At 47.4% G+C, this 71046-nt stretch overlaps 1 protein-coding gene across 3 annotated transcripts; it reads left to right on the top strand.

The window, feature by feature from the left end:
- The first annotated feature begins 41506 nt into the window (after positions 1 to 41506).
- Positions 41507 to 69041, top strand: Slc34a2 (solute carrier family 34 member 2). Of its 3 annotated transcripts, none has more exons than XM_038315155.1 (13): positions 41507 to 41592; positions 56714 to 56828; positions 56924 to 57058; positions 57851 to 57979; positions 59522 to 59665; positions 60183 to 60294; positions 62612 to 62807; positions 63354 to 63449; positions 64108 to 64228; positions 65333 to 65500; positions 66190 to 66306; positions 66400 to 66524; positions 67112 to 69041. In XM_038315155.1, exons 2-13 carry the CDS (start codon positions 56717 to 56719, stop codon positions 67739 to 67741), a joined length of 2085 nt encoding a protein of 694 aa, XP_038171083.1. In that variant the 5' UTR covers positions 41507 to 41592; positions 56714 to 56716; the 3' UTR covers positions 67742 to 69041. The 3 variants fall into 3 exon arrangements, with proteins under 3 accessions (XP_038171083.1, XP_038171073.1, XP_038171091.1); XM_038315145.1 differs by lacking the exon at positions 41507 to 41592 and adding an exon at positions 47869 to 47896; XM_038315163.1 differs by lacking the exons at positions 41507 to 41592; positions 56714 to 56828; positions 56924 to 57058; positions 57851 to 57979 and adding an exon at positions 58576 to 59002.
- Positions 69042 to 71046: the final 2005 nt, after the last annotated feature.

Raw genomic sequence — 71046 nt, 5'->3', positions numbered from 1 at the left:
TGGTGTGTGTGTGTGTGTGTGTTTATTTTGCCTGTACGTCTGTTCACCATGTGAGTTCAGTGCCTGTGGAGGTAAGAAAAGGTCATCAGATCATCTAGGATTGGATTTACAGATAGTCATGAGCTTCCTCGTAGGCGCTGGGACTCAGTATCCAGGTCCTCGGGAAGAACAGTGAGTGTTGGAAGAGCAGTGAGTGCTCTTAATGATTAAGCCAACCCTCCAGTGGCTGGGATAGCCTTTAACCGCCCATTTTTGGACCCCACTTTTCAATTGGATCATCCTGGAATGGGATTGTGCAGCCTCTCCTGTGCTCCCAGTGGGCAGTGCCGCTAAGAGTCACTGTTCTAGATTTATTTATTGTTTTATGTTATGTGTATTGGTGTTTTGCAAGCATATATATTTGTGCATACCAATTGGATGCTTCATTCCTACAGAGGCAAGAAGAGGGCATCGGATTCCCCTGGAACTAGAGTTACAAACATCTACAAGCCAAGCCACCGTGTGGGTGCTGGGAATCAATCCTGGGTCCTCTGGAAGAGTAATAAGTGCTCTTAATAGCTAAGTCACCTCTCCACCCCACAAAGAGTTACTGTTAGGTGATGTGGGAGGTCTTTCTGTCTGTGTGTTGCTTTTATTGGTTAATGAATAAACTGCCTTGGTCTGTTGATAGGGCAGAACTTGGGTAGGCGGGAAAGATGGAACTGAATGCTGGGAGAAAGGAGGCAGAGTCAGAGGGATACCATGGAGCCTCCTCTGGAGGTAGATGTACTGAAACTTTGCTGGTAGGCCACAACCTCGTGTTGATATAGAGTTAGTCAATAAGAAGCTAGAGCTAATGGGCCAAGCAGTGATTTAATTAATACAGTTTCTGTGTGATTATTTTGGGTCTAAGCTAGCTGGGCAGCCGGGAACCAAGAAGCGGCCCCTCCTCCAACAGTTAGGACTCAGGTTCATCCTGACCCAAAAGCATTGGTGAACACACTGATTCCTGGACCCCTGCTGAGGTCCACTGAGCCCACATTCCCATCTTAGTACATCTCAGATTGTAATATGCCTACCCATCACCTGGATTCCTAATTAAGATTTTATTCACCTCAATACTGAATCTAAGATTGCCTCTGGACCTCCTAGGCTGACAGTGTGCTAGTGTTGTTTCTATAGTGACCCACAGAGAGCCCTCTAGACATTTAAAGTGGTCTTATTTGTACTTTGCCTTTTAACTTTTAACCTCAATGTGCCTGTGAGGTGGGCTCACTGGGGAGCCTCATTCCAGCCAGAGCCGGTGCTGTTTCACAAACTAGAAGCTGAACTGCGTATGGAAATACACTTGCAGAATCTTAGCCCTTGGCAGTGGAGATGGGAGCATCAGAAATTCAAGGCCATCCTGGGCTATTTAAAGAGTTTGAGGCTGTCTCAAAACCAGAAGCAGGCCTGGGTGTGTAGCGTAGCTGGCAGAAGGTTTGGCACGTGAAGCTGACAAGAGAGTTTCAGGGCCAGGATGGACAGCACAGCCCATCTTCTCCCTCCTGCAGAATCAGTTTCCCACAGACGCGGCTCCTGTGAGTGAGCGAACTGGTTTCTCCTCTTCTCTGCTGCAGGATGCACTGATGACGTATACTCCAGCTGGAAACTGGGAACCCAGAATTTCAACATGGAAAGATTTTTTGTTTTTTTTTTTCCTGGAACCAGGTAACATGAACCAAACAGCTATATATAAAATTTGGCAGACATGCCACAGATAGCACATTCTGGGAAAAGTGGAGATAGATGATCTTGGCTGAGAAACTGAGCCGATGATGCCCACGCTCAGGGCACACAACACGTGGGATCTGATAAAATAAAAAAAAAAAAAACCAGCAGTTTCCTGAAAGAAGGCAGGTGATGGCAATCTAAAACACCAGGGTATAAATTAGCACCAGCTACGCGTTCATCCACGTGTTTGTCACAGACGTGATCTGAATCCCCCGTGCTGGGCCAGGCAGTGGATGTACAAAAGTACCCCTTGGAATTCGGGTTGCCCCATCCTGTTAGGGACGCAGATTCAGGGAAAGGAACTGGAATGCAGTCCCTTTGGTTCAGGTGAGTGTGAGGAACAGCAGAGCTCTTTGGAGGGCCAGGAAGGTGGCTTCTGGAGAAGATTTGAAGCAAATGGCATCTTGTGGGGAGAAGCAGGTGAGAGGGACGGCCTGTCATAGCACTTGTGAAATCTGGGCAGAGGATGAAAAACAAAACAGAGAGTTGCTAATTGATCCGGAGGGTCTGAAAGTGGGGTGCAGGGCTGGGCCCAGCAGGGACACCTTAAGTCAGGACCTGGAGGAGAACCATAGAGCGGGAGGCTATGATCACATTGGTCCTGGCTATAGTGTGTAGAGGCTGGGTTGGAAGACAAGGCTGAGCTGTGTGCTGGCTCATGCTTGTCATCCAGCCCTGGGGAGGCTGAGGCAGGAGGATTGCTGTGAGTTCTAGGCCAACCTAGGCTACATAGTGAATTCCAGGCCAGTCTAGGCAATAGAATGGAGAGTCTGTCTCCACTCTCCTCTCCTGTAAATAGAAGAAGCTGGTATCCGGCTGAAGCATTATTTGGACCAGGTCTGTGGGCCTTAGATAGTTCATAGACTTTGAGGTTCTAGACAGGATTGGAGAAGTGTACATGACAGTATAGATGGACAGGATAGGAAATGCATGTCCAGACCCAGCATGGCATCTGAGGCCAGGGCTGAAGCCCCACATCCCTTCCTCACTGTACCTATGGAAACTGTTGAAACTTTCCTGCTGGATATGGCTGTGATGGAGGAAATACCTGGTCATCAACTGGAGTCCTGTGAAACATTGGTGGATAAATACAGAAGTAGTGCTGTCTTTTGTTTCTATTGCTATGAAGACACCATGACTACAGCAACTCTTATAAAGAGAAACATTTGCCGGGAGGTGGTGGCACACGCCTTCAATCCCAGTACTTTGGAATCAGAGGCAGGTGATACTCAGTGAGGTCGAGGCTAGCCTGGTCTACAGAGTGAGTTCCAGGATAGCCAGGACTGTTTCACAGAAAAACCCTGCCTTGAACTGCCCCCCCCACCCCCAAAAGCATTTATTTGTGGTGTCTTACAGTTTAGAGGTTTAATACATTATCATCACAGTGAGGAGCATGGCAGTGTGCAGGCAGACAGTGCCTGCTGGAGAAGGAGCTACATCTTGCAGGCAACAGGAGGTGGTCTGAGATGCTGGGTGGTATCTTAAGCAAATGTGAGACCTCAAAGCCTGCCCCCAAAGTGATGCACTTCCTCCAACAAGGCCACACCTCTAATAGTAACAGTGCTACTCCCTATAAGATTTGTTGTTGGTATGTTTTTTGTTTGTTTGTTTGTTTTCTGTTTTTTTGGGACAGGGTTTCTCTGTAGCTTTGGAGCCTGTTCTGGAACTAGCTCTTGTAGACCAGGCTGGCCTTGAACTCAGAGATTCTTGTCTGTGCCTCTGGAGTGCTAGGATTAAAGGCGTGCGCCACCACCGCCCGGCTCTCTATGCAATTATGAAGGCCAATTACATCCAAACTATCACAGTGCACACCTGTAATCCCAGCACTTTTGAAGGCCGAAGTGGGGGAGGGGAGTTAGAATTGGCAGACTACACAGTTTCAAGGAAAAAAACAAAACAACTGGATTAACTAGAAAAAAGGCATACATGTTTTATTTAATATTACTATTTTAGGGCTGGTAAAATTGCTCAGTGGCTAAGGGTGCCTGCTGCCAAGACTGAAGACCTTAATTTGATCCCTAGGATCCAAATTATAGTAGAAAAATGACTCCCATAAATCATTCTCTGACTTCTATGACCTGCAAGTATCTCCCCCCAAACCATACAAATACGTAAAATATAATCACATTTTTTGAAAAGTTGATATTTTTACTTGTTGAGATGGGAATCTGATTTTGCCCAGGTTGGTCTCGAACTCCTGAAGTGGAACCCAAGAAATCCTCCTACCTCAGGCTCTTGAATACCGTGTATATCTTAACTTTTATGTTAAATGAAAATCTCATAGAAAAGGAAAGAAAAGCCCACGGATGCTGGGAATGATACACTTGTGGAGACGATCAGATTAAGAGAGGGGTTTGTGATTCTAGCAGACGCAGGTTCTGGAAGGACAAATCTATTCCAGACCTAAGAGAAGACGAGAGTTCGTCCAGTGAGGTCTGTTTGTACCCATCCAGACCTGTGCAGCTCCTGCGACAAGTCGTCCACTTCCCCGAAGTGTGGGCAGGCACGGCTGAAAGGGAAATGGAACCCCGGCTTTTAGTTTATTTTATTGAGAAGTGGACCCAGAGCCTTCCACATGCCAGGCAAGCTACCACTAACCTGTATCCCCAGCCTCTTGTCTTTTGAAAGATTTGTTTAGCTGTATTTCATGATGCCCATGGAGGCCGGATGCTCTGGGACTAGAGTTAGGGATGGCTGAGCTGCCATGTGGATGCTGAGAACCTAATTCAGGTCCTTGCTGAGAGCAGTAAGTGCTCTTAACCTCTGGGCTGTTGCTCCAGTCTGTCCCCAGTCTTAGTTTTATTTCAAGGCAGGGGCTCACTTACTTTCCCAAACCGATGCTGACCTCACACTGCAGTCCAGGTGGACCTTGAACCTGTGGGACCCCTGTCTCAGCCGCCTAAATAGCTAGGTTTGCAGTGGGCATGCATCACTAGCCCTGCCCCTCTTTTATTGGTATGTTGCCGTGCAACCCTGGCTGGCTGATTTTCCTGGGTTCTGTCCACACTGAATGAAGATGAAGCTTTGAAGAGGGAGAATGGATCAGCTTATGAAGGTAGAGTTCTAAGTACAGGCAGCAGGGTTTTATCTCCGTTTTGCTGATGCCAACTTGTTAGCCTAGCTCAGGCCACATCTACTTTCTGGGTCTCAATTCCCGGTGACTAAAACAGGCATAATAAGGTCCACATTGCACAATGGTTTTGAGGATAAGCACACTGCCTAGCTCAGGTCAGCCCTGTACATCGGTCTCCGAACATACTAACTGTAAGAACATAGTAGGTAGTCATTAATCACAGCCAGGACTGTTGACCATGTATTAGCACCCGTGGTGAGCAGGAAGTGAGCAAAATAGTCGAGCATCCACTGAGTGCCTCTACTCCACCTTGAGCTCCGTCTCCACTTTTTCCCAGTTCATTTACTGTCTATACAACTCCTGGAGAAGGGTGCACTATAGTTACTTCCATTTTACACTGAAGCAAGCAAAGTTAATTAAGCCACTCAAGATTACAGCATTAAGAAATGGCACAGGCCTAGGGATGTAGCTCAGTAGAGCTCAGTGGGAGAGCACTTGCCTGGCAGGTTTTAGGCCCCTGATTCAATCACTAGTATTGCAAAATATTTTTCAATTAACTAACTTTTTGAAAAAGCCTACATGTTACCTGGGTACATGCCGCAATTCCAATACTCATGATATAGTGGCAGATAGACTGACGCAAGTTCAAGACCAGCCTATGAACTGTATGTTCTACGTAGCGAGCTCCAGGTCAGTCACGGTGATATACCATGACCAAATCAACAGACTAACCAAATAAAAACAATGACAAAACCCAACAGACAAAAGTCAAACAGCATTCCTACACACACACACACACACACACACACACACACACACACACACACGTATGACACAGCCTCTTCCTAGACTCCATGGCGGCTCCAAGCCTTCTGGTTGTGTTCATCATCACGTGGTATGGCCCTGCAGCTCTCAGATGTCTTCACTTCTGCTTATGTGTGCCTCAGTCCCAAAGTCTCTTCCCCGCTGAGAAAAATGACTAGGCAACTCTGCAGCTGAGGTTATTCTCTCTGCCCAGACTGCTGACTAGCCCAGGTGAGAGGTAGGTTATTCACTGAAGCTGTGGTCCAGGGTCCACCCCCTCACAGCAGTGATGTTAGGTTCCGCAGGGGCCCTGGGGCTTGAGGGACTTCTCAGGGACTTTGGTACTAATGGACACTGTGAGTCTCAAATGGATGGATGGATGGATGGATGGGTGGGTGGGTGGATGGATAGATAGATAGATAGATAGATAGATAGATAGATAGATAGATAGATAGACAGACAGACAGAAAGACAAGGCTAAAAATGGCTCAGTGGTTAAAAGTACTAGCTGCTCTTCTAGAGAATCCAGGTTTATTTCCCAGTACCCATATGGAAGCTCACAATCCTCAGTAACTCCAGTTCCAGGGTGTCTATTGCTTTGAAGAGACACCACAACCAAGGCAACTCTTATAAGAGAAAGCATTTAATTGGGGGCTGGCTTACAGTTTCAGAATCTAGTTCATTATCATCATGTAGGCAGTCCCTGGAACGGTAGCTGAGAGCTACAACCTGATTCATAGGCAGAGAGAGACTCTGGATCTGGTGTGGTCTTTTGAACCCTCAAATTTCACCCAGAGTGACTCTCTTCCTCCAACAAGGCCATGCCTACTCCAACAAGGCCATACCTCCTAATCCTTTTCATTCTTCCAAACAGTTCCAGCACTGGATGGCTAAGCATTCAAATATGTGAGTCTATGGAGCCTATTCTTATTCAAAACACCACATAGGGGATCTGACGCCCTCTTCTGTCTTCCAGTGGCACTGTACTCATGTGGTGCATAGACAAACACACAAAGTATGTACACATATGAAAATAAAAATAAATAAAATCTCAATATTTCTCAAACACATTGAGCCATAGAGCCCATTTCCTTTGTTCCCAGAGAGCATCTTTTGCAGATGACAGTTGAGGAAATGTGGATCTACCTACTAATTTTGCTATCGGATAATGAACAAGCTGTGGAGACTGAAGGGGAACAGAGTGATTCAAATCTGCAGTTTGGCAATAAAGAAAAAGAAGAGAAATTTACATAATCATCTCATATTGTCATTTACTAGCCATGGGTTCCTATTCTATACCACAAATATTTATTTGTTCCTAGTTTGGATTATGTAAATGTCTTCATTTTGACATAATCCTCAGCTCAGGCGATCAGAATATAATTGACCCACTTCTTTCTGTTTGTTGTGCTTATGGGGTACTGTGGATGGAACCCAGGGTTTCAATACTCTGCCACCTGAGCTTTGTACAGTCTCTTGAATAATGTCAGCTCACTAAATGTGAGAGTAGAGAAAGTAACCTTTCTGAGATCATATGTGATCATTTGTATGATAAGGGGATGTGAAGGGTTTCATAACAGAAGCTAAAGGTGTTGAATAGACTATTTCATCTTCAGTTGTCAACCTTTATATTGGGACCAAAGGGTGTTGTTTGTTTAGACAGTCTTACATTGTAGCCAGACTTTCCTGGAACTGCTCATGTAAACCAGGCTGCCCGCGAACTCATAGGAATCCTCTTGCTTCAGCCTCTAAAGTACTGTGATTACAGGTGAGTGTTCTCATTTTTTCTGTCTCCTCTCTGATTTTTGAATTTTCTTTTCTTTCTTTTCTTTTCTTTCCTTTTCTTTTTCTTTCTTTCTTTTCTTTTCTTTTTTTTTTTTTTTTGATATAGGATTTCTCTGTAGCTTTGGGCCTGTCCTGAAAACTAGCTCTTATAGACCAGGCTGGCCTTGAACTCACAGAGATCAGTAGTGCCTCTGCCTACTGAGTGCTGGGATTAAAGGTGTGTGCCACCACCACCCAGATTTTTTTTATTTTTTTGAGACAGGGCCCTGTGTAGCTCAGGCTAGCCTTGAACTAGCTCCTCTGTTTCTGTTTTCCACACATTGAAATTACAAGTGTGTGCTGCCACAGCTGGATGAATCTATTAGCCATTTCCTTATGCTGGGGGCATAGACAGAAATCACACTTGGCCCTTTATTGATAACTCTGGTATTCTGTCAGCACATAGAGCTTTGGAGGAGCATCCAGGCAATGCTTTCCTTAAAATAGTAACTCCCCTGAGGGTAACAAGAGTTCGTTTCCATTTTGAACAAGGTCACTTCAGATGGGAAACCTATTACCTCACTGATGCAATCCAGAGACCTGAGTTTCTAGAAAGTTCTTCCTTATGTTGAAACCAAGTGAGTTGGGGAGATGGCTTAATTGGGTAAAAATGCTTGCTGCACAATACTGGTGAGTTTTGTCTCTGGAAACTACAAAAATCGCCAGGTTCTATGTCTCTGCAAGCCCAGCACTCCTACTGCGAGGTGTGTGGCAGAGGCAGGAGAGTCACCTAGAAAGTCAGCTGGCCTGGAGCAGGCGGCAGCGGCGGCGGGTGGCAGCAGCAGCAGTGGCGGAGGCAGCAGTGACGGCAGCAGCGAGTCCCTGTCTCCACAAGACAGAATGTACAAAGCAAGTCCCGCAAGCTGTCCTCTGACCTCCACATGTACACTGTGGTGAGCATTTGCCTGCAGTCTCATTCGTACGCACACACATAGAAGTAAATGAATACATATGCAAATGAATTAATATTTACACAGCAAAAAAACACATGTGCTCTGCTGACCTATACCCAAATACCCAATTGCCACCCACATTTTGCTGTCTGTGCCAGGTAGTATTCTTTTTTCTTTTTGTTGTTGTTTTGGGGCTTTTTAAGTTGTTTTTGTTTATTTGTTTTGTTTTTGGTTATCTGAGACAAAGTCTCTCTCTTTCTATGTAATCCTGGCTCTTCTGGGGCTCACTCTATTGACCAGGCTGGCTTCAAACTCTCAAATATCTTCCTGCTTCACTTTAATCCCAAGTGAAGTTCTGGGATTAAAGGCATGCACCAGCATGCATAGCTTCGGAGTCATTCTTTTCCATATGACAACATTCAAATATGTCGAGAAAACCATCATATTGCCAAGTGCTTCCCTTTTTAGTTTTGTCTGTTCATGTGTTCGCTTGTTTGAGACAGGGTCTCACTCTATGGCCCAGTATTGGTCCTGACCAATACTACATGCTATAAATTCAGGAAACCTAACTCAATTTGCTTTAAGCAAAACATATTAATAAGAAACGGAAAATCCCAAGAGTTTATTTCAGCTGTTAGCACCCTTTGATCTGGCAGTGCAGTGCCAATAGGTCTTGGTAGTCATCTGCACTATTTTCATTTTTGATTAAAGTTTAGTAACTCCTGAGAATCCAAGTTCACATTCTCTCAAATTCTTTTTTTTTTTTTTTTTTTTTTTTTTGGTTTTTCGAGACAGGGTTTCCCTGTAGTTTCTAGAGCCTGTCCTGGAACTAGCTCTTGTAGACCAGGCTGGCCTCGAACTCAGAGATCCGCCTGCCACTGCCTCCCGAGTGCTGGGATTAAAGGCGTGCGCCACCACCGCCTGGTCTCAAATTCTTATTCATCTGGAAAGAGGAGCAGAGCTGGGTGGTGGTGACGCACGCCTTTAATCCCAGCACTCAGGAGGCAGAGGCAGGTGGATCTCTGTGAGTTCGAGGCCAGTCTGGTTTATAAGAGCTAGTTTTCAGGACAGGCTCCAAAGAGCTACAGGGAAACCCTGTCTCGCAAAACAAAAACAAAAAGAAAGAAAGAAAGAAAGAAAGAAAGAAAGAAAGAAAGAAAGAAAGAAAGAGAGCAGCAAAGTTTCCAATGGGACTGAAAGACTCATAGCTAAGCTGATAGCACATGCCTATAACCCCAACACTTGAGGAACTGCAGCAGGAGAAGTGCAAATCTACCCTCTACTACAGAGCAAGCCCAAGGCCTGTCCCCCATAGAATCTCAATACATCACTACCCTGACAAGAGCATATGCCTGCCTTTGGACCTGATTGGTTGAGGAACACAGGTTGTCTAGTTGGCCAAGTCAACTTCCCAACTCCCATATCACCGCTGTAGTTAAGAGAAGTGGAACCACCCTCCAAACCTTGAGTAAGGGACAGGTGTATCCTAGTAGATCAGGGTGCTGGTGCCAATGAACTGGCAGTGGCAGCCACGTTGTCGTCATTGTTGACTTCCTCCTCTTTCTTCACTTCCTCCTCCTCCCCCAACCTCTTTTGAGTTAGAGTCTTACTCTACAGCTCAGAATGTCCAGGAAATCACTATCTGGCCTAGACTGGCCTGAAACTCTTGCTATTTTGCCTCAGCTTCCTCAGTACCAGGACTATAGGAATGTGCCACCAACCAATTCGTCTTATTTTTCCCTTAAGATCTTTTGTAGCCAACTAGGCGGTGGTGGTGCACATCTTTTAATCCCAGCACTCGGGGGCAGAGGCAGGTGAATCCCATGAGTTTGAGGTCAGCCTAGTCTACAAGAACTAGTTCCCGGACTGCTAGGACTGTTACACAGGGAGACCCTATCTCAAAACAAACAAACAAACAAACAAACAAAGATCTTTTGTAGCCAAGGTTAGTCTGGAACTCACTCTACAGCTGAGCACGACTTCTGGTCCTCCTGTGTCCATCTTCCCGGTCCTGGAAACACAATGTGCACCACCATGCTTAGTTTGCGTGATGCTGGGGACTAAACCCTGGGCTTTCTTCATGCTAAGCAAACACTCTACTGATGGAGCCCCAGTCCCACTTGCCCTTTTAAGCCCCCATTTAGAGTCAAAGGATCCAAAGTGCAGACAGAGAATCTCTGTGTAAGTCATGCATTTAGAAGGTGGCAGAGCCACGTGTGTGGCCTTGACTGCAAAGCCACGTGACAGCCACAGCATCTGGGGAAGTCCTGCTGACCGGAACTGAACCGTAGCAAAGGCGTCTCCACTTTCAGTGATTCAGTAACTGGGAGTGACAGAGTAACCAGCGTTAAGCCTTTGTGGTTGATAAACTCCCCCGAACTGTTTCATCTGAGCTACGCTTTTTATCTGGAATTCCTGGCAGAGGTAACAGACCGTTTCCACGTTTGGCCAGGGACTCACCAGCATCTTCCCGGCACTGGGGCAGGTGTGGCTGTAATAGGAAACTAGTCACCCCCTTCGAGGGGATTTTTCATTTTCTGGTAGAGATCTGGTACTGCCTGGCATGGGGCATTGTCTGCAGCAGCCCCAACAAAGGGTGTCCAGCGTGGGGACTCTTGAATGGCCCCTCAATGCTGCTGTGACATACATCGCTGGGCACTGCTGTAAGATAGAGATGGGGACGCTCCAGCACCTGAAGGCATGCATGGTCCCTATGGTTGTTCTGCACAATGGTATAGAATTCCTTGCCTGACCTGAGAAGAGTTGAAATGCCACCCCCAGGAGACCTCAGAGAGCTGAACTACATTCTTGTATGAGTTTCTTTCCTAATCCTTGTGACAAATAATAAAAGTGACTTCAGGGAGGAAGGACATACTGTGGGCACAGTCCATCACGAGGCTGTGTGAAGGCATGAGCTTGAGGCCGCTGGTCACCTGGCACTCCCAGTCAGGGAGAGGGATGGATACTGGCACTCAGCTTGCTCTTTCCCTTTTATTCAGTCCCAATACCCAGCTCATGGGATGATGCCACCACTCCTAAATGCAATCTAGAAGCTCCCACACAGACAAGCCCTGGGGTTTATCTCAAGCCATTCTAGATTCTGTCAACTTGACAGTAGCTAATAGCCACCATATCTGGGGTTGGGAAGATGGCCCCATCTATAAATGCCTTGCCGTGAACGCATGAGGACTTGAGTTAAATCCCTGGTAGCTGCGTAGAAACCCAGGCTTAGCTCACTAGTAACAGCATGCAGAGTGCCCAGGGGGTAGATATGGGATGGTCCCAGCAGCCTCCTGGGCAACCAGCCCAGCTGAATCAGTGACCTCAGATTTAACTAAAGACCCTATTAAAAAATAATAACCTGTAGAATAAACTGTAACTGTACAGATTCTGTTCATATGTGAAATACTAGTTAAAAGAATAATTCATTGAACCCAGATGGTGGTGGCACACTCCTTTAATCCCAGCATCCGGGAGGCAGAGGCAGGTGCATCTCTAAGTTGGAGGTCAGTGTGGTCTACAGAACAAGTCCAGGACAGCCAGAGCTACACAGAGAAACCCTATCTCGAAAAACCAAACAACCAAGCAACCAAGCAAAAACAAGCAAATAAAAGAATAAATTGAGGTGACTGCCTACCATTATTAGCAGATCTAAAAGGGGTGGTTTTGAGTCAGGTATGGCGGCTCCTGTGATCTCACCACTTAGGAAGCAGAGGCAGAAAGGTCATTGTAAAGATTGAGACCCATATAGACGGACAAACAGGGCCTGGCAGTGTAGCCAGGACGCATGAAATCCTGGATTGGAATCCCAGCACCACATGGATTGGGTATATCAGTGTGTGTTTCTATTTCCAGTACCTGGAATGAGAGGCAGGAATATTAGAAGTTCATTGTCACCTACCATAAATAGCAAGTTTGAGTCCAGCTTGGGCTATAGGAAACTCCACCTCAAAACAACCCCCCCCCCCAACACACACAAAATAAATGAATAAAAATGACAAATGTTGAAGCAAAAAAGAGAGTCGTAGAAAATATACGGGAAATTATGGTGTGGTTAGTGCCTGGCTATGTAAGGCTTGGGAATAAGAACACAGGCATGAGTGGTTCCAGACGACAGGACCCGGGAAACAACATCAACATCGCTATAACAAGTCCTGGGGTGGAGCGAGGGGATTCTGATGGCAAAATGGAAACACAGGCATGCCGGCCACACCTGTAGTCTCAGGCCCACCTGGAATGTTGTATTTCTTGAGCCAGAGACGTGGAATGTTTCTCCTCTACATATTCTATTTTGTTTATGGTTCTTTAAAGACCCTATAGCCCAGGCTGGCTTTGAACTCACCATGATTCAGGTTTCTGTTGCAGGCCATTGGTTGTTGGAGGGACTTTTGATGAAAAGTTCAACTCATTCGTTAACTGTTCTCCAAGATGGTGCAGAATTGGAAGAGATGACTTGAACTCGGAATGACAGCCGGAGTCACAGTGGACGACACTCATCCAGGTGGACCCTGGGGAGGCAGTGCTACGCTGGTCCATCTCAGGACGTTCTCCACGCCATCACCACTTACTGCTGTGACTTTGGACAGGTGCCTTTACCTCTCCACCCTTCAGGGGTTTCTAATCAGAAAAATGAGATGGTGGTGAGGATATGCCTTCTCAGCTGGGCTACTGTTTAAATGACACAGGAAGAGCAAGAAGAGCAGACACTAGCATGCTTCTGTGTCTCAGGCCTGGGTTTAGAGTGGGACCCTTACCGTCTGTGCAAGGCCTCGACTTTCAAGAGCTGGGCTTAGGAGACTCAGATCTAGGCGATTGCTCTCATTTTAGAGAGTGGGGAACTGGGCTGCTTCTCACTGACCTCCAATCTCATAACTCTCTGCTGCTTCTGCTGGGAACACAGGTGTGTACCATCATGCCCTTTATGCGTGCGGATGGAATGCGAGGTTTTGTACATGTTAAAATTAAAAAAAAAAAGGCACTCTTGAAAATCAGGTACTGTTCATAAAGCTCAGGACGACTTGGGCTCTCAGCAGCCTTTCAGCCCAGCCTCCCAAAGGCAGGGGAACTACAGGCATGGCCACCACACTCAGCTCAGGAAACTATTTTTCTCTTTCTTTTTTTGTTCCAACAGGGTTTCTTTGTGTAGCTTTGAAGCCTGTCCTAGAACTTGCTCTGTAGACCAGGCTGGCCTTGAACTTACAGAGATCCATCTGCCTCTGCTTCCTAAGTGCTAGTATTAAAGGTGTGTGCCATTCCTGCCCAGCTTATTTTCAAACCCAGCTGTCCAGCTAGACACATGGCACAGGCCAGTAATCCTGTCACTTAGGAGGCAGAGGAAGGAGGATGGAGACCAACCTGTGTTACACAGTGATAGGTCGTCTCTAAAACCAATGAAAACAAATGAAAGTTGGGTGTGGTGGCACACGCCTTTAATCCCCAGCACTCCAGGGAGGCAGAGGCAGGGGTCTCTGAGTTCAAGGTCAACCTGGTCTACAAAGTACATTCCAGGTCAGCCAGGGCTCTTACACAGAGAAAACTGTCTCAAAAAAAAACTAACCAAATAAACCAAAAAAAAAGAAAGAAAGAAAGAAAGAAAAAAAGAAAGAAAGAAAGAAAGAGAGAGAGAAAGAAAGAGAGAAAAGATAGATAGATAGATAGATAGATAGATAGATAGATAGATAGATAGATAGAAAGAAAGAAAGAAAGCAAACAAAACCTCAAACCTATAACCCAGGCTCAGAAGAGACAGAGAGGGTTCAGCACAGTCTATGCTTCTTCAAAGAGTCTGCCTGTTTTTAACCCCTAATTCCAGGTTGAGAAGATAGGAGAGAAGGATGGGGAACTAATAGCACTGTCCTAGCAAGTCAAAAGACAAACATTACAGGTGGGCCTGGGGCATCACTGGGTGGATCTTGAAGGCACTGACACTATCTGTCTGACACTCTTGGTCCACTTCTCCAAAGCAGAGGTGGGGCACCCAAAAGGAAGAGGAGTCTACTAGAAGTCAGATTTTGTTGTTATTGTTTTAGTGAGTTGTTAATAGTCATACCCTCCTAGGTCTTAGCTGCCCAAGGGCTGGGCCAAGGGCCAATCTCTGCTAGAAATCAGTTCTGAATTGCTTTGTTTGTTGAGATAAGGTTTCAGGGACCACAGGCCAGATGGAACTTGACCTGTAGTCCATCATGACCTTGACCTCTTGTCCCTCCCACCTCTACCCAAGATTACAGGCCTGTAACTACCGGGTACCACTTCCCAACAGTTTTGATTAGTAGGTAGAAAGGGTGTTCTCATTAGGCGCCTAGATAGGTGTCAGCTGGGAAAACAGGCACAGAGGAGGGTCCTCGTAGACAAAGCGTGGGGGAGTTTGCAGCTTTGCTTGCTTCTCTGGTTGAACCCACAGTCACGGTCTTTCTTCTAGCATATAAAGGCCAGAAGACAATCTCCAGAAGTTCATTTTTTCCTTCTGCCTCGTGGACTCTGCCTGGGGACTAAACTCAGGCCACTAGGCCTGGTGGCACATGCCTTTACCTAGAATCCATCTTGACTTCCAGCTTCACAATACTCTTTTCCTGAGTAGGAGTTGGGGCTACTTTTCTCCTCCCCTTTTTCCTTTTCATCGTCTTCCTCTTTCCCCCTTCTCTTCCTTCTCTTCCTCCACCCTGTTATGGTTTTGGTCCCTGGTCCCTTTAAGAGGCAAGCCACGCCCACTCCCGGCCATCCCAGTCCTCTCATCGCCTTCTTAGATTCTGTCCTGTCCCCTCTTATCTCCCTGCTTTTCCCTCTCTCTGTCTCTTTTCTCTTCTCCTCCCCCCCTCTCTCTTTCTCTCTCTCTTCTAAGTAATAAATATTCAGTTCTGTGCCTGCCTACTGTGTCTATGTGCCTTTTACCCGCTGCCTGCTCACACCCGCCAGCTTGGATGGCTCTTCCGGACCCGTTGCGAGCTGTCTCTGCCCACTTGCCGCATGGCGGGACCAGCCTACCCGGGATCTTGCAGCACCCAGAGCCCGCTGCCTGCCTACTGCCACCTGGGACCTTTAAGCATTTTTTTTTTTAAAAAAAAATCATAAACACCTCTTCCCCTTTTATTGTTGGTTTTGTTTGACTTTTGAGAAAGGTTCTGACCTCAAACTCACTACAAAGTAGGGGATGGCTTTGGTCCCAGTCTTCCTACATTCTCCTCCCCAGTACTGCTTTTACAGGCCTTTCCCACCACACCCAGTTCTTGTGGCGCTGGAGATCAAACCCAGGGCTCCGACAAATGAGGCCAGCACCCCGATAACTGAACTAGACCCCCAGCACTGTTTTGTTTGTTTTGAAGCAGAACCTCACACCGTATCCTAGGCTGGCTGAATCTTAAACTTCTGCTTAGAGCTCTGCGTCTATGTCCCTCTCTCTACTGCCCGCAAAAGGAACTTTGTAAGTGCGGAGAGAATTGTGCAGGAGACATTGGTACCCAGCTGAGCTTCCTTTCACACAAAATGTATATAACTGCACAAGTTCACTTAGAATATGGGGACTCTTTCAAGCAAATGTGTCTCTTATTAAATGTAAATTCCTACATGCCTTTGGAAAATAACAGAAGTAGCCAGACAGAGCACACAGGCCTGTGATCCTCACACTCCAGAGGCTGAAGTGAGTTGGGGGTCACCCTGTGCTACATATTGAATATTAGCTATATAGCATAGTATGAGCTAGCCCAAGATAATGAGCACTTGCCTGAGGGAATGGAACTTGGTCTTTGTCTCCTTAGGGCAGGGGTGAAAAGAAAGAAAAGCCAAGCCGCTGGACCCCAAAACTTCTCTGTGAACCAGGCAGGGCCCCCTATATGATTTTCTGGGCTCACTGCCAAAGAAAAATATTGACCCTTTTGCAAAAATGCCTTCTGAATTCAGATAGGAACAACAGAGTATTAGGCCAAGTGTGTGGAGCCACAGTGAAACAGACCCAGTTGTGAGGCGACTCCCCAACAGGAGAGGACCGCCTGGAATCCTTCCTCCTTTGTTCCGAGACACTAGCCAAGCAGGGTGCTGTGTGATGCCTGTGGAGAATAGGACCCCTGTCAGGTGCAGCCTACTAGGATTTCTAGGTACTGCCTCAGTATAAAAGGACCCTCTTTAAGCAAGACGTGGCTCCAGCCTTGAAGACACTCACTCTAGTAAGGGAGATAATAGTTCTGCACGCCACAAGACCCCAGTGCAAGGGAGATGTGTGCAGGGCTGTGTTGGGAGAGCCATCCTGAGGGGGGGAAGGGATGGTGGCTGAAGAGTGGACTTTGTGGGTGATGGCGAGGCACGGGTCTGACTGTGTTTTAGATGGGTAAGGCCTGGCTGTAGCCAGGGAGTGTGGTCCTGCTGCTCTAGAGAGACACACCAGGTTCTGTGATGCGGCCACAGTAATTGGAATCAGGTACCCGGAAAGCGACCAGAACTTGGCCTTAACTTAGAGATGCTTCCACCCAGATTGGTGATGGGTAGGGTCAGGTGGAGGTGAACGGGTGTTAGGGCTGAGAGAAGAATCGAAGGTGACTGTTTCGCCGATTGTTAAGCAGATGGACAAGGTGTATAACGAAAGGCATCTTTTTATTGTGTGTGACTGTTGGCGTCCCGCACGAGCTTCTTAGGGCCTGAGTACACCTTTCAGCTGTCTTGTTGAGGCAGAATCTTTCTTGTTTCAGCCATGGGCCAACTTCTAGTTGATTCCTGTCTCTGCGCCCCCCGCCCCCCCATCTTGCATTAGGAATGCTGAGATTACAGACGTGTGCTACCAAATCTGGCTTTTTTTGCATTAGTTCTAAGACTTGAACTCAGTTTATTAGGCTTATATGGCGTTTACCTGTTGAACCATCTGGCAAGCTCCAGTGTTCTTGTTTTTTTGAGACCCGGTCTCGTGTAGTTAAGGGTAGCTCCAAACTTGTGATACAGCCAAGGATGACTTTGAACTCCTGTTCCACCAACCTGTACTTCCCTAGTGCTGAGAATGCAGACATATATAAAAACACATGGCTAAGGAATGAACCAAGGATTTCCTCTATGCTAGGCAAGCACACCCCCAACTCTTTGAAAGGCAAGTTGAAGGAAACCTTGTGTATTTTATTATTAATTTTGTAAATCACCAGAGGCACCATGAGCAATACATCACTAAATACTTTAGTCTTCCTCACGGCCCTTTCCTTGTTCCAGCCCAACCACACCCCCGTCACCATACCCCAAGAACTGAAAGCATAAAGGAGAAGCGACTAGACTGGCTTTCTACCTCTGAAGCAAGAGAGATGGTGCAACCTGAGAAAGGAAAATGTTGGATTTAAGTTCTCTCTAGCCTGGCATGGTAACACACAGCACTCAGGAGACAAAGGCAGGCAGTTCTTTGTGAGTTCGAGACCAGTCTGGTCGATACAAAGAGTTCCAGACCAGCCAGGGGTGCATAGCAAGAACCAGCCTCTAAAATAATTTTAAGTGTTTAGTGTTTCAGTTGCTTTATCATCACCTTGTATGCACAAGGTCTTTGAAATGATTAGCATGTAGAGCTTGCTGGGCCTCCAACATTCTCCTTATTTAGGAAGCGGTGGGCAGACTTTATAATGTGTCCTTAAAATAGTCACTAATCACATTCTGATCTGGAAGCCAGCCACTCACCTGGGCAGTAATTAGCATGAAGCCAACCCATGTCCACTTCTCATTTCACACTTTATAGACCCCTTAGTTCCACTTCAGCAGTCCCGGAGGGAAACTATTTAAGTATTTATATATGCCAGATCACACAGGGGACTCTCAGAAGGGCAATGGCTCGGATAGAATTTAGCAGGGGAATTCTTGTCTCTTGTAATACACACCAGTTTTCCAGCTGCCCAGCATCAATCTCACAGCAAAGTCCTTTCCCTTCCCTTCCATGTTGGGCTCTCGGTGACCACCCCTGAAGCCATGTGACTTTTTGACTGAGCTTGAGAGACAGACACTGAACCAGGCGGTGGTGGTGCATGCCTTTAATCCCAGCACTCAGGAGGCAGAGGCAGGAGGATCTCTGTGAGTTTGAGGCCAGCCTGGTCTACAGAGCAAGTTCCAGACAGGCTCCAAAGCTACACAGAGGAACCAGAGACAGAGAGAGAGAGAGAGAGAGAGAGAGAGAGAGAGAGAGAGAGAGAGAGAGAGAGAGAGAGAGAGAGAGAGAGAGAGAGAGACAGACTAATTATAATGCCTCAGGTACAGATGCTTTGCACAATCTCCTGTGTGGGCAGGTGGTATAGGTAGATCAAAAGAAAACTTTCTTTTTCTTCTCCTCTTTCTCTAACAGTGCTGAGGATGGAATCCAGAGTCCTACATTCTAGACAAGTGCTCTCCCATAGTCCCTGACCTTAGTCCCAGTGACACAGATTCTACTGATCTGTTACACGTTGTAGTGACACACTTGGCGTACAGGTAATTGATTAGTCAGTTCAGGTTCTGAGTCCTGCTACTTACAAAGTAGAAGACTGAATGGCAGATTACACAACAGGCCCTGAACGTCGCTGCCCCTCTTTTCTTTCTGTCCCAGGCCAACCCGTGTCCTGGAGCATATGTCCTAAGAGGGCTGAGAGACATGAACTGACCTAAAGGACTTCATGTGTGAGAAAATCTCTCTCTCTCTTTCTTCCTCCATCCCTCCCCTTTCCCTCCCCAGTATTGGGGATGGAGCTCCAGACTGGGCCTGTTAGGCAAGCATTCTGCTGTGTCCTCAAGCAGCTGTGACTACCTGTTTTCTCTCCATCTCTATTTGAAAGTAAAATACAATTACACCATTTTCCCGTTCCAACCTCTGCCATGTAATCCCCCTTTGCTTTCAAAGTCACAGCCTTTTTGCTATCATTGACATATATATATATATATATATATATATATATATATATATATATATCTTGCTCAGTCTGTATATTGATTGTATGTATATACATGTGTGTTACTTTAGGGCTCAACAGTCTCCAGGTTCAGTAAGCAACCTTGTCTCAAAAATGGTTGTAGTTATATTTTGTTTGTGATTTAATAAATAAAATTTGCCTGAAGATCAGAGTGTAGAGCTAAGTCACTAGAGGCCGGGGAGTAGTGGGACACACAGCAGAGTGATCTCTGTTAGTTCAAGGCCACCACAGCTCCGAAAGATTGAATCTGTCTAAAAGAGAAACAGAGCTCACACAAAGGTGATCCCAGCACTTGGGGTCACATTCCTTTAATCCCAGCACTAGGGAGGTGGAGACAGGAGTGATATGGCTGGGCAGAGAGAGGAAAATAAGGCAGGAGGAGACAGGAGCTCAGTGCAGTCTGAGGTTTGGTGGAGACAGATGCAGTCTGAAGAGGCGCTCTGAGGACAGAATCTCCCCTTCCGTCTGAGCACTGGTAAAAGTAAAAGAACTCTCTAGTGGCTGGCTGCTCTGCTTCCCTGATCTTCAGCATTAACCACTATATCTGACTCTGGGTTTTATTTATTAAGACCAACTAGAACTCATGCTACAATCGGTGAAGAGAGGCTGAGAGAGACTCTAATGTTGACCTGGAGATTTTACATGAGCATGTGTGCACACACTGAGAGAGACTCCAATGTTGACCTGGGGCTTTTACATGAGCATGTGTGCACACACTGATACGTACACAGCAATATTTCCGTTGTACAATGGTCTTGTTCTTGGAGTTGAAGAATGACAGGATGATGTGGGTTCTGAAAGCTCAATCAGACATCATCCTAGATGGGATTAAACGCATGCCTGTGCCGCATGAAGCCCAACTGGACTCTGTCCTGGGATTTCTTGCTGGAAGCAGGTGAAGGTTTTGTAATCAACCTTTAGGGGAAGATGCCAGGTGCTCAAATGCACAGAAATTAACCCTGCAAACCAGCAGCCGTCCAAAGGGCGGTGTAGACAGTGTCACAGATTGTATTTTAGAGACAAGTAGGAGAGCCACTATCCCTAGGGCGATCAGTGAGAGGCTTCTGGTCGCATAACTTCATGTCAAAGAGCCAGACTGTGGGATGTCTCCAAAGCAGGTCACAGTAGAATGACAGAGAATAGAGCCCACTGGGAGTCAAACAGCTCCAAATCCTCTCCTGTGAATTAGCGATGGTCAGAGTTCAGTTATCGATTCGGGTCTTCAGGGAAGAAGCCTTGATTGCTAAGCCAAGGAGAAGGAAGCTATCACATCCACAGGAGTCACGGCTGATGTAGTCTTCAGGTCCTATAGGACAGCTTTCTGACTGGCTCCCAGGCATCACAATGACTCTTTCTAAAAATCAGGAATTCACTCCAATCGCTCCTTGCTAGGTAAATGTGGTTGTTCAGTCTCTTTCTTGCCACCTTAAGCACGCTGCCAATGATTCCCTGAGACAAGAAGTCTTCATCTGGGAAGACCCTGAGGTCCAGGAGGGTGAGACAGAAGTTCGGGAGGCAGGGAGAAGAGCTTTACTTGCATCTTCCTTGGTCAGGCTTTCCATGAGCACCCGGCATCATTCATTCTCAAGCCCACCCTGCCTAGCCTAGCATTCTGATGTAGGTTTGTACATATAACAGCATCCATTAGTGCTTTCCATTATTTTGCTTGCTTAAATATTTCCTTGCTTGTGGTCTTTTCCTCACTCAGTATGTAAACAACCTTTTTTTTTTCTTGTCACCTTCTGTCCTCAGCATCCATGGCTGGTTTATGGTGGGTATTCAATACGCCTTTGCTGAATGAGAAGGTGGATGGAGATAGAAACGAGCTGGGTATGCACCTTCTCTCGAGTCTTATACTTTCCTTTAAAAGAGCTACACTGCAGTCTTAGAAATTTATTAACATGAAGCGGGGTGTGGAGGTCCACACCTTTAATCCTTGCACTCTAGAGGTGGAGGCAGGCAGATCTCTGAGTCTGAGGCCAGCCTAGTCTATATAGTGAGTTAGGGGACAATCATAGCTACATAGTGAGACCCTGTGTCAAAATAAATAGACTGGAGAGATGGATCAGCAGTTAGGAACCACTGGCTGAGGTTTTGATTTCAATTTATAGCACCCACATGGTAGACCACAACAGTCTACAGCTATAGTCCTATGGGATCCAATGTCCTTTTCTGGTGTGCAAGCATACAAGCAGACAAAGCATCTGTATACATATATACACACTGCATAAATATTTTAGAAAAACAAACAAATAAAACAACAATAACAAAGACATTTATTAAAATAAAGCCTGGAGATATGGCTTAGTTAGTTTAGTGTATGCCTGAATAGCATGTATGAAATCCTGAGTTCAGAGCCTAACACCAAGTAAAGCTGGGGTCTTAGCTACTTCTCTGTTGCTGTGACAGAAGCCATAGCCCAGACAGCCTATAAAAGAGAGGATTTAATTAGGATTACTGTTTCTGAGGTTCGAGTCCATGATGGCGGAACAAAGGCATGGTAGTAGTTTGGTTTTTGAGGCAGGGCCATTCTATGTAGTCCTGCCTGTCCTGGAATTTTCTAGATAAGACTGGACTGATCCTCCTGTATCTGCCTCCCAAGTGCTAGGATTAAAGGCATGAACTACCATGACTGGCTAAGAGCTCACATCTTGATCCACAAGCATGAGACAGACAGAGAAAGAACACTAGGAATGGCAAGCATCTTTGGAAACCTCAAGACCTGCCCTCAGTGACATACCTCCTCCAACAAGGCCACACCTCCTAATCCTTCTCAAACACTTTCACCAAATCGGGACCAAGTATCAAGTATTCAAACATCTGAATCAACAGGGGCCATTCTCATTTAAACCACTGCATTGAGTACAAGTTGGCAGTCCCAGCACTAGGAAGATGGATCAGCATCATTAGTGTTATCCCTGGCTACATGGGGCTGTACAGTGAGTTTAAGGCCAGCCTGGACTACCCAAGACCCTGCCTTAAAATAAAGGAAAGGGGGAATACTAAAAAAGATTGTTTACTTTTGTGGCAGCTTCTTGTTTCCACTTATATGAACAACAATCTAGCAAGGCTTGATGGCACACAAGTAACTATAGCCCTCCTGAGACAAGACCAAGGCGAGTTCAAGGCCAACCTGGGTGACAGAGTAAGACCCCGACCCAAAATAAAAAGTAAGGAGAGGACGTAGGGTGTGGCTCCGTGAGAGAGCATTGTCTAATATGTGTGCAGCCTTAAATTTAATCCCCAGTACCACAAAACCAAACAAATATGCTATGGGGTCCGGGCCCTGCTAATCCTTAGCTATGCTTTTAGGATCCCATTTCAATAGCAGTGGGAAATAGAATCCTTCATAGGAATTTCAGGGAGGGAGGCCGACACCCAGGCCATAAAGAAAATGTTAGCCAGACATGGTGGCACATACCTTTAATCCTAACACTTGGCTAAGGCAAGCAGATCTCTGTGAGTTCAAATACAGCCTGATCTACGCAGAGAGTACCAGGACAGCTAGGACTATATTGTGAGATTCTCAAAATAAACTTAAGCTATTAGCTTAATTGTTCATAAAGAAAGCTAGTCCTACTAAGTTCACAGAAGTACAAAGACCCTGTTTCCACCATTAGGAACTCCATTCATTCATTCATTCATTCATTCATCCATCCGTTCTGTCATTCTCTAAGATCCTGCCTTCTTTCCCTGTCTTCATCCCCTTGGCTTCTATCTGATGATGCCAGACTCCATGGCAGTTGTGTGCATATTAAGAGAAACTGATCTGGGCAAGAAGTAGGTTTGGCAACACACCTACTAAGCCTTGTCTTACCTCAGAGTCTTCTGGAAACTCTCGCCAAACCACATTGCCTTAGCCTCACTTTCTCTGATCCTATTTCCTGTTGATCTTTAAGTGAGCGAAGTCACTTATTTCACTGGGCGGTTATAAGGGTTAGCCGAGTGGAACATCATAAGCACTGGCAACATGTTTTCTCTCTCTCTCTCTCTCTCTCTCTCTCTCTCTCTCTCTCTCTCTCTCTCTCTCTCTCTCTCTCTCTCTCTCTCTCTGTGGCGAGGCAGGCTGGTCTAGAGTTACAGGTATGCCTCACCACACTCAGTTTTGTTAGCGACAAGCATATAGGCTAGGCTACCCTATAACTCAATATGCAGCCAAGGCTTGCCTTGAACTCGTGTTCCTTCTGGCTCCGCCCCCCCCCCCAAGTGCTGAAATTATCGGTACCTGCCACCATACTTTTGGCTTCATATGTATCTAGGTGGTTTATCTAGGGTAGAAGAAGAATGTTCACAGACCACAGAATTTCCTCATTGCTCAGGGATTGACATTTCAGCACTATTTCAAAGTTCTAGGCAAGAGGCTAATTAGCACAGCTCAGGTCTGACTCTGGTCTAACCAGTTGGGGTGGGGGTGGGGAGAGCACCATCGAAGCATTCCACCAGAGCGGACAGGCAGAAGATGACCTGTGCAGAGCAGGACGAGGACTTCCTGGAGTGTTGGTGCTTCAGGCTATGTGGCTCATAATTCCCTAGCTTTCCTGAATGATTTGTCCTCAACGCATCAATGCCCTGAGCTCTCCAGGCTGAAAGTCAAGGGAGCTAGAGCTGATCTACCCTGGGATCCTGCCAACTATCTGGGTCCGAAGATGGCACTAGGACACGCATCTCCCCAGGTGAGAAGCAGGCTTCACTGGTCCAGGCAACTTCTGTGACCCTGGAAGCGGGTGGGGAGGAAGCCTGTGCCGAGTTAGTGACCTCAAGGTGCAGAGAAGAAATGAGAAGCCAATTCCTGGCACTAGGGGAAAGTGACCTGCACACTGCTAATTAAATGTGACCCCCCCCCCCCGCTTTGGGGGTCTGCGGGGGCGGGGGTGGGAGGAGAGGCTGAGGATGACAGGGGTGGAGTGGGCAGAGCTCAAGAAACCAGCCCATCCCTTAACACCACAGAGGCAGATGGGCCTTCTTGATGACCTTATTGGGGACAGAGCTTCAACTTGGGATCTGTGCACCCCGTTCACTATCCTTTGTCTCATTTGTAGAACGGTGTTTTATTCTGAACCTTGTGGCCAGGCCAGGAAGGAGTAAGTAAGGGAATTCCTATCAGATGATCTGTGGTTTGGTGCCCCTTGGACTCCACAGTTAATCCCAGATGTGAGCTGCTGGCTGCCATAGTCCCCCCTCCCGCACCCCCTCCCACTCCAGTGACCTCGAGAGGATTAGGGACCTATTGGTTGGGCAGGTTACACTCTCTCAGCACATTCTTAGGGATGCTCGGTTGAAGCTGCTTTTGCCTCTGAACCATCTGGAGTCCCAAAGAAAATCATCTAGGCCAAGATCCTCCTGGTCCATCTGAGATCAGCAGGAAGTCATGTGTCTAGGTGGTATGAGGACACTCCGAAGTTAGGCTCTCAGAGACAGGCTTACCTTGTCAACCAGAGAAGTCCATTCTGGGAGCCTGTCCTGGTTTGCTTCCTGTTTTCTTCCCAAAAGCAATTTGGGAAGAAAGGGATTTCTTTCTTTCTCCCAACAGTTTACAGTCCACCATGAGGGCGAGTGAGCATAAGAGCTCAGGGCAGAAACCTGGAGGCAGAAACCGAAGCAGAGTCCATGGAGAAAAGATACTACCTATTGGCGTTCTTTCCCTGGCTGGCTCAACTATCTTATACAATGTAGGACCCCCTGCTGAGGGTGGCACCACCCACACTGGGCTGGGCCCTACTATGTCATCAATTATTAGCCAAAAAAATGCCTCACGGACTTTGCTACACTCCAACTTGATGGAGGCAGTTCCATCATTGATGTACCCTTCCCCAAGATGAAGTTAGGTGGTGCCAAATTGACAGAAAACTAACCAGAGCCGGGCAGTGGTGGTGCTTGCCTTTAATCCTAGCACTCAGGAGGCAGAGGCAGGAGGATCTCTGTGAGTTCGAGGCCAGCCTGGTCTACAAGAGCTAGTTCCAGGACAGGCTCCAAAACTACAGAGAAACCCTGTCTCGAAAAACCAAGGAAGGAAAAAAAAAAGAAAGAAAAGAAAAAAAAAACAGAAGGAGGAGGAGGAGGAGGAGGAGGAGGAGGAGGAGGAGGAGGAGGAGGAGGAGGAGGAGGAGGAGGAGAAGGAGGAGAAGAGTCTCCCAGTTGGCTCCAGAGAACCTTCTGGTATTCTTGAGCTACAGTAGACTGATGACCTTCAGTTGTCAGGGTCAGTGGGGCAGGAGGAGTTAGTGAGCCTTGCTGTAGGCAATGCAGGGAGGCGTGATGTCATCCTATGTAGAGTGTGGCTCTCCAGGGACAGGCCTGTGCATGAGACGCCAAAGTGTTTCTCTTAGCATCTACAGGAGGCAGGACGTGCCAAGCTCTGAGAAGCCATGTGCTAGGAAGCCAAAGCCCTGGTGCCAGAGCCAAGCTGCCATATCCCAGAGAAAAGAGGCTCCATTGGCACAAGGGGACGATCCCACAAGGGAAGGGACAGACCCCTTGACTCACTTGACCCCTTCCTTCCTCTTTCCAGTTCTGGATCACTTTCAAAGTCATCACAGGCTGCTGTGAGTGGGCTCTGCAGAGAGACCTCAGAGGCCAGAGACCACGCAGCCGTTGTCAGATCTCTGGATTTTGTGAACCCCATTGCTACAGGGAGCCGATGCTTCCCTCTGGGAAGGTGGCTCAGTTGTGAGCTGCAGTTACAGATTCAGAGTGAATTTGCTTTTATTCAGGTGTCTATTTTTGTATCCACTTTCTATATCTAGATCTGAGATAGCTACGGGTCCAAGTGCTGTATTAATGGCTTTGCCACTTGCCTGAGATTCACAGAGCTCATTATGGGATCTCAGAGAGCTGACTTCTTGACCTGAATGTGTTCTGCTTCCTTCCTGCATTCCCTTTAAGAGAACTACCTCTCAGTTGTTCAGGCTACATTCCTACCTGTCCCTGTACATTTCTTTCCTTCGCTCTATTAGCAAGTGAGGTGGGCTTGGCTTCCCCCAGGGGGTGCCCAACTGTCCAGATTTTCTGGACACTGCCCCACTTAACATCTAAGGTCTCTGCACAACGCTTGCTCCTTTCTAGCTTTACAGGCACACTGTCAAAATGCCAGCCACCTCAGTGCCTACCTGACTTGCTCCTTTTCCTCGGCACACTGTCGTGTCTGAATCCCTCCTACAAGGGTCGCTACTCCTCATCTCTCATAGCTTAACGTAAGGTAAGAGCATCCAGATCTTAGTCCCCTACACTTAAGTTAATGGAGGCTAACATTCATCCTGTGGGAGGCTGAGGTGGGAAGGATTCATGTGCCGACACAGTGAGTTCCAGGATAGGCTGGGCTATAAATTAATTTATACGTCTTTGGTTTTAAAAAATATCTGTTTGGTGTGTGTGTGTGTGTGTGTGTGTGTGTCTATACGACATTGCATGAATGAGGTCAGGGACAACTTGTAGGAGTAAGTTCTCTCCTTCCACCATGTAGGTCCTGGGGATCGGATTCAGGTCATCCATTGGCAGCAAGTGCCTTTATTGACTGAGCTTCAGTTCCTCCTTCTCCTCCTTCACCGCCTACTCTCCAAGGCTTTCTTTTTCTCCTTCTATTAGGTGTGGTTTCCACCAGCCCAGGCTGACCTTGAAATCCTTAGCTGAGAAGGCTGTGTCTTTGTGTTCCCTTCTTCCTCCACTTCCGGAGTACTGGCATTCCAGGCATGCGCCACCACACCCACTTCCACAGACTGGAATCTATGACTTAGTGCACGCTAGGCAAGCACTCTACCAATTGAGCTACACCCCAAACTCATACATTCGTTGAATAAATACCTTTATATGATTTGTAAATCTGCTGAAATAGTTTGAACAACCAATGTTAAAAGTTTTTTATTTACAACTTATAAACTTTGATTATATTATTTTCTCCTGTTCTTTCTCTTGCAGTACTAGGGACCTCTTGGTATCCCTGGTCCTCATACAGTCAGGCTGATACCTTATACAGCCACAGCCTTAGAGAGAGGAGGAGAAGACGACGAGGATTATTGAGAGAGAGAGAGACCGAGGAGAGAGAGGAGATGAGGAGAGAGAGAGAGAGAGAAGGAGAGAGGGAGAGGAGGGATGAGGGAGAGAGAGAGAGAAGACGGAGATGAGAGAGAGAGAGAGAGAGATGGTGCTCATTAGGAGACCTCAACACAACTCCTTAGGTAGCAGAGGATGACCTTGAACCCTTGAACTCTTGAATTTCTGGTACTCTTGCCTCCAGCTCTCAAGTACTGGAATTTAATTTACGAGCCTGCCTGTAGCTGTGCACACCTTTAATCCCAGAACTCCAGGAGGCAGAGGTAGGAGATCTCTGTGAGTTCAAGGCTGAAGTGGTCTGTACTGGACTGGTCTACAGAGTTCCAGGACAGCCAATTTCTACACAGAGAAATTCTGTCTCAGACAACAAAAAAAAAAAAAAAAAAAAAAAAAAAAAAAAAAAAAAAAAAAAAAAAAAAAAAAAAAAAGGAAGGAAGGAAGGACTTTACAAAGTCCTTTCTGTGTAACCTGAAAGACAGTGAACTTGGAGGAATTCTCTAAATCAATTCTCTTGCCTGCTGGGCCTCACACCTGAGACACTCCTGCCAGATTGCTTCACTCCTGGCGCTGTCGAGTTCACGGTCAAGTAAATCTCCGGCCATGCTGGCCACAGCAGCGAGATGGTAAGAGACTAACTAGTTCCACGCCGTGACCTCCGAGTTGTGCTAACAGCTGAGTTTTGAGCAAGCAGAGAGAAAAGCTCCTAGGGTTGAGGGAAGTCGAGAGGACACCAGTAGGTAGCAGTGTGAACTGAGCCTCCAGCGGGGAGGGGAACCTGAACGAAGCAGGTCACAGATGCCAGGGGTGGGGAGAGTCTTGAGAGAGACAGTTGTCACAGCTGCAGAAAGATTGACACTATGAGGACATGCGACAGACCAGACGTCACTTGGATTACCAGAGCTTAGTCTCAGAACGTGACTGCTGGCTGACAGATTTTGGTAGCAAGCACAAAGGCCAGCAGAGGCCTTCAAATCATTACCAGAATTTCTTTGTCCCCAGGAGCTGCTTGCTTGGGCTCCAGGAAGACATCCCAGGCATTTCAAACATCTCTCCGCTTCCCTTAATCTGTTAGCGTTGGGACTAGAGGAAGAAAACAATCATTTGACTTCCCATAAGGTACCTTTTGCAAGCTCAGTGATAAGAATAAACTACTTTTTACCCCATTAGCTTTGGAGCTGAAATGGAAAGGAATAATGGGGTAGATAGGAGCCAGACCCCAGGCAGGAATTACAGGGGCAACCTCCACTCATTTGGAAAAAAGCAGAAGTTGCGACCTGTCAGGATGTCTCACCCCTGGTACAATGGGGCTGTTGGCAGTTCTTCGCTGGGGGTTTCAGTCCTGTGCATTCCAGGGTATTCATAGAACCTCTGGCCTCTGCCTGCTAGAAGACAGTAGCAGCCCTTGTCTTCAGTATGACAGCCAATAAGGCCTGCAGATGTTTCCAAGCATCCCCTGGGAACAGTTGTCCCCTCCCACCTTGCTCTACCTATAAGATGCAAGAAGAGTTTATCAGGCATCAGGACAATCTCATGTCAACGATTTCCTTTTCTCTTTCTTTCTTTCTTTCTTTCTTTCTTTCTTTCTTTCTTTCTTTCTTTCTTTCCTTCCTTCCTTCCTTCCTTCCTTCCTTCCTTCCTTCCTTCCTTCTTTCTTTTCTCTCTGTCTTCCTTCTTTTCTTCATTTCTTTTCTTCCCTTCTCCTTCCTTCCTGGATGTATGAGATAGGGCCTAACACATGCTAAGTCAACACTCAGCTGTAACTGGAATGTCAGAGGCCCGGCGTTTGACCCTCCACAGTGCCTATACTGGGGTGATAGCAGCACACAGATCTCTAATTGCAGCCACCTCACAGGGGGGAACTGAGGATTAAGACTTTCACCTTTGGTCAGGTGGGAACACTTGGGAGGCAGAGGCAGGTAGATCTGAGTTAGAGGCCAGCCTGGTCTACAGAGGGAGTTCCTTAATAACCATGGCTATGCAGAGAAACCCTATCTCAAAAAACAAAACAAAACAAAATGCCCTAAGTTTATGCCCTGACCTCAGCCAACCTGAAGCCACCTGGGCTACATTAGACCCCTGCCTCCAAAATACCAAAGGAAAGTGAGACCACAAGCTGCTTTTAGTCAGGTTGGGGACAGGTTTGTAATACCAACATTTCTAGGGTGTCTGGGGCAGGAAGGCTTCCAAAAGGACTAGGCTATCTGGACAAGCCTCATTTGACAGTATCAACCCACCAAGGCCTGGAGAGACGGCTCAGCAGTTCATAGCTTGTGCAGAGGACCCGGGTTTGGTTCCCAGCACCTACATAATGGTTTACAACCATCCATAACTCTACTTGCAGGGGATCCAGGATCCTCTTTTGTCCTCCATGGGAGCTAGGCACACATGTGACATATACGTAGACATAAAGTATTACACACGTAAACAAATCTTTTAAAAGACTTCAATCATTTCCATTGATGGCTGGGCGTGGGACAGGCTGCAGGAACGTACTGAAACCGAGGCGTCCCAAGGCTGCTGTTACCACTGGGACAGACCTACCCTTTCCCGGCCATGAAGGATGTGGCACTTGGCTCCTTCACCTCCTAATTCCACTCCGGTTCTGAAGGATCACTATCTGCAAGTTTCTGATGTAACCCCAATCAGTTGAACTAACTTGGGCAAGTCGTCAGTTTCCTGTAGCGCCATTCCTCCCTGCACTGTCTGTCTCCAGAAGGTGGGAATAGAACAGTATGTGGGGCTTCCAGGAGAAGAGACCATAAACGCAAAGGGTAAGCGTTTGGATGTGCCTGATTGTGCCTCGGGGCCTCCGTCTGTACTACCCTGGGCATATTCTCAAGACTAAACCATATCATATGCAAGGTAAGATGGTGAGAGACGCTCACCATCTGTGGGCATACGACAGGTGAATCAAGAGCAGCCACAACAGTGGCACTGTAGCTGATCTCCAACAGTGAGGCCATCTTCTCAGGAACAGACTCAAAGACTGAGGTCCAGCCACTTTGACCTGCCTCTGAGTTACAGCCAGATTGCAGGGCAGGTGTAGAGGCATTTCATTTAGCACTTTTTGTTTTGCAGTCCGGGTGACCAGGAAGTGGTAAGGGAACCTGAGGCTTCCTTTCCAAGTGCTTGGCAATTGTTACAGCATCAAATCACTCCCGCAGTTTGTGGTAGTAGTTTTTTTCCTTTTCCTTTTGAGGCAAACTCTGGAGTAGCTCAGGTTAGCCCCAGACTTGTGGTATAGATTAGGATGCTCTTGAATCCCATGATCCCCCTATTTTTTGCCTCCCCAGTGCAATTTACACCATGCCAAGTGACCCTCCCCATTTTTTGTTTTGTTTTGAGGCATGGTTTCTCTGTGTAGTCCTGGCTGTGCTAGAGCTGGCTCTGTAGACCAGGCTGACCTGGATCCACTCAGGGATCCACTCAAATGTCTGGATTAAAGGCATGCATCACCATGCCTGGCTGACATCTCTTTTTAAAAACATTTGAGAAGTTTTTTTGTTTTTTTTTTGTTTGTTTTTTATTTTGTTTTGTTTTTTTTCAGCTGGAGGTGGGATGAGAGGCTTTGGTAAATTAAATGTTTTCTGGGAGATAGGGATGTGGCTCCCTAAGCAGAGAGCTCAACATGCACAGAGTGCTGGGCTCTCTCCCCAGTGCTGCACAAGGCAGGTGCCACATGCCTGTCATGCCGGCACTCTGGTGGTGGGGGCAGGAGACTGTGAGGAGCTCAAAGTCATCCTTTGCTGTATCACAAGTTTACCTGAGATCCTGTCTCAAAAGGATCAAAAAGGGCAGTGGTGGCACACACACAGCTAATCCCAGCACTTGGGAGGCAGAGACAGGTGGATCTCTGATGAGTTTGAGTCTGCCTGGTCTACAGATCGAGTTCCAGGAGTCTCCAAAGTTACAGAGAAACTCTGTCTGGGAAAAACAAAACAAAAAGGTGTGGGAGGATGCAGGGGAGATGGCTCAGTGGTTAAGAGTGCTTTCTGCTCTTCCAGAGGACCTGAGTTTGGTCCTCAACACTTACCTTGGGTGGAGCCAATTATTAATGGGTATGGGGATGGTGCTACATGCCCATTTATTTCAGCACTGAGAAGCTGAGGCAGGAGGATTAACACAAGCTCAAGGCAAGCCTGATCTGTATTGTAACTTCTAGGTCATCCTGGAACTGCATAGTGAGACACTGAAAACAAAACAAACAAGCCAACAAACAAAAATGGATTTAGGGCTCTTACAGCCTCATCACCTCGTAGGCCTTCACCTTGGCTATTATTAGGCTTCAGTACAAGGCTCTGATGAGTGAGGGGATCATAGTCTGACTAGCAATTTATTTGTTATACTGGATCATGTTGTTATGTGTTTTTTTCTGAAATGCCAGTTTTCAGTGGCATTTCAGCCTAGTTCATCCAATGAAAGTCTAGTTCATCCAATGAAAGTCTAGTTCGACCAATGAACGCCTAGTTCATCCAATGAAAGTCTAGTTCATCCAATGAAAGTCTAGTTCATCAAATGAAGGTCTGGTTTATCAAATGAAAGTCTGGTTCAACCAGTGAAAGTCTAGTTCATCCGGTGAAAGTCTGGTTCATTCAGTGAAAGAGCTACAATTTACATCTAATGTCAAGGCACCACTCGCTCATTCTGAGAACACAGTTTTCTTCTTTCTTCATTCCTTACTCTCTAATAAATGTTTTCATGCTTTTTCTCTTGCTATTGTTTTGTTTTTTGAGACAGGGTTTCTCTGGATAGCCCTGGCCATCCTGGCACTAGCTCTTTTTTTGATTTTTATTGAGCTCTACATTTTTCTCTGCTCCCCTCCCTGCCTCTCCCCTCCCTCCTTCAATCCCCCCCCCAAGGTCTCCATGCTCCCAATTTACACAGGACATCTTGTCTTTTTATACTTTCTACTTCCCATGTAGATTAGATCTATGTATGTCTCTCTTAGAGTCCTCATTGTTGCCTAGGTTCTCTGGGATTGTGGTGTGTAGGCTGGCTTTCTTTGCTTTATGTCTAGAAACCACTTATGAGTGAGTACATGTGGTAATTGTCTTTCTGTGTCTGGGTTACCTTACTCAAAATAATGTTTTCTAGCTCCATCCATTTTCCTGCAAAATTCAAGCTGTTGTTATTTTTTTCTGCTGTGTAGTACTCCATTGTGTAAATGTACCACATTTTTCTTATCCATTCTTCGGTTGAGGGGCATTTAGGTTGTTTCCAGGTCTGGCTATGACAAACAAAGCTGTTATGAACATAGTTGAGCACATGTCCTTGTAGCACGATTGAGCATCCTTTGGATATATACCCCAAAGTGGTATTGCTGGGTCTTGAGGAAGGTTGTTTCCTAATTTTCTGAGAAATAGTCACACTGACATTCAAAGGGTGCATTCCCACCAGCAATGCAGAAGTGTTCCCTTTCCCCCACAACCTCTCCAGCTTAAGCTGTCATCAGGGTTTTTTATCTTGGCCATTCTTACAGGTGTAAGACGGAATCTCAGAGTTGTTTTGATTTGCATTTTTCTGATGACTAAGGATGTTGAATATTTCCTTAAGCATCTTTCAGCCATTTTAGATTCCTCTGCTGAGAGTTCTCTGTATAGGTCTGTACTCCATTTTTTAAATTGGATTATGTGATCTTTTGGTGTCCAGTTTCTTGAGTTCTTTGTATATTTTGGAGATCAGACCTCTGTCTGACTTTTCACTTCTTAATAAGAATGCGTTCCGCCACCCTCAATTGTATCCACTTGAACTAGCAATAACAGGAGAGTATCCGGTTCACTGCTTCCTCAGTGATGTTTCTAACAACTTCTGCTGTCAGGGAAGTTTTGTTTTGTTTTTGTTTTTTGGTTTTTCGAGACAGGGTTTCCCTGTAGTTTCTAGAGCCTGTCCTGGAACTAGCTCTTGTAGATCAGGCTGGCCTCGAACTCAGAGATCCGCCTGCCTCTGCCTCCTGAGTGCTAGGATTAAAGGCGTGCGCCACCACCGCCTGGCTTGTCAGGGAAGTTTTATTATGCGCTTCAAGGAAAGAGGAGAACAGCAGAGGAGGACTATGAGCAAGGTACGATGGCAACTGTGTGTTGAAACATCATAACAAAACCCATTGCTTTATGTAAGAACTAAAAATTTAACATAAAATATAAAATGTGAAGGTCAGGACTGGATATGGTGGCACATATCCTTAATTCCAGTACTCTGGAGGCAAAGTTAAGCAGATATCTGTGAGTTCTAGGTCAGTCAAGGCTATGTAGGATCCAATCAAAACAAATAAACCGGAGCGGAGCTGACTCAGCAGTGTAGAGCAGATACTACTAACTGAGGGCCAGAGTTAGGATCCAGCACCCACATCAGGTGGTTCACCCAGATCCAAGGGATCCAGTGCGTCTTTCTGACGTCTATGGATACCTGTATAGATGCATGCATACACACACACATACACATATACACACACATGTATGTATATGAAAAAGTATAAAAATAAGCATCATCTATGTCCCTCCATTCCCACTTCCCCCCAAAATACGTACTTCAAAAAACCAATGTTAACTAAGAAAAAATAAAACCCTATCAAACAACCAAATAAATGCCTGTCCTTCCCCACTCTCCACTAACCCCTCAAAAAATTTTCTAGCAATGAAGCTTGGTATGGTCTCAAACACCTGTGATCACAGCATTTAGGAGGTGGAGGCAGGAGAGTCAAAGTTCAAGGCCAGTCTGGGTTATATAAAAGCCTCCCCTTCCCCCCCAAAGCCCAAAGACTGAGAGTGCCTGCATTTTTTCAAGATTAAAGTGATGTTAGTCATTAGACCCATGACATTTGATGTGGGTTTTCTGTTTGCTCCTTTAATTCATAGATGTGTCAGTGTCTAATTTACCATTTGAACGAGCTTTACAAATGGATGAATGATACTGGCTTTTGTCATATTCAGTGTGGAAAATTTGTTTGACGGCTGAATAGTCAAACACAAGACATTTGTCTAACTTCTCTCTGTTTCAAGTGTTGTTTTATTTTTTCCCTGTGGTCAGAATTGTTTTTCCAGACAGGGTCTCACTATTTAACCTTGGTTGGCCTTGAACTCACAGAGATCTCTCTGCTTTGACTTCAAGTGCTGGAACCATGCCCAACTGATCTGAATTTTGAAGACTATGTTCTTCAGCTGGGACTTGCATCATGCATGAGTTGGTTTCCCTGGAATTGTGAACTAGTTACTCTAGAAGAACATTGATACTCCTTAACCTTTTTTTTTCTTTTAAAGTGTTTTGAGACATGGTTTCTCTTTAGCTTTGGAGCCTGTCCTGGAACTAGCTCTTGTAGCCCAGGCTGAGCTTGAACTCACAGAGATCCGCCTGCCTCTGCCTCTCGAGTGCTGGGATTAAAGGCATGTGCCATCACCACCTGACAATCCTTAACCTTTTAAATGACCATTTATTCAGTCGCGTGGTGGTGGCATATGCTTTTAATCCTATTTCTCAGGAGGCAGAAGTGGGCAGATCTCTGGGAGTTTGAGGCCAGCCTGGTCTACAGAGTGAGTTCCAGGATAGCCAGGGCTACAAAGAGAAACCCTATCTCAAATATCCCGAAAACCAAGACAATTAGATGACTGTTTATTTAAGATAGGGTCTTATGTAGCCCAGGTGGCCTCAAACTTGCAACACATAGCAGAGGCAGGCCTTGAATTCCTGGTCCTTCTGCTTCTGACTATGGAGTGCCAGTGTCCAGCTCTATGTCTAGGGAAGTACAGGGAAGGCATGGATTCCCTGGAGCTGGAGTGACAGGCAGCTGTGACCCATCTGATGTGGGAGTTGGGACTTGAGCTTGGATCCTCAGAAGAGGTTTAACACCCTAAACCAATGGGTGATCTCTCCAGCTCTTGTTTGTTCTGAGGCAGAATCTCACTAAGTAGCTCAGGCTAGCTTCGAGTGTTGGGGTTTATAGGTAGCGGCTACTTTGCTGACATAATTCTTAACCTTAAAATTGGTTTTGGACTGGGTGCTGCAGCTCTGAGGAGACCTTGCCCAGATGTTTAAGGCCCAGGAATAAAAACACACAAATAAATAATGATTCTGGGTTATAGGAACAATTTTCAGAGTGTAGCTTCATTGTCATAACCACTGCAGAAATGACTTTCCAAAAAATATAAAAAATAAAAATAAATAAAACTGGTAACAGGGTGTGGTGGCTCCTACCCATAATTCCAGAATTTAAAAGCTAAAGCAAGAAAAAAGTCTCAACTGAGCGGTGATGTTTCATGCCTATAATCCCAGCACTTGGGAGGCAGAGGCAGGCAAATTTCTATGAGTTCAAGGCCAGTCTGGTCTATAGAGGTCCAGGGCAGGCTCCAAAAGCTAAAGAGAAACGCTGTTTCAGGGAAGCAAAAAAAAGAAAGAAAAAGAAAAATGCCCAACTTTAAGGCCTGCTTGGGCTATATAGTGAGTCCAAGCCAGCTTAAACTACATCGTAAAACACTGTCTTAAAAAAAATAATCCTTGCCATCCAGTGGTGATGCATGCCTTTAATCCCAGCACTCCAGAGGCAGAGCTGTTGGATCTCTGTGTTTGAGGCCAGCCTGGTCTATAGCGTGAGCTCCAGGACACCCAAGGCGACACAGAGAAATCCTACCTCAGAAAACCACCACCGTCAATGATAATAGTAAAAATAATAATCCTAGCCAGGCTTGGTGGTCCACATCTTTGATCCCAACACTGGGGAAACAGAGGCTGGTGTATCTTTGTGAGCTTGAGGCTAGCCAGAGTTACATAGTGAGACCCTGTCTCAACCAAAACAAAGAAAATCCTTAGTTCAGTGTGATCGCACACACCTTTAATCCTAGCACTCTGTAAATTCAACTCCAGCCTGGCCAGCCAATGCTACATTGTGAAGTGTCCCACCGCACACAAAAAAGACACCTAAAAACAAACAAACAAACAAAGGCAAACAAAATCCAAAACTGAGACAGGGTTTTGCTGTATTTTTAGAGCCTGTCCTAGAACTAGCTCTTGTAGACCAGGCTGGCCTTGAACTCACAGAGACCTGCCTGCCTCTGCCTCCCAAGTGCTGGGATAAAAGGCGTGTGCCACTACTGCCCTAATCCAAAACCATTTTGAGGTGGGAGAGTAGCTCGGTGGTAGAAAGCATCATCCACAGTACTGCCCCTTCCTCTCTAAAGAGAAAGGATTAAATGAGCACAAGGAAGTAACTGGGATGATGAAGTTTAGTTTTAGGGAGGATTCTGGGTAGGGCCTTTTGTCCCTAGGGGTGGATCTAAATTACGCAGCCTTGCCTGGCTCTATAAAAGCAGGCTTGGTGTTGGTTCTCAGACAGAAGTCACTCCCAGTGGTTACTAGTTCACCAATGGCTTCCAGGTCTTCAGTGGCTCCCAGCTCAGACCCCCAGCTCCTCAGCTATTCCAAGTTGCTCTCCTTCCAGGTATGAAAGTCACCGTGGGGTCTGAGGGCTATGGCAGCAGTCTTTGGGAACATGGAGGGTTTGTGAGATGTTGGGACCTGTTTTCCAACCCTGATGGCTTTGGTGTTGGTGAGTACCTTCGCTTGGCGCGGCACTTCAATGGCACATTCTTAGAACCCACCCCTCAAGGCAGCCTGCTGGAACTGGGGAAGGGATTGCACAGATTCACTCATGTCCAGGCCAGTGAGGAACATGAACATGGGCTGAGCTTGAGTTTATCTGCAAAATGGGGATGAAAAATCACCAGGTAATTTAACAATGTGTGTGGGGCCTGAGCAGGTCAGATGTGAAAAGTGCAGGCTTCTGGTCTGCTGCTCGGTGGTTCAGTACAGGGATTCGGCAGCAAAATGGTGATGGATCCAGGCTCCCGGGTGGCTGGAGATTAGAGAGACTCAACCCAAAGCCCAGGGTTTAGCCACCAGTGATGTCGCTCCATCTTTGGGAAACATAGTTTCTGGTTGGTTGCCTCTGCTTGGCAGGAGGTCTTTTTCCTGTTTCGGGCAAAGAAGGGCTGCTTGTTGGATCGAGACAGGGCTCAGGCATGGCTTTGCCTCTTAGCTCAGTTAATGACCACTTTACTGTTCTTACCTCTGGGAATTTAGGTTGGGGGGAGGGGAACTAGTGATTTTTCTGGGTGGTGGTTGGGCTAACTCCTCCTTGGTTATCCACAGAGCTTGTTAATGCAGCAGAGGAGAGGATACCCCAATGTATAGGGTCCCCAACTCCATAAAAGATGCTAAGGAAAAAAAGATAGGGAAGGCACAACTCTCCCCAGGGCTGGAAAGCCTTTGCAAAGGTGTATGTGGGGCGTCCAGTCCCTTCTGAATATTTAGTGACCAATGTTAAGAGCAACTAGATGCAGCAGCCTTGCCTATAAGAGAACATTTGGAAGGCAGAGGCAGGAGGTTTAGTAGCTCAGGGTTATCCTTGGCTACACAGAGCCAGGCCAGCCCTGGGGTACATGAGACCCTCAAAGTGATAATGGAGTTGGGGATTGCTCATTTGCTAGTGTATGCCTAGCATGCGTGAACACCGGCGTTTGATCTGTGTAAACCAGTCTGGTCTATGGAGAGAGTTCCTGGACAGTCAGGCCTATGCAGAGAACCCTGTCTCAAAAAATAAAAAAAAGGTGGGGGTGGGGAGGGGATGTCTTGTAGTTTAGGCAAGATGATCGCAACTTCAGCTCCTGATCCTCCTCCCTCCATCTCAAACCATGGGATTGCAGGAGTCTACCACTACGCCTGGCTTTGGATTTAAAGTGCTTGCTTAAATATATATATATATATATATATATATATATATATATATATATATATATATATATATGGCTTTAAAACAAACAACTTTGGTTCAAAGGGAAGCTTTCTCGTTATTACAGCATCTGACTGGAAGCAGGGTGGGTGAGCCAAGAACCATAAATATGTCACTGTCACTGCTGAAACAAGTGTCCTCCAAGCTTGCCCTCTCCAGGAGCCCAGACAGACGAGGTATGCTAGACAAGTCTAGAGGGCTCTCTGCACTTAAGACACTTAGCTAGTCTAGGTCTTCAAAGGAATAGAGTGGCAGTTCGGCAAAGGACAGGATGGCGCCTGGGTTGGAGCTGCTGACCTTACCCATCACCTTCCCTTCCTCCCTCCATAAGCACAGTGTATCTTGGGTTAGATTTGTTTTTAACACCTGAGCTTAAATGCTTCAGGGCAGGGCCTGTTTTCTACTTAACCTCAAGGCCCACGTTTCTTCCTATACACCCTCCCCCCTCTCTTTGAGACAGGGTTTCTCTGTAACAGTCCCAACTGTCCTGGAACTACCAATGTAAACCTGTCTGGTCTTGAATTTACAGAGATCTGCCTTCCTCTGCCTCCTGACTGTGCGCCACCACCGCCTGGCTCCTATCTTTATCCTTTCTTTTCTTCCTTCCTTCCTTCCTCCCTCCCTTCTTCTCTCTCTCCTCTTTCTCTGTGGTACGAGGATCAAGAACTCCACCGTTAAGTCATATCCTTGGCCTCCTTTACCTCAGAGACAGTTTCAATGTAGCCCAGGTGGGCCTTGAACTTCGATCCTCTTGTCTCAGTCTTCTGTGTAGTTTGGATTATATGTAGTCTTGAATTCTCAGGTCGAGATTCATTAAGGTGAACAACATCATGAGTACTCCCTAGTATTAGATGCTCAGGAGGACCTTGAATCAGAAACAGCCTTAGGGAGTCATGGTCTGGAGAAAGGTGTGTGCCATCACTGCCCAGTTATATAGCCTTTCAAATCTGGCAACATCTAAGCAGAGATCAGACATGGTCACGGAAATTGTTTCCACCTGGGAAAGGGGACCAGGAAGGTCAATGGTCCCGAAGCAGGAGCGAGCATGGGGGCGTTGAGGAACTGCAGGAAGCCTGCTGCAGTAAGTGATAGAGAGGGCGGCCCAGCTTTGTTTGGTCCGGGACGATTTTCTGCTGTGCCGTTACTGATGGAAAGTTGGAAGGCTGGAAAGGCTGGGCACGTTGCTTGCTTTGTATATAAACCCAGGACTCTGGCTATCACATTGGAGAAAAGAATGGGGCAGGGTGAGCCTAGAAACCCATGTTGGGGAGATTTGGGTTTTAACTCACAGATGAGAACACATCATCAGGGTTCCCGAATCACAAGTTCTGGGACAGCTCAGCTCTTTGAGCCCAAGATGACTTAAAAACTGCTCTAGTTGGGTATAGCCTTTAACTCATGATCCCCCTACCTCTGCATCCCAAGTGCTGGGATTATAGGCATGAGCCACCGGCAGCTTCTGCTGTTTCTTTTTATTTTATTTTTTTTTATGTTCATTGCTGTTCTGCCTATATGTCTGTGGGGGGAGGGGGTGTCAGTAGCCCTGGAACAGGAGTTACAGATGAGTGTGAGCTGCCATGTGGGTGCTGAGTGTTGAACCTGGTTCCTCTGAAAGAGCAGTCAGTGCTCTTAATCACTGAGGCAATACTCCAGTCCCTTCTTTTCAGTTTTTGTTTTAAAAGTTTTAGCTCAGCTGGGCAGCTGTGGCACACGCCTCTAATCCGTGGCACACGCCTCTAATCCCAGCATTCGGGAATCAGAGGCAGGCGGCTCTCTGTGAGTTCGAGGCCAGTCTGGTCTACAAGAGCTAGTTCCAGAACCGGATCCAAAGCTACAGAGAAACCCTGTCTTGAAAAACAAACAAACAAAAAATTAGCTCGTTCTAGAGTTTTGTTTTTAGTGCTGGGATCAGCCTTGGCTTGGTATACACTAGACGAGAGCTTAACGAGGCCTGCGTTTCCTAGCACTCACTTCTGACCCTGCTCTCTGCCTCCTTTCTTCTCATTGAGCTGGAATCAATTGTACTTTATCTGCTTGTAAGTTGCCCTAAATCTACGTTGGAGCAACAAATGGAAAACTACAGCCTCCCCCCGCTCCCCCCCCCCCAGCCACGGGAGAGCACTACTCAGAGTGCTTTTGAGTATCCCTTTTTAGCACCTTGTCTGCATATTTATGAACATACCCAAGTGAGGCTGAAAATGGACCACCATTCCATCTGCCCTGTGCTTTCGCCTCTCACTCTGCCTCATTTAAGCCTGCTTCTTTGAAGTCTGGGGCTTTCTCGGGACGATGTAATGCATTGCTGTTTTTGAATTCTGGCCATGAGCCTGACCCAACCGTTCTAAAGATTATCAAAATTGCCACAGGGCCTGAGAGCCGCTCCTGACGAGTGCAGAAGTGGGTTTGTTCAGGTGATTTACTGGGAGCCACCGTCTCAGGCATTTGTGACAAAGTCTACTCTAGGCCCCTTGCCGCTGCTCATGGTCAGGGAAGAAAAGAGCCAGCAGTTTGTTCAGTGGCCTCAGGAGACCCAAACAGGCAGGCACAGAAGGCAGCTGCCTCCTCTCTGGCCTGGCCCGCCAGGGCAGCTCGGAACCTTGCAGGCACTATTGGTCATCTTCTGCCTTCCGAACCTGGCGAGTTTGCAATGAGCAGGGCTGGTCTGGACGCTCCCATTTCATTTCAGCCTGGGATTTTCCCAGGCCTGGTGACTCAGGGCAGGGCATGGCACCGAGGAAGAGTCTGGCTGTGGGTGGCCTTCTCCGTCTCCCGTGGCAGTTGTCTCTGCCCCCCCCCCCCAAACCCCGTAGAACCTTTCCATCATTTCTAGTTCTTAGAGAGCTTTGTTCCAGCCAGTGGCCTAGTAGACAATAGGAAGAGAGAGAGAGCCCGTAGATGCTGGCCAGAAGTGACAGGCCAGGGTCCTTCCGCATCTGAGATGACATCAGGGTCAGGGTGAGTATTGGCAGTCCACACCTGCTTTATTTGACTTTCTCAACAATTCAGTTTTTCATTTATTTCTCCATGCCTAACTGCTGGACCACGCTCCCGGTCTTTTCTTATTATTTTACTTCATTGGGATTTTGAGACAGGCTGGCCTGGATAATCATGAACTCCAGTCCTCCACTTCCCACTTCCCCAAGTGCTAGAGCTATAAGTGTGAGTCACCACACCTAGCAGTATTTACTTATTTACTTATTTATTTACTTATGTGTTTGAACGCACAAAGCCTGGGTGTCTGGCTTCCCCCAGTGAAGTCCAAAGATCTACCAGATCAGATCATGCCTTGATGTACCTGCCCCTGACCAGTGCCCAGCTCCTCCCAGAACTTTTCCCCTGTGACTGAACACGATACACCCAGCTTGGCGTGGTCCGTTGCTGGCTGCTTGGCTCAGTTGGGCGGCTCCCCCACGTGCTTGGCTTGATTCAGTTGAGGCGCCAACAGCCAGCGGTTAAAAATAAGACGTTTCCTCTTCCATTCCCTGCTGTGTCTCCCCACTTAAACTCCACTCCCCACCACTGCTACCAGCTCTAAAGGTGTGTTCTGTAGACAGGGGCAGACTGGAAGGCGGGACATTTGGGGAGGCAAGCTGTCTGAGAGTGTTGGGTTTCTAGGGAAGAATTGGTTCATCTGAAGGGAAGCGGATTGAAAGCTCTTTCTGGGGAGGAGGTGGGCATCGTGAGGTGGATACTGCAGGGGTGAACTGTCAGGAGGAAGGGCGCTACCAACCCCCTTTTAAAATCTGTTCTTGTGCATTTGTGTTTTACCTGCATGTGTATCTGTGTGAGGGTGTCAGGTCCCCTGGAACTGGAATTACACACAGGTATGAGCTGCCATGTGGGTGCTAGGAATTGAACCCGGGTCCTCTGAAAGAACGGCCAGTGCTCTTAACCCCTGAACCATCTCTCCAGCCGCACTACCAGTCCTCTGGAGCAGGGTTGTCTCTCACAGGTGTACTGGTCACCAGAACCACTCCATGTATTTGGCGTGACAGCATGTGGGGCATCTATATTATGGTATAGGATGAACATATATTTATACAGTTCTTTACAGTTCTGATTTCTGAGATACTAGAACATGTCACACCTGTGAGTTAGGTAAGGGGGTCTGGTCGATGTACTATATACCCATTGAATAGATGAGGAAACTGAGACTTGGTTGAGCTAGCGTGTCTGTGCCAAGTTACAACTAAATGCATGGATAAGCATATCATAATTTTAAAGTTCTTTCTGACTCCAAAATTGGCATGTTTAGCTGAAGATTTTCATGATGAAGACTATGAATCTCCGGTTACCTGCGCTCAGGTCGGCACCAATCTTATACGCTAGCCATGCAAAGGCTGGAGCTGTCTTTCTGCTTCTTCAGAGCTGCTCCTTGTCCACGGTTGGCTTGATAAAGGATTTCATTATGAGATTATGAAACAGATACAATGTCTCCTTGGTCTGTTTTCTTCTGCTCACAATGTAAGTTCCCACACTGGGTTAGTCACAAAGACAATGTTTATTCTGGTTTCATTGTTCATCTGATGACCTTTTAGGCAAAGCTCAGAAGTAGTGCTAGAAGGTTCTAGAGACCCAGCCAAACTGGCTTTTAGGGCAGACCCACTCTCCAGAGAACCCGTTAGCCGTTAGTCTACCAATTGCATGGCTAGACGATTCATTCATTTAGGGGGCAGAGCCTTGAGTATCTCAAGGCAGATTGTAAATTTGGTCTGTCTCAATATGCAAGGTGGGCTGGCTCATGTCTACAGCCCCACGTTTAGAAGGCTGAGGTTGAAAGACGTGGAGTTCCAGGCTCTCTATTTCCGTATGTCAGTGTGAATACCACAACGATTTCTAGACGGCGCTTTACTATGTAACCCAGGCTGGCCTGGAACTTGTGCTCTTACCTCAACCTCAAGTGCGGGAAAGTGGAGTTATACATCTATTTAAGCTCTCTCCAACATTTGTCAATACTTTAATACAAATACATCATGCATCAAAGTCCAAAGGAAGAGATTCGCCTCTAAGAAACCACACAAAGACAAATGACAAACATTGGCTGTGCTGGATAACCTCTGATACTTAAGGAATCCTTGGGTGATGATGGCGTTTCAGGAATCCGCTCAGTTTGCTTGTTGCCTTAGTTTGTCACGAGATGATGTCACTGTGCTGCTGATGTCATCACTGCTGCTCAGGGTAACCTCCTATTGCAGGGCCTCCTGCTATCGTCTATCTCAGTCTCCCTGGGTACAGGCATTCATCGCTGTCTCCCTTCTATTTTATATTTCACTGCATGGTGGGCTAAACATTTGTGTGGCGTTAAGGTATAGCTCGTAAGAAACTTAGTCAAAATTAAATTGCAACGGTGGCGGCAGGAAGCACAGATTTTAAATGGCAGTGCAAGTGCTGGAGCCAGACGGCTGGGTTTAGATTCTAGCACTTGCCGGGACTTCGGGCGAGATGATCTCGCTATCTTAATTTATTCATCAATAAAATGGAGATGATAAACTTATCTTGTAAGAAGAAATGAGTCAGTGTGTAGAAAAGTTAAGTGTCCTGCATAGAGTAATCAGGTTTCATAGCTACGCTAATCACAGTACAGTTTCTATAACAGCAGTCAGTTCAAGTCTCTACAGCACTGGAGCTCAGTAGAGTGATCCACTGTTCTTCGGCCAGACCCCACCACACCGTTCAGTTATTATGGTTCTGTATTGTAAACTGCATGCTTAATCAAGGTGTGGTTGTCCACACCTGTAACGATCTTTTCTCTACCAAATCCCAAGTATACAGATAGTACAAGAAAAGTTTTTTTTTTTTTTTAAATGTCTAGTAAAACTTGTAAATTGACCACAAAGGAAATGACCACTCCTAAGATTAGTTAGGGTCTCATTAACTAATGAGACCCCGGGCAGTCGAAACGTCCCCCCAGGCAGAATGACTTCTGTGGCATGCCCTTGCCTCTGAACTTAAGTTACACCCTTAAGTATGCATTCCTGATGTTAAAATTCAGTTGGAGCTGGTTTGGGGATTTTAAATTAACGGGAGCAACTAGAATCTCTTCTGACTTTGTTTGACCTCGCATTGTGTGCATAGGATGCACTTCCTTGAGAATAAGTTGCTCATTTTCATTGCTGTGTATCATCTGGCTACTGTGACAACGATAAGTTAATCATTCGAGTGTTTTCTCAGTTAGCGTCTATTCCTGGGGATGCGTATCAGATGTTCAGAGCTGTGTTCTTTTGGTCTTGCTTTGTTGGTCATATGTACCTGTATTTTCTTTTATGACCATGCCTACCAGTGACTGTTACTCTGGCTTGCCTATGCACTCTTTCTGTTTAATTTTTTATAATTTCAGAATTTATCTTTTTATTTTATAATTTCGTTTTTCTTTATTTTATTGATATTTATTGAGCTCTACATTTTTCTCTGCTCCCCTCCCTGCCTCTCCCCTCCTCCTTTCAATCCTCCCCCAAGTTCCCCATGCTCCCAATTTACTAAGGAGATCTTGTCTTTTTCTACTTTCTACGTCCCACGTAGATTAGATCTATGTAAGTCTCTCCTAGTGTCCATTAGTGTCTAAGTTCTCTGGGATTGTGGTGTGTAGGCTGGCTTTCTTTGCTTTATGCTTAAAACCACCTATGAGTGAGTATATGTGATGATTATCTCTCTGTGTCTGGGTTACCTCACTCAATGTTTTCTAGCTCCATCCATTTTCCTGCAAAATTCAAGCTGTCGTTATTTTTTTGTGCTGTGTAGTACTCCATTGTGTAAATGTACCACATTTTCCTTATCCATTCTTCGACTGAGGTTGTTTCCAGGTTCTGACTATGACAAACAAAGCTGCTATGAACATAATTTTATACATATGTATGTGCATATGTGTGCAGGAGTTCAGAGGTCAGAAGAGGACATCAAATCCCCTGGAACTAGAGTTACAGGCAATTGTGAATCGCCATGAGAGCGGGGAACTGAACCCAGGTCCTGTAAGAGCAGTACGTGCTACGACATCTCCAGTCCTCATCCTGGTTATCTATCTATCTATCTACCTACCTACCTACCTATCTATCTGAGATAGCAATTCTCTCTATTATATAGCCCTGGAACTCACGTTGCCCAGGCTGGCCTTGAACTCACATCACTAACCTGCTTCCCTGTGCTGAGATTAAAGCCACACCCCCAACCTTGTTTAATTTTTTTTTTGACACAGTGTCTCATGTAGTCCAGACTTGTCTTTCTATATATTATCTTGAGCTCCTGAGTCTCCTGCCTCTACCTCCCAGTACTGGAATTACAGGTGGGCCCACTACTTCTGGCTACTTCTTCATTTGAAAGGTGTGTTTCTTTTAATGTCTGGAATGTACGCCAGTAATGATTGCAGACTTGCCTTGCCCCTCTAGATCCACTATGCGTTTGAGGTAAGGGGCAGGGGTCCATTATTTCATTTGTTCTCGTCTGCTGGCTGCTCATTTCCTGAAGACTGCACTGCAGGGATGGCGCTGTGAATCAAGTGTTCATTTGTGCACATATGGGGTTTGAGGCGTGGTCTCATGTGGCTTAGGCTGGCCTTGAAATTCTGACCCTTCTGAGATTACAGATGTGAAGCATCCCACTTGGCCCTGGGTTTTCCTTTATTTCATATACAGGTACTTTTGGGTTCTGTGAAGGAAAAGCATATTAAAGAATAGGGGAAAATTGCTGATATGAACTCTTAACTCACTTAGTGCCATGACTATGCAAAGAGGTCACACACGGATTTCCCATCTTCAGTCTTTTATACAGTTTATATGAGAAATCAATCATATTGCACTCAGTATCAATGGATACATTTTCACAGTAAAAAAACAGACCACAAATCCAAAGAGCAATGACTTCGAGGGTTTCCATCCCTCTGAACTGTCTTATTTTCCTAAACACCAGCCCCAGAGGCTCAGGTTTCAGACTCGTACCAGTTACACAGAACTGTATCCTTATGTAGCATGGGGAAGATGGTGGCTGTGAGCCTCAATTTCAGACTAATATGATTTACCAAATTCCACCTCCTAGTGCAGCGCTAAGCCGAGGTGAACTGGTGTAATCCACATTGGCGATAGATGGTATTTTAGAAGTTGCCCTGTAAACACAGGCTTTATCACTAAGGATAGTCGGTATCTGAAAGCAAATGAACATAGGGAAGGGTTCTGAAGAAGCCTGATAAAGGGGCTGAGAGTAGACACTGCAGGGAAGGAATGCAGAGAGCTACAGGCAAGCAGAGTGGAGCAGAGCCACCTGGAGAGCCGTCTATGCTTAGTAAAAAGCCTCTTGGATTGACTTTGCTGGAACGTAAGGGAGCCTTCCCTAGGTCTCTGCAGAGCTGGCCTTCAAGCTTTAGCTCCGTTTGGGGAGCAATTTTAAAGCAAGGGGGAAGGCAATTAGGTCCCCGCCTCATGGATGCTTTTAGCCACTGGGAGTCAGCTCACTGGATGACCCGTGAGTGAAGGCCAGGAGAATTTGGAAACTTAGCATTAGGTGGAGTGTGCAGCCTGCCTTGCCCACCATTGGCCGCAGGCAAGGCTGAGCTCCTTGATCACGTGAGAGCAGAAGCCTTTTAGTCTGGACTCCACTCTACCAGCCACGGGTTGGAGAGGTGCTTGCTGAGCCGAGCCACTCCCTAGGAATGTCTTAAGTCCACCTTCTAGAGCAAGCACCATCCCTCTGCAGGACCACTAGGAGGATTAGCTTCTTCCCCGTGTTCAGCGAGTCCTGTCCTTTGCCGCTGTAGGCAGTATTGGCACTGTGATCAGTCTAATACCTTCCTATTCTTCCCGGACACCAAAAGGCCTCTTTGAAAGCAAGGGTGATTAGCACATTGAGTGCTGCGTGCCACCGGGCTGTATTCCCATTTTACGTTGGAGCAAATGGGGCAGTGGAAAGCAAGGGGGCAGAGCAGGAAATTCAAGACAGGCAGCTGAGCACCTGAGATCTTGTCCCATCGTGTAGCACTTCAAATATTAGTTATGGGCTCTTAGATACCTGGAGCTGAGGCCGAAAGGAGTAGTCTAGCTCTCTCTTTTAGCAGACCTAAAGTAAGCCTGTGCCAACACCCATGTTTTAGTCTTGGCTCCTTGGCCCCAGGCAAAGCTTTTATGCTCTGATCAGAGGTGGTGTCTGTCCACTGTGTTCAGTACTAGCCCGGGGGGTTGTTCCCAGGGCAGATCTCCCGGTTGCGTTAGAGAGGGTGGAGGTGGAGGAAACTGACCGAAAAGAGCCTTGACAAACCTTAGGCTCTCACAGTAGAGACAGCAGCCCTTTTCCAGGCGTGCCACTCAAGACCTTCCCCAGACAGTCTCGAAATCCTTGCTGGCCTTGTTCTAACTGCCCAGTCCAGACAGGTCTCAGGGCAAAAGCACCTCGAACAATCCTGGCTTTGTTGCGAAGAATCTGTCCCTGAATTTCCCCGTCTATGCTCAGTGTCTAACCTCTCTCCAGCCTGAGAGACAGGAAGGCTCAGGCTCCCGTGGAGGAGTCAGAGGGCAGTGGACGCAGCTAGCTGGCTGGCGTTCGCTGGAACCCGCGTGGGAGGGCAGCAGGGGGTTCGAGGCGCGCGGGGCGCCACCGGGGCGCAGGCCGTTCGGCCGGCAGTTCGTACTGCCTGCCTGGTCTGAGGTTTCTCCCGCAGCCCTCGAGGTCGCGATGGGCTCATTAAGCCGGCAGGTAGGCAGTGCCCTGGCGGCGGCAGGCGGTCCTGGAATGTGCGAGGGGCGTGATGACAGCGACAGCCGCCGGCCTCTTTGCGCAACACCTTCACTGTATATATACCGGGCTCTCAGCTGCGCTCCACCTGGGTGCCTCCTGCAGTCCCTTACCTGCGAAGGGAGCGCTGGTGAGTACACCGCCGCTGCTACCGCGCTGCCGGCTGCTTCTGTCCTCAGGACCTTCTTAACTGAGTTTTTTTTTTCTTCTTTATTTTTTCTTTTTTTTTTTTTAAAAGTGACTTCTTATAGACGTCTCTCCATGCTGAGCGCAAGAGACTTCCTTCACTGCTTCTCTGGCTCTGGGCTGCAGAGGAGAAAAATAGAGCATATCTTTTCGATCTTTGCTGTCAGGGGGACATTAGTGAGGTGGACATGCCCCACCTGGAGCTTCTATGGTAGCTGTGCCTGAGTGGCGTGGGGTGGGAGCTACCCGTCTGGGCTCACTCTTTGGGTCATTATCTGTGTGAGTCTCCCTTCAGGTCCCCGGTATGCAGTTGCCCTCCTGGTGACACCTGGGCGTTTTCTGGCCGCTGGAGGATGTTGCCTCCAGGGGACTCGGCCAAAGGCTTCTGCCCCTCAGACGTATGGGGCAGAAATCTAGGGTTTGAATTCTGTTTCAGGCAGAGGGTACTAGGCAGTGAGGTGTTAGTAACTTGCAGGAAGAATCTACGCTCGACCCAGCATGAGAGGGCAGTGCCTGTTTGGGAGGTCAAGCTCCTTGGGAGCAGATGCCTGCCATAGGTGCTGTGGTAATTTTCTTAAACCCCTGCTTTCCTACTCCAGGCGGCGGTCTTCAGGAGAGTTTTGTGCTAGCTGGGTTGACTCTGTCATCTTGTGTCCCTTTTCTGACTTACAGACTGTAACCTGCCTTCTGTTAGGCGTTTCTGGAAAACCTGAGTCTCCCCTCCCCTTAGTGCATTGTTTGGGATTGGAGACTTGTCTTATCCTCTGCCAGCTGATAATGACCCTTTCTGTTTTGTAAGCTTGTAAACGGATGGCAAGAAGGGCAGGCTTTGCAGTAGTTTGGGATGTTCCGCAAGTTGCCCCTCTCTCGCCTCTATTCCAGGCTACCACAACTGTAGCTGCTGGATATAAACCAGGCACAGGATAAATTCAGGAAGAAAACAGCATTTGGAGAATCTGATTTGGAGTAAACTAGTGTTCAGTAATGATTGCATTATGCTTGGGTTTACAGATTCTGGTTTTTTTCTCACTCCCCCAAACAAGGCAGAATACAAAACTCATTTGCAACCTAAGGATTGAACTCAGAACTTTGTCATGCTAGGTTGTCACTGCCACTGAGATGGAGATGTATCGCCAGCTTTTGGCTTTTTGAGACAGTCTCATATAGGTCAAAATAGTCTTGAACCAGTCATCCTCAGGCCTCAGCTTCCCAAGTGCTGGGATGATAGGCTTGTTCTACCACACCTGACTAAAAGTTACTTTTTAAAATATCATAAATACAAACTAAATGGACATTGTGACAGTTTGTGGACCCAAATTTATAGAGATGGGCCAAATGCCTATTAAAAAATTAATTACTAGCCAGGCGGTGGTGGGGCACACCTTTAATTCTAGCACTCGGGAGGCAGAGGCAGGTGGATAGCTGTGAGTTCGAGGCCAGCTTGGTCTACAAGAGCTCCAAAACAACAGAGAAACCTTGTCTCAAAAAGCCAAAATAACAACAACAACAACAACAACAACAACAATTGCTTTAATCTCAGCACTCTGGGGGCAGAAACAGGCAGATCTCTGTGAGTTCAAGGCCAGCCTGTACACAGAGTGAGTTCCAGAACAGGCTCCGAAGCTAGAGAAACCATGTCTCAAAAAACAAAAACAGCCGGGCGGTGGTGGCGCACGCCTTTAATCCCAGCACTCGGGAGGCAGAGGCAGGCGGATCTCTGTGAGTTCGAGACCAGCCTGGTCTACAAGAGCTAGTTCCAGGACAGGCTTTAAAGCCACAGAGAAACCCTGTCTCGAAAAACCAACAACAAAAACAAAAAAAAAACAAAAACAAACAAAAAGCCACTCTCAAGATCTAGAGCCATTAGTTGTGCCTCCCGCCCCCTTTATGAACAAGGTTTGCTGTAGCTCAGGACATATCATACATGACAATCCTCCTGCCTCAGCTTTTGCAGTGTTTGGATGTCAGGCATGTACCACAAGCACCACACAGTGTCTTCCGATCACGTCGCTACCTCTCCTGTGAGGGAGGGGCTTTCCTGATTAAAGGAAGCGAAGGGAAGGCAGCTCTTACCCTCAGTGATTCTAGCTCCTTCATTTAAAGCTTAAGACCTTCTTAGGTCTCCAGAGAACATCGGACGCATGGAGTTGAGTTGTCTCTGAAGCTGTAGTGATTCTCTGAGCAGTTTTCCTGTATCTCAGGTTTCCTTTAGGTACGGTCATAAAGTTAGTACCAAAAGATAAATAAAAAACGGATCTCTCCCTTTGGAGAATGGTGTTGAAGGTGGTCTCAGGTGACGGCTAGCTGAGTATGGTGGCATACACCTGCAGTCTCACTTCTGGAGAGGCTGAGGCAGGAGGATTGCCATAAGCTATATGGGTCATATGGTACATTCTGATCCCCCCCAAACGCCTTAAATTAGACGAGTTGATCAGGTGTGCATGCTTATAACACAGCCTGTAGGTGCTCAATACACGCCCGCCTGCCAGCACCAACCACTGTCCTTGTTCAGTGGTCATTTTTGTGCTGTGGTCACACCTGGTGTGAGGAAATAGGACCACTGACCTGGGCCATTTCATGTTTTCATTCTTGGACTAGGCAAGCTCTAAACACAGCTCCCCCCACCTCCCCGAACTCCCAGTCAGGTCCTGGATGGAGAGGCTCAAACAATGCAAAGGGTGTGGGTGACTGCCAGGTGCCCCACACTTCCCTGTTTGGTGAGTCCTAGAAGAGCCCAGAAGTTTCCCCTTCTGGGCCTGCCCAGGAGGAATGAGTTCCTCTTGGCATTGTGTGTGATTGCCTGAAGTGGAGCCAAGAGTGAGGTTCCCATCCAGCTCTCTAGGGCGATCCTGGTGTGGGCTCAGGACCTAGGGCGTTTGGGATAGCTCTTGCTCTCACCTGACAGTTGTCATCCTGTTAGATGGAAGGCTTCCCTCCTTGTTAGCTGCTTCTGGCAGGAATGATAGAATGCAGGAATGTGGTGTTAGGTGGGCAAGTAGATGAACCATGGCACCTGGAGGTAGGAGAAACCTTTGGAGGGCCCAACAGCTAAACCCCTTCCTGCAGGAAGCAGGTTCGGTGCCTGCCATGTCTCTGGGTCAGTGACCTCAGATCGACATCCTATGCTCTGTTTGCCCTACTTAGGAGCTCCTCCCCTCTTCAGGAGACATACCTGGAGGACTGCTGTGTTGGGCAAAACAGTCATTGCAGAATTTCTGATCACTATATTGGGTATTCAGTCGGCCACAGGAGTGATTCCTGCAGTCGTGTTCCTGAGTCCTTGATGAGCCAGAAAGAGGCTCTGAGTGCTTGGATGGGGCCTGAAGGCTTCCCTACCCCCCTCCCCTGGCTGTGAGGTTTATGGTGTATGAAGGCTCTAGCTTTGAAAATGCATCCTTGGGTTCACACACACGTGTGCACACAGAGACACTGAACTGTGTGACTTTTAGGCAAGTTTTTTTCACCTCTTTGCCTTTGTTTTCATTGTATCCTGGAAAGAAAATTTCCTTCTTTGTTTGAATAATGTCATTCCCAGGCAGTGGTGCAACTGTAGACTGCTTCCTTGGTTCTCTTTGACTCTGTTTGCCTTTTGAGGGGTCATGTCACAGGGCATCACTCATCCCTTGGGATCCTTATTGTGCCCAAGGCTGGCCATGAAATCTCCATGTAGCCCAAGTGGGGCTTGGACTAGTTCATGATGCCACTCCTTTCTCCAGTCTGGGTGACTCTCCTGGGCAGTGCTCAGGCTTCACCTACACTTACTGTCATAACCGCTCCAGGAGGAATATGACAGACGCTCTCTTTCGAGATCATGACATTGAAGCCTAGGCGGCTCCCCAGGGCTGGCCACCCTCCACCACAGCGCTGTCTCACTGCTGCTTGCCAGACACTCTAGTCTCCACGGAAGTATTACTTGCAGGGACCTGGAGGATCCCTGGGATGATGACCTGCTCCATTGGCCAATTGTAGGGTATTTGCTTGCTCCAGGCCTAGCCTTAGCTGCAGAGTTCCCGCTGCAGACTCTGGGTCAGCGGGCACAGGGGTCCGGGAGAATGGGGCTGTGTGTGCACCAGAGCAGCAGAGTGGCGTGGCTGGATGGTTGCCAGGTGTCCTACTTCTCCTACTTTTAAGGGTACATACAGCTGTGGGAGTAGAGAGAGCCGGGAATGGCATGGCCAGATGTTTTAGAGAGCTGGCTGGGTGGACCGTGCTCCCAGATGCTTGCCAAAGCTGGTTGTGCCAAGTGGATGGATCCACCAGGAAATGGCCCAAGCAGTGATGGGGGAAAGTGAGTACTGGAATTGCCTCATAGGGAAAGTGTTTATGAAGTGTACTTGAGTAATTGAGCTCGGAATAAGGTGGTCCTCCCAAGAAGGAGCACAGGCAATCCATAGAGACAAACTAATAGTAAATGGCACTGGAATGGTGGGTGAAGGCAGTGCAGATATGCCACAGAGGCTAGGGACAGTCTTCCTGTTTGGGTCCTGGCCAACCATAGAAATCTGATTCTGGTCACAGAACACACCCTGTAGCTAACAGGGAAATAACAACACCAGTCACACTTGGCTGCTGTGGAGAAGTTCCTTGGTGGGGCTGTAGTGACATCAGGCCACGGGTTCTAGGGATAATTGCTCTAGTCAACACATCTTGGTCAGTTCCACTTGCATATGGTGACAAGGGACAGCCTCCTATCAGGAAGACTCAGGCTCACATTGCTACTTAGTCACAGATGACATGGATGGGTGTATTCCCGCGGCAGGCCCTGAGTACTGGCTTTTCATTTGGTTGCTGTGTTCATTCTCCTGGGCACTGGAGAAGCCAGCAGGTTACTGCCCTCTGAGAACTTAGGTTTGCTTTGCGAAGGTGAGGTAAATGTTCACGAGGGGAAAACAATCCCTGTGTTTAAGATTATTAGAATGGGGGGGGGGTGGGATAGAAGTGGGGGATGGCTCTGCAAATTTCTCAGTATGCCTCCAAGAAGAGAGCCCTTTCTGTGAGCCCCCACATCGTTCCTTGAGTAGTCACAAATAGCTCGTTGTAGTTGTAAAGGCTTGTGTGTGAGTGTCCATCCTGCTTCTTAGTTTACGTCTGTTTCACTATACTGGTCTGACATACATCTTGCCATTCTCCTGCATCAGGCTTTCAAATTTCAGGATTGCAGGAGTCCATTGCCTTGCCCAGCTTTAAAGATGGATTTTGTGTATGTGTGTATGTGTGTATGTGGGGGGTGATGTGGAGACCAGGTCTGACTATCCTAGGTTGGCCTTAAACTTAGAGATTAGCTTTCCTCAGACACCTGAGTGCTGAGATTGGTATGATCTTTGGTTTTTGAGACAGTCTCACTGATGTCTTGACTTTCTTTCCCTTTCTCCAAGTACAGGGATTACACAGATTGCAGTTTTCATGCTATAGCTCCTAGTGATATAATAATCTTCTATCGTCATTTTAGCAAGATACTCCGTAGTCACAAGGGCTACAGTGTTCTGAGAAGCCCCATCAGCACAGCTGTCATCTCCATACAGGGAAACTAAAAGACAAGGACTCACCCAAAAGTCACATAGGCAGAACTGGGTCTTGAACCCAGGAAGTGGCCATCTAAAAATCCAAGTTTCCTCTAGGAGACTTCAGTCCCTTAGGATATTTGACAATGTTTCAAGACATAAAAATCGGAGTGAGGATCTTGGCGTTTAGTAGAGACGGGGCTGATGCTAAATATCCCTCAGTACACAGGACACCCTCCACCAGAGACCTGCTCTCCCTAGTTGCCAGTGTTTAGGTTAATAAACGCTCAGTCCATAACAACACCTTCTCTGAAATGTAAATCATATACCAGTTGTAGCCCACCACCCGTTCCCAATTCCATAGGTAAAATGTGCTGCAGGAAACAATTCATGTTAATGTTACTCCTGACAGTGGGTGAGGCCCCAGCCTGGCAGAAGTGCTGGCTCTCGGCTGCTAGGCTGCTTCTGCAGTAGTTCTGCCTTCCTTTCCGTGCACAAAGCCCCAATAAGACTGTCTATCAGGCACCAGCTTGGCACCGGGCAGCTCTTTGATGCTCATTAAATGTTCCTAGTTATTAGAGATTAAGAGATGTCACAGTGATATGTGATGGAGTGCCGGGTGAGTCACACAGTTAGCACGTGCCAAGACTGAGAAGGGCAAGGCCAGCGCAGAGAGGAGGGAGGATCTGGGTTGGGAGCTGGAGCAATGTCTGCATGAGGACAGAAGTGGCGGGACTGCACTTTGTGGGGAAGTGCACCCAGAGAAAAGGGACCAGCTGAAGGCAGCAATGGGCGGTAGAATGCGGGGGAAACTGTGTAGCACAACTGTGTTAGGAAGGTTCACCCATGAGATGTGGGGGCCACACTAGGGAAGCAGTGACTTCCATTCGGTTGCAGAGGCCCTGGCTGCGGGGTAGAGCCAATAGGTCTGGGAGGTTTGGGAACAGTCGGAGATGGCTTTGAAAGTCTGGAGCAATGACAACAAGGAGTCAGATAGAAAAGTTCTGCGGAAGGGGACACGTGTCTTGACTGAAGGACAAAGAGTTAGCATAGATTGGGGTGAACCTGAAGTGGAGATGTCCGTTGGCAACAGCAGAGAGGCTGATAATAGCCCCAGGGAGCAGGTCAAAGACTCCTCCCTACAAGCACCTAGGGCAGGAAGCTCGGGTTGGAGCCATGAGTCAGGCTCCTCCTCCCACCTGCCTTGTGTGCCCAGGAAGTGTGCCATCGACTCTTTTCCATGGGAGGTGAAGCAAGACACTTACTTTGTGCTGGACCTTCGGTCTGAACTGTTTCGCTCCCGACGCGGACCCAGACGAATCCCCGTAGCTCACCCCTTCACCCAGGTGTGTCAGGAGACATGGTATCTTCTCACTACTTGTCCCAAGTTGGTCTGGCACGCTCAACCTTCCCACCGTTGGCTCCCTGATATTAGGGTCCTTTGTGTTCCCTACTTGGCATTAATTCAGGGAGAGTTGTACAGAGCCTCTAGAATGGGCGAAGCACTTGGATCTTGGTTGTGATTGACTTTCCCATCTGAGAGCTCCTTTTCTCCTGGGTAATTACCTGGTAATCTCCTGGTCACGTAATAGAGCAGTGGGGTATGACAAACCTATTACAAATTTATTGTCATTTTTGTTGCTGTTTTTCGTGCCTTGGTCTTAGCCAGGTTAGACAAGTGTTGTACCAATGAGCATCCTCCCCAGCCCAGTGTGTGTGTGAGCAATCATGCATGAGTGCATGCGTGCATCCTTCTCTTAGCCCAGCCTGATCTGTATAGCCAGGCTGGCCTCAAAACCACAAGTCACATACCTGGCTAGAGCCAGCTCTTTTAACCTGAAGTGGGGTAGATGCAGGCGTCCCACCCTGACTCTGAACCCCGTGGAATGATTCTGGATTTCAGTTACCACCTTGCCTGAATAGGGACAAGTATGCTCCTATTCATAATAAAGAGCACTTGCCTGGGTCTGGTTTTCCTTACCACCGCCAGTGATCTGCTATCTGTTATACCTTGATCGGCCTTCATTAGAACACACTTCCTGGCTTTTTTATTTACAAATCTGTAAATGACTGAGCAGGAGATACCTTCTGGTCTGTGCTGACGTCACTTCAGTGAACATGTATCGGGCCTTATACCGCGGGCCAGGCAGAGCTTTGGGTCCTAAGGATGCCCCTTTCTTGGTAGTGCCTGTCCTTCAGTAAGCAGGAAGTAGAGGTCAGTTGGACCCTGGTTCTGGGAACCCTCTCAGGAGAACTGATCGGGATAAGACAGGTGTTTCAGAGCACTCATGTTCCTCCCCTTCTAATTTGCAAAAGGGAAACAAATGAGTAGGGCGAAGATGCCAGATTAAGTGAAGGTACCTGAGCCGCGGTGCCACCCATTTCTGAGCCTCCTGCCTGTGCCCACAGCATCCTCTCCAGTATGGTACATCTTTGTCCAGAGATAACACTTCTTCTCTAGTCCAGGCTTCCCTAGAGCTCCACTGGGTGGCCCAGGCTGGCCTGGAACTCATGGCGATCCGCCGCGCCACAGGCTGCTGAGTGCTGGGATTACAGTGTGAGGCAGCCAACCTAGCTTCCGCAGCACAGTAGATTACCCTCCGCCCACACCACTTACTTTGCACATCTTGAATTGCTGATGAGGCTGAACTCTTCGCTGTTTGTACTTCCTTTTCTGTGAATCTTCTGTTCCTTGGATTGTTTTGCTCCGTGGTGTCAGCATAGGCTGCAAACGGTGGCCAGCCAGGTGAGCTGGCATTGTAACTGAGAGGGACATTGTGGAGAAAATGGGTTATGAGGAAGTCTCCGCAGGGGCTGGAAACAATGCGGCTCTGATAAAGGGCCATTGATCATGGCAGGATGACCCAGTGATAGTTGTGATTTATTGGCCCCAATCTCATAGCTCAAGAGGTATGAAGCATTGTCCCCATTCTACAGTGGAAACTGGTACTGAATGCTTGGAGGCACACAGAAAGGCCCGAGGCACATCCACTCTTGAGTGGCACTGTCACGCTTTCGCAGAAGACCCAGATGGTAGGGAAAACAGGCTGCCGAGGAGTATGTACATCTCACACACACCGGCTGAGGCTTGGTGCTTATTTTCGGTTGAACTTGCCTCGGTGCAACTAGCAGACGGAGTCCATTGGCGTACGCATCTTTCCTGTCCCCCGTTCCTAAGTAGACTTGTAAAGCGTGGCTTTCTCTCAGGCAGCTGTCACACGAGTGGATGCATCCCTCAAGCTCTCTCTTTTCTTTTGCAGATCATGGCTCCTTGGCCCGAGTTGGAAAATGCCCAGCCCAACCCCAATAAATTCATTGAAGGGGCCTCAGGTCCACAGTCTAACATAGCAGTCAAGGACAAGGAGCCCAACCAAAGTAAGTGCTTCTTACCTAGTGGGGACAGGCCCCATTTGAGGACCCACCGAGACTCGGCTCTCATTCCTCATGGCCTTTACTACTTGTTTGAGCAGATGAGAGTGGGACTCCTGTAACCAAGATTGAGCTGCTACCCTCCTATTCCACCGTGGTCCTAATAGAGGAGCCCACTGAGGGGAATGACCCCTGGGACCTGCCTGAACTCCGGGACACTGGGATCAAATGGTCAGGTAAGAGGATGCCTAGCATTCAGCAGGGACCAGCAAAAAGTACCAAGCCAGCCTACAGTGTTTACCTTTGTGTCACAGGTACAGGTTTCTAAAGAATGATAATTAGGGAGCCCTTTGCTTCAAAGAACCAGGGACAGAGGCCATAACAGATTCAGCGTACGCTGATAAGTCATAGGCTTTATAAGAGCTGCCAAGAATACAGCCAGCAAAGCTGGGAGGAGCAAGAGTCTGCTTTCTGCTCCAGGTGTGGGATTATAATCAGCAAGGGGCCCAGCCATCTAGGTGACTTGGGTGGTCGGAGGGCGAGGGAACCAAGTCGGAGAGGTAGGGGGACACTATTGCAGCTTAGCGCGGGGTGTCTGGGCTGGGGAATCAACCAGCTTTGCAGCTTTGATCCCAGGGCTTATCTGCGCTGTTGACAGTGCTTTGTGGAGCCACTGCCTGTGACCCTGCACCATGTGGCACATGCTCTTAGCTACTCACCCCCTCAGTGACATTGTGGTTCGCTTAAACATCCATTCTGGTCCGCTGCTTCTCCCAGCTTAGCGCACAGCAAGCTTCCCCTCTTCTGATTCTAGAAACACTCAGGGGGGTGCAATGCAATGCATCCCATAGAGAACTGGCAGGAAACCTGCAGTACAGGCTGCCCTGCTCCAGGCCTTTGTACAGAAGAAGCCAGTGGTGGTAGAAGGTGGAGGAGCCCTGAGCTCCCTTACCAAACACTTTTGTTCCAGCTGAGAAGATTTTAACTGTGATTTCTCCCCCCCCCCCCACCACCAATCTCCCCCGCAGAGAGAGACACCAAAGGGAAGATTCTCTGCGTTTTCCAGGGGATTGGGAAATTCATTCTTCTCCTGGGCTTCCTCTACTTATTTGTCTGCTCCTTGGATGTACTCAGCAGTGCCTTTCAACTGGTTGGAGGTAAGGACCCTGGAGGCCTTGGGCTGGAGGTGGGTTTTTTTTTTCTCAACTCCTGAATTTCATGTCAGTTCACAGGCCCTCATGCCTCAACATGGTCGGGAGTGGGTGAGGGCAAATGTGACACAGCAGCTCACACTTCCCCCATCACGGAGAAGAGGCCTGGAACTAAGTGGCTCAGGTGGCTTAAGCCAGGAGCCAGGGCTGGAGCTGATTTCAGCTATCAGTCCCTTCTATTGTACCCAAATCCTAGCAGGAAATTGCTGGACTCCTTTTATCTGGGGCTCCCTGCTGTCTAGAGTATGGGCCTTAGCAAGTAGGCGAGATCAAAGCCTGCCCTTGGTGAGGAGAGCACCCCCCACCCATACACAGTGGATGCCTTCCCTAGACTGAGCCCAGGACTGGTGGCCAGTGTGTCAGAACCCCAGAAGTGTAGTGGCCATGTGTGCTCAGTTAACTTTGGACCCTTCATGGGTGACAACAGAGAGATAGCACCCTGAGTGGCCCTGTCTGGAGAGTCCTTCCTAAAGTCCCTCCCATTTGTAAGAGGGGACCAAGGTTCAGAGGTCACTAACTAACCAGACTTACCCAACCTGTAATGAACACAGTGAGGATTCCAGAGCACAGATCGGGGGTGACAAGCCTCTGGAGTCAAGTTCTGCTTTTTTTGCTGCCTTGAACTAAAAATAGAAATTTAAAATTTATTTTTCTTTTTAAATTTTGTTTTCCTAATTTATTTGTTTATTTTTTGAGATGGGTTTTTCGGTAGCTCTGGCTGTTCTGGAACTCCCTATTTAAACCACATCGCCTCTACTAGGAGTAAAGGCGTGCTCCATCACACCCGCTCTAAGCTGGTTTTAGGCCAGGGTCTCACTATTTCTAGCTGGCTTGGAACTCACAAGTTCTGGGATTAAAGGCGTGGGTCGCCATGCCCAGCTGAGCTGATCGTTTTGACCTGAGAGATGTGGGGTGAATGGTAGGTCAGTTGTTAGGGCCTTAAGAGGTGCAAGTTGGCCTTTGGATGTGGTAAGTTTCCCTGATCCTCGGGAACATTCATAAGGGGAATGGCTTTGTGATCATGATTGTCGGCATAATTTACATCCAGTCCCTCTTGACGCATCCGCTTTAAAATGGGTTGGGGAAGGACTGAGGGTCACATGGGTACACTCCCAAAGAAACCTAGAATTCAGTGAGCCAGGCTCAGCTGGAGGTTAGAGATTAGGATTTATACTAAGCCCAGTTCTTGAACAGAGAAGCCTGGAAAAAGGCTGACTAGGAGCGTGCAAGGTGTGGGAAGCTGCAAAGGGATAAGATCCATGGCTGCACCAACTCAGACATGGAACGGGAGGCTCACGTTTACAGAGCTTCTCTCTCAGGACAACGCAAGGGAAAAAGAACAGGAAACAGGACTCACAGCCCAGGGGAGCTCCTGATGTGGAGTGGGCTCCCACTCTCCAGACAACAGGCCCTGTGTGGGCATTAGGACGGGGTGCCGCCGCCCCCACCCACCCATCCATCTTCACACGATCATCATTTTTCCTCCAGGGAAGATGGCTGGACAGTTCTTCAGCAACAATTCCATCATGTCTAACCCTGTGGCCGGGCTCGTGATCGGGGTGCTGGTGACCGTCATGGTGCAAAGCTCCAGCACATCTTCGTCCATCATCGTCAGCATGGTGGCTTCATCGCGTGAGTTGGACCTGCTCTAATTCTCTCTAGGCCAGGTCACAGTTACCTTCCCGTCTTTTAGCCAAAACGAATTAGAATTTCTCTACCTTGTGAATAGGAGGACCACCTAAGCTGCGCAACACAATGTCTCGTGAACCTTTGGGCCACACACCGTACGGTGTTCTGACAGCCCTGAGACTCACTCATTCCCTTAATCACTGGCTCCTGGCATCCTGTGAAATGGCTCGAGCTCTGTCTTAGGGGACAGGGGATTTCAAAGTGAGGCCCACAGGGTTTCAGGGGGCTAGCTAGTGCCCTAAAATTACATTCAAGAATAGAGCCCATGCAGATTCATTGACTCTCCCCCGCCACCATGGATTTTAACAGCTGTGTACTGTTATGTATGCCTGCACCCCCTCACAATAGAAGCTAAGAACTCCTTTCTAGAGTAATTAGCTGCAGTCAGTACATTCACCCCACACTGGGGTTTGGGTGGAACATGGCTCAGGCTGTCTCACGGTTCTTTCCTGCTCTTCAGTGCTGACCGTGCGGGCTGCTATCCCCATCATCATGGGGGCCAACATCGGAACCTCCATCACCAATACTATCGTGGCACTTATGCAGGCGGGAGACCGGAATGAGTTCAGAAGGTAGGCATCTTAGGGCAGAGGCTTTCTGCCCACCAGGTCTGTTTTTGGTATCAGTGCCTTTATCTAGTCATGAAGGTGTGCTTGAAAGTTTACTCGGAAGGAGCCTCAAGAGTCCAACAAGGGCTGGGAATCCTAGGTGATGAAAATCTACTTGTTGATCTGTAGAGCCAGGATAATAATATCCAGCACCTGGCACCACATCAGGGCACATGAAAGGTAAGCACTAGCTAGACATGCGCTGCTGGGTGGTAGCATTAAACAGGGCCAGTTGGGGCGGGCTTTACTGTCTTACTTAGTCATAGATAATTATAACCCCCTAAAACTTCCATTTTTGGCTGTCTCAACTACCTCTTTACCTATAAGCTGGCACAGGCAAATATGACAAATAGGGCAGCTGGAAGGCAGGCAAGGGGAAACCCTCTTAAAACGTTAACGTGCATATTAAGCGCGTTTCCCCGCATTTCCAACCAGCCATAGACTCTTACCAGAGCTTATTAAAATATAGAAGCAATTCCCAGCCTGTCTGTGATGCCATCGCGGTGTGGCCAAACAGCTGACATTGCAGTAGGCTGTTGGGAGACAGCTCATGTTTGTCGTGTCTGCCGGTGAATGGGCTATCACAGTGGTCCATCTACCTGCGCCACCTCATTGGGTTCCTGATGACATGTCTTGATGGATGCGATGATACACATTAAGGCAGGCACTCTCTAATTTGATCTCCTCATCACGCCAGACAGCCTTCTCTGTTCCCCATCATATTCATCTTGATGCCAAAGGCGACAAAGGGCCGTCATTGACTGACACAGCCAGGATTCCAGTGAGGTTTCAATTCTGGACATTTGGGGCTCATCTTGTATTACTTACATTGATTGATGCCTTGTAGCCTAAGGAATCAGAAGCCTAAGACCTACTTTCCCATACTATTATTATGTTTTCCATAGCCAATATTGGTTGTGAAATTGGTTGTGTGTCTGACATCATCCTCAAAAGTTTGGATTATTGCTCTCTCTCTCTGTCTCTCTCTCTGTCTCTGTCTCTCTCTCTCTCTCTCTCTCTGTATAAAATTATTATTATATATCTATAATAATTACTGTATCAAATGTTGTAGGTCTCTTGTACATTTTACCGAGCACCAGGAAATGTTTGAATCATTTTCTCTTTCAGAAGTATAGTCTCTTAAATTGCCTTCTCCAGGATAAATGAGAGTAGCTAATTCCATAGAGCAAACATTGGGACTTGCAAGGCGCTTCTTTGACTAGCGAAATGAAGTATTTCCCCATCTGCTTATCAAGCGCTTCTCTCTTGAAGGAGAGCGTCATATACCAAGTACATATAACAAGAGTGTCATATACTAAGCATGTCTAGGGGGACGATTTTCTGACACGGAGATCTTTCTAGAAGGAACATTTTCCATTTTCATTGAGGAAAAAGCCTATGCCAGTGTTTGGGTTTTGCCTGGCTTTGTTTTTTTTTTTTTTTTTTTTTTTTTTTAAAGATAGTTTCTTAATTTGCAAGTTGTGTGTCTCAGAATTTTGAGAAAATTTTGAAGGTTTAGAACTCAGGGACTGTTAAGATGGCTCAAGTACTTAGTGTTCTTCAGATGACCAGGCTTTAGTTCCCACGGCATGTGGTGGCCTACAACTGCATGTAGTTGAAGTTTCCAGGCTTCGGATGGCCTCCTATACCGTTGTGGTGCACATACACTGAGGCACACACACAGGTTGTAAGATTCTGATTGTCTGCCCCACTGCTCTCATTTTTCAAGGGTCAGATCGCCTTCCAAGCAGTTTAAAGTGGTCTAGGCACAGTGGAAGAGGTGGCTCAGTGGTTAAAAACAATTGTTCTTGCAGAGGAACTCGGTTTTGATTCTAGTCACTATATGGTGCCTCTCAACTGTATATAGCTCCAGTTACAGGTTATCTAACAGACATGGATGTGGTGTACAAACAAGCATGCAGAGATAGTATTCATAATAATTTATAGTTATTAGTGTGTTTGTCTGTATATGTATGTACCATATGCATGCCTGCTGATACGGGAGTTGTAGGTTCTTGGAATTGAACCCAAGTTCACCCAGCCAGTGTTGAGCCATTCTCCTGCCTTAAACATTTGATAAAGGAGGGTTTGGGGTGGCCTGATGCAATTCTGCTAACCAATGGTCGTTAGGATTCTAGCCCTCACATACTATACTGGTTGACAATGTCCTACTAAGCCAGCCACCTGTGTGTACTCAGATGGATGACAACAAATACAATGCCCAATTGTCTGGCATCCCCTCACTCAGAATATAATATTGGTGGTGGCTTCTATCCCTTAGGGCATTTGCAGGGGCCACTGTCCATGACTTCTTCAACTGGCTCTCCGTGTTGGTGCTCTTGCCTCTGGAGGCCGCCACCCACTACCTAGAGATCTTGACCAACCTTGTGGTGGACACCTTCAAGTTCAAGAACGGAGAAGACGCCCCAGACCTTCTGAAAGTCATCACGGACCCCTTCACAAAGCTCATCATCCAGGTGAAGTAATATTAGTACAGCCCTCATCACAAGGGGCCAGGGACTGGAACACAAGCCTTAGGTATTTTTCTGAGTGTCAGCTTTATTTCCTTGACATCAGCCTGGTTTACCCTCTGAGTTAAGAACTGATCGGGTGAGGTTAGAGGTGATGGGCACATCTGCATGAGCATTTGGGGCCACGTTCTTCTCATTATTGTCAGCACAACTTATTGATAGTTACTGCTCTTCCCACCTGGGCCTGTCATGGTGTCTGTCCTAGATACCCAGGGCCAGCTGGGACTTGAACTTTGACAACAGGTACCTAGAACCTCCTGGCTATCAATGCCCTTGCTGTACAGTCTCCCTTTGAGTATCTGCCAATCTCTAGGGGATAATGATATTCTCTGTCGGAGGTTAGGATTGAGTGGTGGGACTAGAGGTCTTTGCATACAGTGTGAGTACACTGGCTCACAGTCACATCCCCCAGTACACCCAAGGTCCTCCAACACCCACCACATCCGCCAGGCAGAGAGTGTGCTGACCCTTCTTCCCTGTTGATCCCCTCAGCTGGATAAAAAGGTCATCCAACAAATTGCCATGAGTGATCCGGGAGCCCAGAACAAGAGCCTGATCAAGATCTGGTGCAAAACTGTTACCAATGTGGTAAGTGTCAGCACTGTGGCTGGGCAAGCGGCGGGTGATGGGTGAGTAGGTGTGCCACCCGAAGGGTTCAAAAGCAGCAATCAGAAGCCAGTGGGGGAAAGAAACGAGGTTCTTGGGAGTCGAATCTGACCACCTCCTTTCAGGGAGACAGCTGCATTTGCTTCACTGTTAGGGAAACACTCCTTGGCCTGGGACAATGCCGTCTCTCACAGAAGGCTGAAAGGTTTCTGCTGCCTCTTTGCTTTTGTTCTGGAGACTGTGAAGTCTCTGTCCCACAGCACAAAAGAAGGCAGCAGGGGCATCTCGATTTTCCAGGCTATTCTTCCTGAGGAGGAATGCATACTGTGGCTCTCACATGGGAAACTTAACCAACCTGCTGTGCAGTCTGGGTGTGGCTCTCCCTTAATTTTTGGGTGGAGAGAGAGAGAGAGAGAGAGAGAGAGAGAGTGTGTGTATGCACGCACGAGTGCTAAAGGCTGGTAATAAAATAATAAAACTGATTTTATCTCAGTGATTCCAAGAGATTTCCCACTAACCTTTCAAAGGGTAGAAGGCACCCCTATAATGGAGCCCTTGCATAGCCTCAAAGATAAGGGCTGCCCCACTCAGTTCCTACTGTTGTTTCCCACTGTGGACACTTCCCATGTTTGTCATTTAGACTCAGATGAATGTCACCGTTCCCTCACCTGATAACTGCACCTCCCCTTCACACTGCTGGACTGATGGCGTACAGACCTGGACCATCCAGAACATCACCCATAAGGAGAACTTTGCTAAGTGTGAGTGGGAGGTGGCCGACTGGCCACCTGGGGGGTAGTCTAGGAACCTGACCAGCAAAGCTCTTCTTGGGGAGCCCGGTGACTACAGGAGAGAGGGGAAGAGTAGCCTAGGCCTTCTGGCGACTCTATACCACCCGAAAAGCTTGTGAGGGGATTCTGCTGTGCTCACTTGGTGGGCTTTAGTGTCCCTTTGTCAGGAAGTCAGGATAACTGACGGCTGCTTTGACAATGTGGGACTATTCACTCAGGGAGTCCCATCTGAACAAGGCACTGAACCTTCCTGATACTTGCCTTTTTTTTAGGAAGACTTTCTTCCATTTAAACTAGCCTGAATCCCGGTTCTTCTCTATCCCACCACCATGAATGCTGAGCACTGATTATCTTGATACAGTGTGATTCTTTCCACAGAATAGGCGAACTTGTTTCACCCCTAACGCTCTAGTTGCTACCTGTCAGTAGAACTGTGGCTCACAAGATTTGTCACCAGGAACGTCTCCAAATGCTTTGTAGTAAAAATCAGTTGGAGACCAGTGGTGGATGAATTGGGCTGGACACCTGTGCCTGCCCATCTATTCCAAGCGATGACTTTAGACCTTACTTCACCCTCCATTCCCAGGAAGTGCAGCTTTTAACACGTTTCTAGTTCAGGCCTGGTGGTACCAGCCAGATCCTTTCTCAAACAACAAAAAGCAGGGCCTGGAGATAATAGCTCAACCGTTAAACTCAGGTCCCACTCATACAAAGAACTGCAGTTTCCTGTATCAGGTGGCTTACAACCACCTGGAACTATCCTCCAAGGAAATTTTGACTTCTGGCTTCTATAGGTACCTGATATGGGCACAAGCACGCACGAACACACGCACACACACACACACACACACACACACACACACACATGCACACGCACACTTAAAAAAAACGCTTCTTTAAAAACAACAAGCAGCATTGTCTCAAGGCAAACTTCAAAGAAGGACATCGTTAGCTTGAGCTCCAACGTGTCTAGTTGCCACTCAAGATTGTTCCATGAAAAAGAAAGAACAGGTGCCAGTCTTTCCAGATAGGGTGGCCCCTGCCCTCCTGACAAGGCTTTTTGTGTTTCTTCAGGCCAGCACATCTTTGTGAATTTCAGTCTCCCAGATCTTGCTGTGGGCATCATCCTGCTTGCAGTCTCCCTGCTGGTCCTCTGTGGCTGTCTGATTATTATAGTCAAGCTCTTGGGCTCTGTGCTCAAGGGACAGGTTGCCGTTGTCATCAAGAAGACCCTTAATACTGGTAGGTTCAACACTTCAATCCTTTTTATCTTACAATTTTCTTGATGTGGAACTCATTCTTCGATCCATCGAGCTACAGTGATTTAAGCTGCTATTTTCCCCAGAAATTCTTTGGAATGAATGTCCTGTGTAGGGAGGGGAGGGGAACAGGTAAAGGCTCCCCTTGCAGGGTGGGCCAGGCATTGAGAAAAAAAGCAGCGGGTTGGACCTTCTCCTGGGTAGGACTTCCATATGTGCCAGACTACTATGTCACCCCTCTGATCTCAGTGTGGCTATGAACAGCTGCATCCAGGGCTGTCATGAGAGAGAGAGAGAGAGAGAGAGAGAGAGAGAGAGAGAGAGCCCTGCTCTTATGTATTTGCCAGAACCAGGGGCCCAATTCTATGCATACAGTGTTCATAGCTTATCCACGGGTGTGAAATGATGCCAGACCAGGCTAGGGAAGGGGGCGGTATGTTTCTAACTCCACCTCTGTCATTCTGTGTCTGTCTGACACTCAGCCATAGCCTTGGCTTCTATGTGAATTTGCAGGATGACCTAGATTAAGGAAGGAACCTGGCACTCTCAGATCATGTGTGGAGTCCAACCCTTTGCCCTAGCTTCTGCTCCTGTGTCATAAGGACGTGCCAGCCAGGCCTCCCACCTATGCCATCCCCAGGACCCGTGACATCTTCTTTCTCTGTCTTCCAGATTTCCCCTTTCCCTTTGCCTGGTTGACTGGCTACTTAGCCATCCTTGTGGGGGCAGGCATGACCTTCATTGTGCAAAGCAGCTCCGTGTTCACTTCTGCCATGACACCACTCATTGGTGAGTTTTTGCCCTGGGTCCTCCTTCCGGTCACCATTGCCTCCTCCTGCCGTTACCCAGGCTCATGCCCTGTGTTCCGTCCTTCCGCACTAGGTATTGGAGTGATCACCATTGAGAGGGCATATCCACTCACGCTGGGCTCCAACATTGGCACCACCACCACTGCCATCCTGGCAGCCCTAGCCAGCCCAGGAAGCACCTTGAGGAGTTCTCTGCAGGTAAGCACCTGCTCCTGGCTCTGGGTGGGATACAATTCATATGTGGTTTTGCAAAGCAGTTGTTTTGTTTTATTTTGGTTTTGGAGTTTTGGGTCGATCTCATGGAGCCCATGTTGGCCCCACCTTCATAAAAAGTGCCATTGAGAATTCCTGTCACCTCCTGTGTCCCGGGATTCAGTGGCACACCTATACCCAGGATGCAGACTATTCTCTCATGGGAGCCACACCTTCTATGTTACATCCAAAAGACAGAGCAAAGATACTGGGAGAAGCCACAGTGAGCCAGGGATGAGGACAGTCAAATCTGTGGTTTCTTAAGAGGTAGGCGTTTAAAACAGCTACATCTGCAGAGATGTTATTCCCAAGGCATGGTGAAGCAGCAGGCAAGGCCATGCTAGGTGGCACCTTCTGACCTGAAAGCTCAGCTATTCAGAGGAGCCACTTGCTTCCGGTCCTTCCGTTATCTCCAGATAGTTAATCGTTGTGTTTTCACAGAATGTATATAAAGCTCTAGAATGTATATCCATGCACCAAAAAGACTTCTGTTTCCCTCCACCCCATCACCTCTCCAACATCCTCAATTTCAGATTGCCCTGTGCCATTTTTTCTTCAACATCTCCGGAATCTTGCTGTGGTACCCAATCCCATTCACCCGACTGCCCATCCGTCTGGCTAAAGGCCTGGGCAACATCTCCGCCAAGTATCGCTGGTTCGCGGTCTTCTACCTCATCTTCTTCTTCTTCCTGACCCCGCTGGCGGTGTTCGGCCTGTCTCTGGCAGGCTGGCCAGTGCTGGTGGGCGTGGGCGTGCCCATTATCCTGCTGGTGCTCCTGATCGTATGCATCCGGATGCTGCAGTCCCGCTGCCCTCGCATCCTGCCTCTGAAGCTCAGGGACTGGAATTTCCTGCCCTTGTGCATGCATTCCCTGAAACCCTGGGACAATGTCATCTCCCTGGCCACCACCTGCTTCCAGAGACGTTGTTGCTGCTGTTGTCGCGTCTGCTGCCGTGTGTGCTGCATGGTGTGTGGCTGCAAGTGCTGCCGCTGCAGCAAGTGCTGCAGGAACCTGGAGGAAGAGAAAGAGGAGCAGGATGTCCCTGTCAAGGCCTCTGGGGCCTTTGAGAATGAAGCTATGAGCAAAGACTTCCAAGATGAGGGCAAGGGCCAAGCGGAGGCCATGGGCATGAAGACCATGTCCAATACGACAGTGTTCTAGGGGGACCTAGTAGTTGGGAGCGGCGGACCTAAACCCCAGGAGATCCGCCCCTCCCGCTTGTCTTGCCACCTCAGCCAGATTCCTGAGGAGGAGCAGAGCTGACATCAACTCTAGCTCTCCTACCAGAGTTTCAGCCTATAGGTGAATTGGACTTGTCCCAAGGGCATCTCCCCTCTCGGAAGACAGAGATTGAGACTGTGAACATGGACCCACAGATGACAGACATCCATGTCTTGCCTAGAGTATGCTAGTAGAAAAAGACTGTCCTCACCCAAAGGGCAGTGTTAAAGGAGGCTTTAGGGAAGGTTCTGGAAAGGGCCTATATAAGAGCTATCTGTAAATAGCTGTACAAAGCTGACCTTTCTTGGTATAAAGCTTTATCCACATTTTTCTCTTTATCAGAATCTACCCCCTCTCCGTGGTATCCCCCGAGGCATCCCTGCCTCCGACCAGCCAGTTCAGACAAAATGAAGCAATTGTTTGGAGCTCATATTGAGCCTTTCTAGTTTACATCACAGGACAACCCATTCTTCAGGGCTGTCCAGGCCAAGCAGTTGCCCACAGCACCCTCATCTTGAGGTTTCTAAGATGGGGGTCAGACCTGGCTAGGGGTCCATGACATGCGGGGTTCACCCCTCTGGTTTGCACGCCTGCGGTTCTTCATTGGACTTACCCAGAAACAAACTGTGAGGCATTGTGGCTGCCGGTAAATGACACTCTCCGTCAGATAGCAATATTCCTGATGGGACCCAAGCCCTCCCTCTTGCTGCCATCTGGGATTATTTGCCTGTGAAGGGGCTGTTCTTCCCATTTCTTTTTTGCAAGAGGACTTTGTGGGCCAGCTTTTAGTGGTCTGTTTCATCCAGCCACGTTTCCCCCCCCCCCCCCCCACAGATTTATGTCCTCTGTAGGTGAGCTTTGTCCTGCCTTCCTTCACGCCTACAGAGTGCCGAGGGAATTCTCAGGAGATTGGGAGTGGCTAGACGCCCTCAATTATGATGAAGCTCGGAGTCTCAGGGTGACTCCAAGTGAAGGGCGGGCTCCTGTTCACACCAGGTAACCTTTGCCGTGCCTTTTAGAGCTTTTCAGCTCTCACACCTGCTCATCTTGACTCAGGAGAGCCGGTGTGGCTGTACCACAGGACTGTCCTTCACCTTCTCAGCACACTCTTCCCTGCCTGAGCAGGCTGAGATGCCAAATTGAGCCCTTCTGGAGACGTTTCCAAATAGCCGTTTATGTGGCATATTTATAGCCATGCATCTGTACAGAATACTTCATAAGTTATATAGTAAATAGCGATTTATTTTGTAGTGTCTCATTTGGGAATGAGGCCGGGTTCTCTTACGTACTGTGAGGAACAGAAAGAGCACCTTGGTATATTTTGTAATACTGCCTTTAGTCACGCCTCTGAGGCCACACCACCCCCTTCGTTCTGTAAATATGTAAGTTATGCCCCAGGAGGTGGCTTTGCACTCTGTTGATTGCTTTTTTTAAAAAAATGGGATCCCTGTACTTTTGTTAATTGTATTTTTTTTACTGGTTGAGGGAAGGGAGAAATAAAAATATCATCCCCCCCCCAAAAAAAGTGTGTTGCTTCCAATTATGGGATGCTAAAAGCATGGGGCATCTTCCCTTACTCAAACCTCACTAAGTGCCTCTTACAGACACGAAGAGGACTTAGTCCCATCTTTGCTTGTCTCTTTTGCAGGTCACAGAGATTAGCTAGTGAGCTATACTGAGTAAATCATAGCATTTTGTGGTTATGAACCACTCTTTGGATGCTAAGAGTGTTAACTCATGGGGAGTCCTTGAAATCACAGCTGACGTTTTGAAGCTTGTGTGTGCATTTCATCGTTTCAAGAATGGACCTGACTGTAGCCTGTACCTTCTGTGCTTTCTACCAATGCTCCACATAAGGAGGAGCTGAGAGGACAGGAAATGGGAGGGACCACTTCATTTGTGTATGGATTCCCTGTCAGCCATTGTAACAGAGGGAGAAGGGAGACAGTGGATTCCCTGGACACTTGTATTTCCCAGAATGCCTTCGGTTTTAGTTTTGTTTATAGTGCCCTTTGCCAGCCAAAATGCATAACGCTGACTTTTACACTGCCAGCATCTCCAGGCCAGCTGAAGCAACTGGGGGCCAAGTCTCACAGTATAATGGTGCCAAGTTTGGGTCAATTGGAGGCTTAAGCTCTGAACCTAGCAATCATTTGCCTGCTAATGTCAAATTCTAGGTCCTTGACCTGCTGTGATTATTCGAAAGGACCCTAGGACCAACTGCTCCTCAGGGGACATTAATCCTAGGACCACTTCTAACTTATCACAGCAAAGTCTGAGCTGTTTCCATCTTGCCTATAAATTATGGCAGTATTTGAATTGTGCTACACTCTTTGAATCTCATCTATATATTGCTTATAAGGTCCAACCCAATATAAATGCTCCAAAGAAACAGGCAAGAACAGTCGACATGGCTCATCTATTTGCAATTGTAACCTAGGCTGGCTATTCATCCCTTCCTGCCAACCAAGTTCATCCCAAATCACTAGCTAGAGCAAACCAATGAAACGGTGACACATTTTCCAGCACCAAGTTTGGGGGTTGTTTGTTACACAGCACATTACAGACTTAACTCTGCCTCTCAAGTGTAGACATTGTTACGATTCCTGAGCTTCCTTGCCCACCTGTTTTCTCCAGGGCTCCTTTGGTTTAATTCCCCCAGAATGAGCCTCCTGTCTGGGAGAGTAGATTGACAGACTATTATTTGCTCGTTAGCTTCAGCGTGTCAATGGTGTGCTATATTAGCAGAATAAGCTGTCCTCCCCTGGCGCTGGCTAAGGCAGGGGTCTAGTAGTGCAGCTTCTTTAGAGCTGCTATGAGGTATAGCCACGCCTCTTCATTTGGCCCCTGGTTAATTACATAGGAACTGAGGGATTCCAGGGCCTGCCTGCTTATGTTGAGGTTGGAGTTCTGGAGCACACTTTGTTGGTGTCTGAGGGAAATAAGCAATAAACATCCCTTACAATATTAGAATTAATTTTTAAAAAGAGCACAATGAGATGAAAACGTCCACTTATGAAACCAAGATGCTCCTGATGTGAATGTAAACTGCATCCTCGATTTTGAATATGTTTGAAAACAGGGATATGGAAGTCTTACTACAGATGCTATGCTGTGCACATGTGGAAATTATAGCATGGGTATTCTGGGTTAAGAACAGTATATTAAGATTAATTCACCGACTTCTTCAGAGGATTTTGGATCTCCTGAAGCTGAACATGGGTGTTGGGAACAAATCCATGTCC

The sequence above is a fragment of the Arvicola amphibius genome, chromosome 1 (assembly GCF_903992535.2).
Source record: "Arvicola amphibius chromosome 1, mArvAmp1.2, whole genome shotgun sequence".
In the NCBI taxonomy this organism is placed as follows: domain Eukaryota; kingdom Metazoa; phylum Chordata; class Mammalia; order Rodentia; family Cricetidae; genus Arvicola; species Arvicola amphibius.
Note: the sequence above shows the minus strand (reverse complement) of the source record. Positions and strands in the feature narration are given on the sequence as shown.

Bases quoted from the DNA above. Each gene is read 5' to 3' on its own strand.
- Slc34a2 (XM_038315155.1), top strand. From the start codon at position 56,717: ATGGCTCCTTGGCCCGAGTTGGAAAATGCCCAGCCCAACCCCAATAAA. The intron at 56,829-56,923 runs GTAAGTGCTTCT...TTGTTTGAGCAG, and splicing joins GGACAAGGAGCCCAACCAAA to ATGAGAGTGGGACTCCTGTA. The intron at 66,525-67,111 runs GTAAGCACCTGC...CCTCAATTTCAG, and splicing joins CCTTGAGGAGTTCTCTGCAG to ATTGCCCTGTGCCATTTTTT.